Source organism: Mytilus edulis, chromosome 6 (assembly GCF_963676685.1).
Source record: "Mytilus edulis chromosome 6, xbMytEdul2.2, whole genome shotgun sequence".
In the NCBI taxonomy this organism is placed as follows: domain Eukaryota; kingdom Metazoa; phylum Mollusca; class Bivalvia; order Mytilida; family Mytilidae; genus Mytilus; species Mytilus edulis.
This window is the reverse complement of record NC_092349.1, coordinates 88870208-88931155: the sequence shown is the minus strand read 5'-3', so window position 1 is coordinate 88931155 and position 60948 is coordinate 88870208. Positions and strand designations below refer to the sequence as shown.

The window sequence follows — 60948 nt, the reverse complement described above, 5'->3', positions numbered from 1 at the left end:
GACTATTACTTAGCATATTTATAATGCTATCAACAAACGTATTTACCTTACTGCAAACTGGTGATTCCTTATTGCTTTTTCCACCTTTACTTATTCTAACAATAAACCAGACAATGGTCAACTATGTCAGATATCTATATCACGTAATAAATACTACGCCTAAGTATCACAGTTAACCGTAGATGAGGGGCGACGGATACCAGAGGGATATTCAAACTCATCAGTCGAAAATAAACTGACAACGCCATGGCTAAAAAAGACAAACAGACAAACAATAGTACACAAAACACAACATAGAAAACTAAAGTCTCAGATCAACAAACAAACAGACAAACAATAGTACACAAAACACAACATAGAAAACTAAAGTCTCAGATCAACAAACAAACAGACAAACAATAGTACACAAAACACAACATAGAAAACTAAAGTCTCAGATCAACAAACAAACAGACAAACAATAGTACACAAAACACAACATAGAAAACTAAAGTCTAAGATCAACAAACAAACAGACAAACAACATTACATAAAACACAACATAGAAAACTAAAGTCTCAGATCAACAAACAAACAGACAAACAATAGTACACAAAACACAACATAGAAGACTAAAGTCTCAGATCAACAAACAAACAGACAAACAATAGTACACACAACACAACATAGAAAACTAAAGTCTAAGATCAACAAACAAACAGACAAACAACATTACATAAAACACAACATAGAAAACAAAAGCCTCAGATCAACAAACAAACAGACAAACAACATTACATAAAACACAACATAGAAAACTAAAGTCTGAGATCAACAAACCAACAGACAAACAACATTACATAAAACACAACATAGAAAACTGAATTCTCAGATCAACAAACAAACAGACAAACAACATTACATAAAACACAACATAGAAAACTAAAGTCTCAGATCAACAAACCAACAGACAAACAACATTACATAAAACACAACATAGAAAACTAAAGTCTCAGATCAACAAACCAACAGACAAACAACATTACATAAAACACAACATAGAAAACTAAAGTCTCAGATCAACAAACAAACAGACAAACAACATTACATAAAACACAACATAGAAAACTAAAGTCTCAGATCAACAAACCAACAGACAAACAACATTACATAAAACACAACATAGAAAACTAAAGTCTCAGATCAACAAACAAACAGACAAACAACATTACATAAAACACAACATAGAAAACTAAAGTCTCAGATCAACAAACAAACAGACAAACAACATTACACAAAACACAACATAGAAAACTAAAGTCTCAGATCAACAAACCAACAGACAAACAACATTACACAAAACACAACATAGAAAACTAAAGTCTCAGATCAACAAACCAACAGACAAACAACATTACACAAAACACAACATAGAAAACTAAAGTCTCAGATCAACAAACCAACAGACAAACAACATTACACAAAACACAACATAGAAAACTAAAGTCGCAGATCAACAAACCAACAGACAAACAACATTACATAAAACACAACATAGAAAACTAAAGTCTCAGATCAACAAACAAACAGACAAACAACATTACATTAAACACAACATAGAAAACTAAAGTCTCAGATCAACAAACCAACAGACAAACAACATTACATAAAACACAACATAGAAAACTAAAGTCTCAGATCAACAAACCAACAGACAAACAACATTACACAAAACACAACATAGAAAACTAAAGTATCAGATCAACAAACCAACAGACAAACAACATTACATAAAACACAACATAGAAAACTAAAGTCTCAGATCAACAAACAAACAGACAAACAACATTACACAAAACACAACATAGAAAACTAAAGTCTCAGATCAACAAACAAACAGACAAACAACATTACATAAAACACAACATAGAAAACTGAATTCTCAGATCAACAAACAAACAGACAAACAACATTACATAAAACACAACATAGAAAACTAAAGTCTCAGATCAACAAACCAACAGACAAACAACATTACATAAAACACAACATAGAAAACTAAAGTCTCAGATCAACAAACCAACAGACAAACAACATTACACAAAACACAACATAGAAAACTAAAGTCTCAGATCAACAAACCAACAGACAAACAACATTACATAAAACACAACATAGAAAACTAAAGTCTCAGATCAACAAACCAACAGACAAACAACATTACATAAAACACAACATAGAAAACTAAAGTCTCAGATCAACAAACCAACAGACAAACAACATTACATAAAACACAACATAGAAAACTAAAGTATCAGATCAACAAACCAACAGACAAACAACATTACATAAAACACAACATAGAAAACTAAAGTCTCAGATCAACAAACCAACAGACAAACAACATTACATAAAACACAACATAGAAAACTAAAGTCTCAGATCAACAAACCAACAGACAAACAACATTACATAAAACACAACATAGAAAACTAAAGTCTCAGATCAACAAACAAACAGACAAACAACATTACATTAAACACAACATAGAAAACTAAAGTCTCAGATCAACAAACCAACAGACAAACAACATTACATAAAACACAACATAGAAAACTAAAGTCTCAGATCAACAAACCAACAGACAAACAACATTACACAAAACACAACATAGAAAACTAAAGTATCAGATCAACAAACCAACAGACAAACAACATTACATAAAACACAACATAGAAAACTAAAGTCTCAGATCAACAAACAAACAGACAAACAACATTACACAAAACACAACATAGAAAACTAAAGTCTCAGATCAACAAACAAACAGACAAACAACATTACATAAAACACAACATAGAAAACTAAAGTCTCAGATCAACAAACAAACAGACAAACAACATTACACAAAACACAACATAGAAAACTAAAGTCTCAGCAGCAGGAACCCCACTAAAAACTTTGTTGACCTCAGGTGTTCTTGAAGGGTAAGCAGATCCTGCTTCACATGCGGCACATGTCGTGTTGCTCATGTTAGTACAAACCTGGTAAGAACTCTAATTCGGTAAGGCAAAATCGTTAAACAATTTGTGAAAGGGGACGGGATTGTAGTTACGATATTAGGAACATAACTGTTATCATCTGCTTGGTTCACAAGTCTTAATTGCAACACAATTAACATAAGCTTAGTTTAGATTTTATATAAATAACAATACCTGCATTTACTGTCTGTAGTACTTACAATTTTGCAACAACACAAAGCAAGGAGGTGTAGAAGTTTCATAAATTCTGAGGTTTCAAAACGTCATTCCCCATTTCCATTCTCAATTTTATTATAATTGTTGATCTTATAATTTCTGAAAAATACAAAAGTAAACTATTCTACACATGATAATATTTAAATTAGTGGAAAGTTAACAATTTTCTATGGAAAAAATATAAATCTTTATCATTTTACTTCCAAATCTATTAGGAAAACACTCAAGACTGATCCCTTTTTTGACGCAGGGTGTCAAGGACGGGCGGAGGCAGTATTTTAATACTATTTTACAAGATGATCAATAATCAGATATCAGATTTTTTTTTTAAAACAAACAAAACAAAAAATATTTGAAAAAAAAGTTATAACATATCATAAAAAGTCCGAAACTTTCAATATTTCTACTAAGAATTACATCAGTTCACAAATCATGTTCTGTACAAGCGTTGATGAAATTCAGTCCAGTTGTATTGACGTTGCGCACGGTCTTGGTACTATTTAGCGTTACATGACGTTCCTCCAAAAAATTGAATTTTGACGTTGTCTCAAAGAACGTTTCAAGCGTACTTGCATTTTACTTGGGTGAAAATGTAGTTTAAACTTACCGTAAAATTCACTTTTCAGATATTTTTAAAAGTTGCTTCATGGATATTTTTATCTTTTCTATCCGCGGTTAGTATTAATTACATGTAATGTAAACATTAATACCCGAATTTCCATAGAATTTTAAAACAACCACAAAAAACAAACCATGCAAAATTTGAAATTTTTTGTTAAAATTACCTTGAGCAGCAAGGTAGCACCGAAAAAAAGTATGATGTCATGAATGTATGTAACATGATATAAAATCATTTTAGTATATCATTTAGCGTCTTTCATTTTTGTAATCCAAAATATTTTGAAACATTAAAACTGATTTTGATACTTTTAGTGAAACAAATACAAGCGGAAACTGACACTGCCTCTTTACTGTACAGACGACCGTGTTTAAGATATCTCACAATGAATGTCTTCGTATGTAATCTTCAATGTCTTATTTTCTTAATTTTCTTTTAATATTTGTGTATTATCAGATTATACCGTTTCTTAGAGAATTTAGCAATATTCTTTTTTTGCCGCAAAACTTTTCAGTCTTCGCTAGTGCAATTGTTAATATTTGATTTTGTTCCTATATTACGTTTCTTTTTGTTTGTTGTTATTTTGGTAATTTCTCTCTCTCAATTTGTCTTTTTTCAATGTACGTTAATATTCAAATACTTCGGAATTTGAGTATTTGAAAGATGTTGAAAAACGACTTATGAACCTGATATTTTTTTTTATTAACTTCATGTTATCAACACTTTATTCATAAGACGTCCATTGTATTCATTTTGTCATAAATTGGGATTAAACTAGTGTTATATCTTATATTTCATATCTTATTTGTTAAAAGTCGAACAAATAATGATCATCATTATTATATGTATTAGTTCTGAATCTTGACATCAATTACGAATTATTAAATATATACAAATGTCAGTTTTTTTTGAAAATTCTAAAATACTCTTTCCTAATGATTTTTGTTATGAATCAAGTTTGAAATAGAAATGCATGTTCTTATGCTGTCATTGTCATTTTCATATATTTCAAAAAAAGATCGGCGGTCTATATTATTTTGTTGTTGCAGATAGCTGCAAATGATCGATTTAAATTTTTTACAATTTTTATTAGTAAATTTAATTCAGAAATTAAGTTTTGAATTTTTCATTCAAATGATGGAAAAAACTAATTATGACTATGTTATGGTAACATGTACATCTTTTTCATTTAAAAAAAAAAATGTTTTCATTGGTTAGATTTTTTTAATTATGATTATTTCAAGATTTATTGTATAAAAGAATTTCTATAAATTGACTTATTTTAGGATTAAGTAAGAAAACGAGTACAAGGAATTTTTTTTTGCAGTATGGAAAACTGTACGTTTTTTCATATATAGACCCAAATCTGCTTTAATCACTATTTGATTAACAGCAGGCCGAAATCCGATATCTGGCAAATTTTGAGCAATAATAAGGACATTCTTAACGAACACCAACATTTTATCGGAAATATTTTGAATATTGTCTATCAAATAAAAAAATAATAAATGTTAGTAAATGATGTCTTTTCATACTAAATTTAACAAAACATGATAAAGTTTTGATATCGTCTTAAAATAATATTCAGAAGACAATCCTGTTAATTTACGCAAAATCTTCTGGATCTTACTAGAAATTTAGTACAATCCAAAATTCTCCTAATACAAATGTGGATATCCACATTTCTACTAGTAGATTTTGGAATTAAAATTTGTACTAGGAGGATTGTGGATCCAAATGAATTCAATTAGTACTGTGTAATACACATGTAATATCAATATGTATACCTTTATTTACAATGTGTATATCTATGTGTATAACCTGTATTTTGTCTGTTTTAGCCTTTGCTGATGTGAATATTGCATTAAAGAAACCTACAAAGATGTCTTCTATTTATGATCCTAAAGTTAACGAGGGAATTGATTATCTCTGTTGTAACTCTGCATATGCCATTGATGGAGACAAGTCACCACGGACTGGTAGCGATTTTTTGTGTGCACATACAGCCGTTAACGTTAATCAGCAACAGTCATGGTGGGCAGTCGACCTACAGAATGTTTATGATATCAGTGTTATAGATATTTATGGACGCACAGATTGTTGTCGTAAGTGTTACTTTTTTATGTTTTTGATGAATATCTATATCTATCGAAGACAACTTTCATTATTTTTATGTTTGTCCAGTCTATACTGGACAGAGATATGAACTTTTTGGAAGTATTAGGAAGTTTCCAAATATTAATCTTGGTATCCTGCTCTAGGGCAACCTAGACCTCAATATAGATGAAAATATTGAAATATTTACAAGACTTAAGTGTACAACAATATATTGAAAATACAAGAAGTTTTCAATGATGTTAAAACGACATATTATCTAATTTTGATATTGCACCCTATTATGTACCACCAAGGTTCTTAATTGCTCCAAATTAGGTAAACTTTGAATTACATTCCACTTTTCTTATTTTGAACTAATATATGAATTATATCGCTATAATTAATTCATTATTTAAACACGCTAAAATATATATATATATATCTATTTAAAAAACAATATATATCAAAGTAAATGTCATGAATGTAGGTGGTATACATCAAATAGCTGTACTGAAATATATTGATATTGTATGAACATGTATATAAGTTATAAATATTTATCATTTTTGTCACAGTGAGTCTGATGATATCATGAAAAAACACTATGCATTCCTCTTTAATAGAGTGCTACCTTTTATTATTAGAAACATACATAAAATATTTCTAAGAGCATTCTATTCACTAGTATACCGACTGAGGGTCCAAGAAACTATTCTATTTTTTTTTGGAGTATATTATAGGTATTGTTAGATGAGGGAGTGTTCCCTCCCTTGACTCACTAGGAGACTATATGATGTATGAATTAACGTTATATGTAGAAGTCAATTATTATTCTATCCATCTTGTATGGGAAAGGATTTATATAGACTAAGTCTTTATCCAATCCCTTTGTTTAAATGATTAAACAATAAAATCTTTGAAATTATATAAAACAATAAATTTCGACTTTTATCAAGTAAAACAATTTAAATCAGATGAACCATTATTCGTTTAAAAATTGAACAAGAAACTTATTTGTACAGTTTATATTCAAAAGTGCTGATAAGCTAATGTGCATTTTTAATATGATTTTTAAGTACCCCACTCAGATGCGGATCCAGAATTTTGAATGGAGGTGGCGTCTCCAAACTAGGCTTGGAGTGAAACAGTTTAAAAGTCTGTATTAACTAGGGATGACAAATCGATGAACAATTACTTATCGAGTACTTGTTGGTTTTTTCGAGAGGTATTCGCTCGGGAATATATCTACAACACGGAAACACAAAATACGTATTTTACATGTTGTTCAACGGACGAAAAACCATCTACATAAGTATCTTGGACAAAAAGTTATACACCATAATTAAATACATGTAATAGCTCATTACACTACAAACTGCTCAGAGTTTGAATTGACCAGTTTTTGTGCTCAACCAGTAAAATCGAGCACACATTTTACTCGACTAGTCTCGAAATTTGTCAGCAATACACCAAACTTTATAACAACCTGGGATTCAGTAAGATTAATACATCACCAAGGTAGCTGTATAGTTTGAAGAAAATCCAAGTTGATTTGAAAAAGTTACTAAATTTAATTCTTAAATTTGACAGCAATACAACAAAAAACAAAATGACCTGGGATTCAGTAAGCTTAATATATATCAAAGATAGCTGCATAGTTTGATGAAAATCCAAGTTGATTTGAAAAAGTTATTAAAATAATTAAAGTGTACTATCTCTATTTTGTTCGAACTGCAAATTCTAGCTTTTTTTACCTACTAGATTAATTTAATTCTTAAATTTGACAGCAATACAACAAAAAACAAAATGACCTGGAATTCAGTAAGCTTAATATATATCTAAGATAGCTGCATAGTTTGATGAAAATCCAAGTTGATTTGAAAAAGTTATTAAAAAATTAAAGTGTACTATCTCTATTTTGTCCGAATTGCAAATCCTAGCTTTTTTTACCAAGATAACTGTAATTCTTAAATTTTACAGCAATACAACAAAAAACTAAATGACATGGGATTCAGTAAGCTTATTATATATCTAAGATAGCTGCATAGTTTGATGAAAATCCAAGTTGATTTGAAAAAGTTATAAAAAAAATTAAAGATGCCTATCTGAATTTATATAATAATTTTTATTTTTACCTATTGTAAAATTAAATTCTTTCATTTCACAGCAATAAATCAAACTACCTAATAAGCTTGAATTTTGTAAGATCAATATTTAATTTAGTTAGATGGGCTGATTTACACCAGTCAAAACTAAATTTGAAGGTCAAGACTAGTCGAGACAGGTCGAGACTAGTCAAGACAGGTCGAGACAGGTCGAGACTTGGTCAAGACCATTTCAGACTACACAAAGATCATAAAGTACTAAATCAGACTAATTAAGTAAAGTCGAGACCTAGTCGAGTACACTTAAGTACAGTTCAGTACAGTCGAGACAATGTCGAGACTAGTCGAGTAAAATGTGTGCTCGATTTTACTGGTCGAGCACAAAAACTGGTCAATTCAGACTCTGAGCAGTTTGTAGTGTTACCTACACGTACTAATTAAGTAAAAAAACAATAACCCAATCAATATAATTTAATGAACACCTAATCAAAAATCACAACAAGGAAAAACCATATCAAACAATAGTACTTGGTAATCGCTAAATAAACACATTTAGTGTTTACAAAGGCCACTGTGTCTAAACCGCACCGGCAAAAAATGTTTGGACTCGATGGTACATGTATCTAACATCCGGCACGGTGACGGAACATCAATAGACAGAGAAAAGGTAGGTTCTGCTTATTTTTTATTATTTTTATGATATCGAAGAATATATATATTGTGAGATGTAATATTTTCTACGACCGTTCTAGAGTAACGGAGAAATAGGTAAAATGCACTTCAAAATGAAGAATTGAGTGAACCTTGCCTCGAATTTGTTTAATTTCTCGTGAAATTGTTCACATTGTACGGAAAGAAAGGTACAGAAAGAAAGATACTGACATGGAGATTGCAAAACTAGTCACTTTGAGCACTTCAATACTTGTATTTCTGTGTATGGAATGAAAGAAATGGAATAAACCGGTTTGGTCAATGTGTACCACCCGGTTTTGTCCAAGATTTCACAATGCATAGCCCGGTTTCGTCAAAGAAAGAAAAATCATAATCGCGTTACATTATTTAACTTGAGCGTTTAAAAGGAGTTTAGTGGCTCGTTGGAAAATGAGTTCTTTCAGAGGACAACTTATATTATTTATTTGAATCTCAGATTTTAAAAAAAATAATAAGTAGCAATTGAAATCCTACTTTATTAAAACAAAAATTATTATAATTTTGCTTTGCATTCAAAATTTATTTTAACCGGAAATATATAGAAATGAAGGATATGACGCAAATTGAGGTCCAAGCTCTCAGTACGTTTTTTTATATGAATTATGCAAATTTAAATGCTTAAACTTGAAATTAGAGTTTATAGTCTTATAAATTAAAGCACGCACATTTGATATGTGATTTCCTTGCACAATAGGATGGTTATCTTTATAAGTAATCTAATCACACTAGGGGTGTTATCTTTCCTATGATCGTTTAAAATAAATTTTCTTAGGATAAATGTTGATAATAAGACAAATGTTTATGCATGCAGAATTGAAAGAGAAAATGAATGTTTATGGGGAGAAAAGGATTACAACTATCATGCATTAAAAATCAAATTTATTTATCACTAATGGTAACTATAATACAAGTATAAATTAGTATAAAAGTCTCAGGCCATCGAGAAAATGCAATAATGATTATTTTATTAAAATTTCTATAAATAAACGGGTCTGTTCTGTCTCCATTGTGTATTGATCATCGTACATTGACGTTGTTCAATATATTTTTGACAATATATAGGGATGGATTCAGGTTCTTTCAAAGTGGATGTAATTCAAACAGCCTACATACTGCCGAGCGTAGCGAGGCGAACAATTTTTTGACGATTTTGTGCTTAAAAAAAATCGTTAAATACATGATTAAATATAGTTTGGGCCATCAATGGTGGAGTCGGGGTGTGCGACCTACACGCCGCCTGGATTCGCCACTGATGTTATATAACTAAATCGTATACCAACTTAAAATGTTATAAGAAATAAGAAAACAGGGACATCCGCGAAATCGGATGTATATGAGTTGGATTATCATGTTTATTATAAAAATTCACATTGATATTTTTTAAAAGTCGGAATGCGAGACCAAGGGATGCAAATTTGTGGCGGCTTGAACTATTTGTATGAAGCTTCATATGTCATAAGTTAGAAGGTTTGACTGCAACATATCTCGCACACAGATATGACGATGTTTTCTATCTGCCATATGTCCATTGCCCTTGCCCTTGACCTCATTTCTATGTTATTGCTCGTGTGGCCACATGACGATTTATGTGACCATGAACTTATTTCCTTGATTAATTGGTAAATGTTAACGTTTTTTTTTGGTTGACTTTAATAATTTTAATGTGTTCATGTCCGTCTGGCAGGTTTCATTAGACCTCGAATTTTTAATGGTTCCATAAACAATGTTAAGTTTATATGACACTTTTATTAAATTCTTTATCTTACAGACCTTCAAAATAAATTCAATTACGATCATTCAAGCATTTGTGACATGTCAGTGCGTACACTCTTGTTTAAATAATATGTAGTACTTATTTGTGTTGAAAAAACGCCAGTGAAGTTTTATTGCCATGTCTGATTAGTTTATCTCGTTCGTGTAAGCCGAAATTATGAGTTGTCAGACATTTTTGTTTTTAAATTCAAGAACGGTGCAATCTTCTTTGGAATTCTTGGTTGGTTTTAGCTCAACTGACCCAACGGGAAAAGTGAGCTTTTTTCATCACTCGGCCCCAGTCGTTTGAATTGTTTTACATTTGTCAGTTTGGGCCCTGTTATAGCTTGCGGGAATTTCTCGCTACATTGAAGACCTGTTGGTGACCTTCTGCTGTTGTTTTTTTCTATGGTCGGGTTGTTGTCTCTTTGGCACATTCCCCATTTCCATTCTCAATTTTATGCTATGCGGTATGGGTGTTTTTCTCATTGTTAAAGGCCATACGCTGACCTAACTTTGATAACTTTAACGTCATTTTGGTCTCTAAAGTAAAGTTGTCTCATTAGCAATTTTTACGGGGGTAAGTGGTCACTTAGCTTGTTCTAAATAAGACGTAGATATAAATGACGATCATATTTTGCAAACTTTTATTCACATGGAAAATACATGATTGTAATATATTTATTTCAAAGGTTATATTAAAGTTTCATTAGAATTTGAACTGTAAAAATGATATGGAAAACATGCCTATGAAATTAAATGTGCTTGCCTGAAATTGAGGAGAAAGTTACAAATCCCACAGTTATGTTATGTGTGCTCAAGTATGAAAACTCACGTTAGTGCGCGAGTAACATAGTATATATAGTACCAGACAATCTGGCGTGGTTGCATACATGATTAATTCGTGCAGAATAGTGTAGACTAAAGTCGTGCAGAATAGTGTAGACTAAAGTCGTGCAGAATAGTGTAGACTACAGTCGGTTTCTGACTGTTCGTCAATGATTGAATGAATACATGACTAATTCGTGCAGAATAGTGTAGACTAAAATCGGTTTCTGACTGTTCGTCAATGATTGAATGAATACACGATTAATTCGTGCAGAATAGTGTAGACTAAAGTCGGTTTCTGACTGTTCGTCAATGATTGAATGAATAAATTCATTAATAAATGATAGTAATATGTAAACAAAGCGTATAGTATAGTAAAACATTCTAGCTTTACTCTTTAATTAAATTAAAATGATGGCACAATCATATCACATCCTCTTATTTTAACATCTTTACATACTAGTATAGTAAACAAAGAAACATCATAATGTTGTAAAAGAATTAGAAATTAGTAGTGCTATTGAGTATTTATATTCCATTTAAAATTAGTTCAAAGATAAGTGCAATAAGAGATACGCCTCGCATTAGGAAAATGTGTATTACCTATGTTTAAAATGAATTTTAACAAGACAGGTTTATTTTACAATAAATATATATTGAAATTCGTTTGAAAGACAATGTTCAGATCCGTGTTAACGTTGCTTTTAAAAAAAATTTGGTTTCAAAAAAACAAAACCGGGTGATATACATAGACGAAACCGGGTGATTGTATAGTAAACAACATTGACCAAACCGTTTTATTCCATTTTGACATGACCCGTTTCTTTCATTCCATACACAAAAATACAAGAACTGAGGTGCTCAAAGTGACTAGTTTTGCAATCTCCATGTCATTATCTTTCTTTCCGTACCTTTCTTTCCGTACAATGTGAACAATTTCCCGAGAAATTAAACAAATTCGAGGCAAGGTTCAATCAATTCGTCATTTTGAAATGCATTTTTACCTATTTCTCTGTTAATCTAGAACGGTCGTAGAAAATATTACATCTCACAATAGAAAATAGTTGTATAAGTATATATATTTTTCGATATCATGAAAAAAAAATAAAAAAAAATAAGCAGAAACCTACCTTTTCTCTGTCCATTGATGTTCCGTCACCGTGCCGGATGTTAGATACCATCGAGTCCAAACATTTTTTGCCGGTGTGGTTTAGACACAGTGAAGGAGTAAGGATTAGAAGTTTAATTATATACTGAGGGTCACCAGAGGATGCGAGTTTATTTTATTTGGAAACTTTTTCTTGTCAACTATTATTGGGGAAAGTCAGTTTTGCAACGTTGTAAAAAAAAAGAGAACAATACGTTAAACAATTTAATGCGTTCTTAGCGCTTCCTGGATTTACCTTTATCAGAAACGCCCAAAACCGAATATTTGAAAGCCAAGGATGTTAAGAAACGAAACAGTTGAAGAGCTATATGACCAAAAAATACCGTAAATTACAGTCTTGCAGACGAAAGTATTTGCTCTGACGGTACCGATGTGACGGAATGTCTTAAACATATTTACTTTAAAATGTTAGCCTAGGAATAGCCCACGTATTTTCAGAATAATTTTGAATGACAATCTAGCACAATTATTCGAAACAAAATGTATTTTATTTACTTGTATGATTAATCGGTGATGCATATTTAATTTTCCTAAAGAGGTTCTCAAGAAGATCAATTGTATATAAAGAAGACAGCAATATTCTAAAAGGAAACCGATTAGTCGAGCACCGTTTTGATATTCGATACTCGGTACTATCGAGCGATACTCGAATACCTCGAGTACTCGTTGACATCTCTAGTTTTAATCATAAAAGAAGCTTCATAAAAAGGCATCCTGCCCCCTCCATAAATTCGCCTCTGCAACTCTATTCTGTACATTCTATTCTTCTATTCTCTGGATTTTATACCAACTCTTGAGTTGATTCAATAATAATGAAAAGAGAGATCATTGTCCAGCGGATATAAGAATATAATCATTTAATGGTAAAAGCATGAAAATTGGCAAGTGAAAGATTAAGGGGTATAAACAAAATCCAATTAAAGATTGTCGACATAAGGTACTTGGAATAAAACTTCATACACTTGATGAATTCATTCAATATGCAAGGGTTCAGTAGACATCACAAATTTAAGGAACTACATTTAAGATTTGCCTATTACTATTTTTTACGGTTTTATAAATACATAAATAATCAAAATGGCGTCCAAATTCAAATTCAAAATGGCACCGTAAAATATGTCAGAGTTTGACAGTTTTTATATAAATACACCATCAATGTGATATTGAAAATCTAACAATTTGTAAAGGAATAAAACCACTAATTCATAGCCTCGTTACTTTCTGTGATAAAGTCTGCAATTTCAAGCATTAATTAGATGTGAGAAGATGTGGTAATGAGACAACTCTCCATCCAAGTCACAATTTGAAAAAGTAAACCATCATAGGTCAAAGTACGGTCTTCAACACGGCGCCTTGGCTCACACCGAACCGCAAGCTATAAAGACCCCAAAAATGACTAGTGTAAAACCATTCAAACAGGAAAACCATCGGTCTAAATTATATAAAAAAACGAGAAATGAACAACACTTATGAACCACACCAACAAACGACAACCACTGAACAACAGGTTCCTGACTTAGTACAGGAGAAAACAAATGATAAATATGTATAAACCCTACAAAGAAACAAGACCAGTATGTCTTTTTTTTTCAAAATGGGAGTGACAATAAAAATGGCGTATCAAAAGTAACTGTTTGGCATAACAACAAGGTTCTTAATTGCTCCAAATTAGGTAAACTTTGAATTACATTCCACTTTTCTTATTTTGAACTAATATATGAATTATATCGCTATAATTAATTCATTATTTAAACACGCTAAAATATATATATATATATCTATTTAAAAAACAATATATATCAAAGTAAATGTCATGAATGTAGGTGGTATACATCAAATAGCTGTACTGAAATATATTGATATTGTATGAACATGTATATAAGTTATAAATATTTATCATTTTTGTCACAGTGAGTCTGATGATATCATGAAAAAACACTATGCATTCCTCTTTAATAGAGTGCTACCTTTTATTATTAGAAACATACATAAAATATTTCTAAGAGCATTCTATTCACTAGTATACCGACTGAGGGTCCAAGAAACTATTCTATTTTTTTTTGGAGTATATTATAGGTATTGTTAGATGAGGGAGTGTTCCCTCCCTTGACTCACTGGGAGACTATATGATGTATGAATTAACGTTATATGTAGAAGTCAATTATTATTCTATCCATCTTGTATGGGAAAGGATTTATATAGACTAAGTCTTTATCCAATCCCTTTGTTTAAATGATTAAACAATAAAATCTTTGAAATTATATAAAACAATAAATTTCGACTTTTATCAAGTAAAACAATTTAAATCAGATGAACCATTATTCGTTTAAAAATTGAACAAGAAACTTATTTGTACAGTTTATATTCAAAAGTGCTGATAAGCTCATGTGCATTTTTAATATGATTTTTAAGTACCCCACTCAGATGCGGATCCAGAATTTTGAATGGAAGTGGCGTCTCCAAACTAGGCTTGGAGTGAAACAGTTTAAAAGTCTGTATTAACTAGGGATGTCAAATCGATGAACAATTACTTATCGAGTACTTGTTGGTTTTTTCGAGAGGTATTCGCTCGGGAATATATCTACAACACGGAAACACAAAAATACGTATTTTACATGTTGTTCAACGGACGAAAAACCATCTACATAAGTATCTTGGACAAAGAGTTATACACCATAATTAAATACATGTAATAGCTCATTACACTACAAACTGCTCAGAGTTTGAATTGACCAGTTTTTGTGCTCAACCAGTAAAATCGAGCACACATTTTACTCGACTAGTCTCGAAATTTGTCAGCAATACACCAAACTTTATAACAACCTGGGATTCAGTAAGATTAATACATCACCAAGGTAGCTGTATAGTTTGAAGAAAATCCAAGTTGATTTGAAAAAGTTACTAAATTTAATTCTTAAATTTGACAGCAATACAACAAAAAACAAAATGACCTGGGATTCAGTAAGCTTAATATATATCAAAGATAGCTGCATAGTTTGATGAAAATCCAAGTTGATTTGAAAAAGTTATTAAAATAATTAAAGTGTACTATCTCTATTTTGTTCGAACTGCAAATTCTAGCTTTTTTTTACCTACTAGATTAATTTAATTCTTAAATTTGACAGCAATACAACAAAAAACAAAATGACCTGGAATTCAGTAAGCTTAATATATATCTAAGATAGCTGCATAGTTTGATGAAAATCCAAGTTGATTTGAAAAAGTTATTAAAAAAATTAAAGTGTACTATCTCTATTTTGTCCGAATTGCAAATCCTAGCTTTTTTTACCAAGATAACTGTAATTCTTAAATTTTACAGCAATACAACAAAAAACTAAATGACATGGGATTCAGTAAGCTTATTATATATCTAAGATAGCTGCATAATTTGATGAAAATCCAAGTTGATTTGAAAAAGTTATAAAAAAAATTAAAGATGCCTATCTGAATTTATATAATAATTTTTATTTTTACCTATTGTAAAATTAAATTCTTTCATTTCACAGCAATAAATCAAACTACCTAATAAGCTTGAATTTTGTAAGATCAATATTTAATTTAGTTAGATGGGCTGATTTACACCAGTCAAAACTAAATTTGAAGGTCAAGACTAGTCGAGACAGGTCGAGACTAGTCAAGACAGGTCGAGACAGGTCGAGACTTGGTCAAGACCATTTCAGACTACACAAAGATCATAAAGTACTAAATCAGACTAATTAAGTAAAGTCGAGACCTAGTCGAGTACACTTAAGTACAGTTCAGTACAGTCGAGACAATGTCGAGACTAGTCGAGTAAAATGTGTGCTCGATTTTACTGGTCGAGCACAAAAACTGGTCAATTCAGACTCTGAGCAGTTTGTAGTGTTACCTACACGTACTAATTAAGTAAAAAAACAATAACCCAATCAATATAATTTAATGAACACCTAATCAAAAATCACAACAAGGAAAAACCATATCAAACAATAGTACTTGGTAATCGCTAAATAAACACATTTAGTGTTTACAAAGGCCACTGTGTCTAAACCGCACCGGCAAAAAATGTTTGGACTCGATGGTACATGTATCTAACATCTGGCACGGTGACGGAACATCAATAGACAGAGAAAAGGTAGGTTCTGCTTATTTTTTATTATTTTTATGATATCGAAGAATATATATATTGTGAGATGTAATATTTTCTACGACCGTTCTAGAGTAACGGAGAAATAGGTAAAATGCACTTCAAAATGAAGAATTGAGTGAACCTTGCCTCGAATTTGTTTAATTTCTCGTGAAATTGTTCACATTGTACGGAAAGAAAGGTACAGAAAGAAAGATACTGACATGGAGATTGCAAAACTAGTCACTTTGAGCACTTCAATACTTGTATTTCTGTGTATGGAATGAAAGAAATGGGACATGTCTAAATGGAATAAACCGGTTTGGTCAATGTGTACCACCCGGTTTTGTCCAAGATTTCACAATGCATAGCCCGGTTTCGTCAAAGAAAGAAAAATCATAATCGCGTTACATTATTTAACTTGAGCGTTTAAAAGGAGTTTAGTGGCTCGTTGGAAAATGAGTTCTTTCAGAGGACAACTTATATTATTTATTTGAATCTCAGATTTAAAAAAAAATAATAAGTAGCAATTGAAATCCTACTTTATTAAAACAAAAATTATTATAATTTTGATTTGCATTCAAAATTTATTTTAACCGGAAATATATAGAAATGAAGGATATAACGCAAATTGAGGTCCAAGCTCTCAGTACGTTTTTTTATATGAATTATGCAAATTTAAATGCTTAAACTTGAAATTAGAGTTTATAGTCTTATAAATTAAAGCACGCACATTTGATATGTGATTTCCTTGCACAATAGGATGGTTATCTTTATAAGTAATCTAATCACACTAGGGGTGTTATCTTTCCTATGATCGTTTAAAATAAATTTTCTTAGGATAAATGTTGATAATAAGACAAATGTTTATGCATGCAGAATTGAAAGAGAAAATGAATGTTTATGGGGAGAAAAGGATTACAACTATCATGCATTAAAAATCAAATTTATTTATCACTAATGGTAACTATAATACAAGTATAAATTAGTATAAAAGTCTCAGGCCATCGAGAAAATGCAATAGGGGGAGGGTTGAGATCTCATAAACATGTTTAACCCCGCCGCAATTTTGCGCCTGTCCCAAGTCAGGAGCCTCTGGCCTTTGTTAGTCTTGTATGATTTTAAATTTTAGTTTCTTGTGTATAATTCGGAGTTTAGTATGACGTCCATTATCACTGTACTATTATGCATATTTTAGGGGCCAGCTGAAGGACTCCTACGGGTGCGGGAATTCTCGCTACATTGAAGACCCATTGGTTGCCATCGGCTGTTGTTTGCTCTATGGTCGGGTGGTTGTCGCTTTGACATATTCACCATTTCCTTTCTCAATTTTATTTTTTACAGAGTTTGTCTTTAGTGCCGTGTGGAGACAGTAGAGTGCCTCCCCGTGCTTAAGGTTTATGCTCTTATATTATACTAGATTATGGAGTGTGTGTCCGAGCGAGAACTTCTCTATGTTCATTACTTTAGGAATATCTATCAAAAAGTAGCATTTTAATATTCAGCCCCATTCATCTATTTAGTCAGACGTCAGTCGCTACCTTGATATACCCTATCTTTTGTTAAATTTGTCGGGTAACTTATGACAATAAGCATTTGACGTCTTGAGCCGAACAGTTTTATCATTTTTACACAATTTAATCTACTGTGTGATGGTTCATATTCTGGACGCCAGTCTTTGCTCCTTTGTAATAAATCTACATACCAAAAAACAAATATGAAGCTTAGAAATGGAAAAATATTAAATACTAAACTCGTTCAAAGGGTATCTACACGTCTCAATCTTCAGAATCGCTTATCTAAAAATACGACCATAGCTAACGTTTTTAACAATAAAAATCGTGGTTACCCTTCTATCGATAAGTGTCATGCCAAAAAATGACTTACGTGTCCCCGTCTTTCCACCAACAATACAGTAAGGTCCACATTTAATGGTCGCACATTTTCTCTAAATTTTGAAACTGATATTACTTGAAAAACAAACAGTATTATTTATTTACTCACATGAAACAAACCGGGATGCGGTATTCAGTACGTAGGTGAAACTGGGCGATATTTATCTAAACGCACGCAAGAACACCTGTATCGTTTTAAAAGACCCAATAAATTCAAAAGTATCATTTATCAACATCTTAAGAAGCGCAGTCATCCTATTAAATATTTAACAGTTCAACCTTTAGAAGTAGTAAATAAGCAGCCTGGTGAATCTCATTCCAAGTTTGTACGATCACGAAAAATAAATGAATTAAATTGGATTAAAAAATTACAGACAGTCTACCCTCTCGGTCTTAATGATAATATCATGGGAATTGGCAATATATCAAGAACCGATTCTGTTAACATTTTGGATATAGTTTCTAAAACTGTTCGTAAAAATCGTTCTCATGGACGCAGAAAAAATCGCAATCAAAGAAAATTTCGGACCAACCATACAAATATTTCGGACCTAATTTCCATTTCAAAAAACAACGGCAGACATTATCTGTTAACCAAGCTTTGTTCTTTACCTATAAATAAATTAAATAAAATTTTAGAGGATTGCAACACAATTTCATATTACAGTCCTAAGTATGAAATTGTCCAAATTATAATGGCATATTGTTATTCTAAACTGTTTCCAAAAATTGATCGCCCTGAAGATCATAAAAAACATTTTATTAAAATAAAGTATGTCAATAAAGGTTTTGATTTTGTAAATATTGCCGGTATTTTTAACGACCATTCTGTTAAGGACCAAATTCCTGGATATTTTGATAATACTGAACTCCCTCTCATTTGTTATATTTACAAGAAATCTACCCGAAAATATGTGTTTAATTATAGCCAATTGTGTAAAGATGTAAATATCACTGAAAATACACCTATGTCGTGTAATTGCAGTAATTCAGAATACACCTATGGACCAATTTCCCATGTTATAACAGGAGACCTTAACATCGTTCGCGACCGAGAGTTAAAATCATTCCTCAGTAAAGGACCTAAATATCGTCCCCCGTCAACTGTTAACTGGAATGAGTGTCGTAATATCATCAACGACTCACTCCGCGCCTACTGTTTGAAATGGGTAAAACGGGAAAAAGCTGACAAAAAATCTTTGGACTCTTTTTTTAATTCAGTAATGAAGATAGTTGATATTCGAATACAACATTTTAAAGAACATTTTACCCTCAACAAAAACTATAAAAACCCTATTTCGCGTATCAAAAATAAACTAACAGAACTAGCCAAGGAATTTGTTTTTGTCCCGGCTGATAAAGCTGCTAATAATATCATTATTGTTTGACGTAAATTTTATATAGAGGTTCTGCAAAAGGAAATCACGAATTCACCAACATTCCAACTGACTTCATTTTCAGAAAACGACATCTGTAACAAACATAAACTTTTAGCTACTTCTTTACAAGCAGAACCAAACACAATGAAAGTCCCAACTATGTACTGGCTTCCGAAGCTGCACAAAAAACCTTACAAATATAGATTTATTTCATCTTCCAGCCATTGTTCTACTACTAAATTGTCTGTTTTACTTACTAGTACACTTGGTACAATAAAAAACCTGATAATAAATTGTTCAAATAAGGCCTTTGAAAATAGTGGAATTAATTACTTTTGGAGTGTCAAAAACTCGTTGGAAGTACTTGATAAATTGCATGCATATATTGGTGATTTTGAATCTGTTCAAAGTTTTGATTTTTCTACCCTATATACCACTTTGCCTCATATTCTTATTAAGAAAAAATTCACATCCCTAATTAACTGGGCATTTAAAAAGTCGGAATGCGAGTACATATGTTCAAACTCTTTTAGATCATTTTTTAGTAGCAATAAACAAAAGAACTATGTCAATTGGACATGCTTTGATACTATTTATGCACTTGAATTTTTACTTGATAACATTTTTGTTCGCTTTGGAGATTCCGTATATCGTCAAGTTATTGGAATTCCAATGGGGACTAACTGTGCACCACTTATTGCGGACCTGTTTTTTGTATTGTTATGAGTTACAATTTATGACTAAAATTAGCAAAGACCCATCAAAACAACATTTGATACAAAAATTTAACAATACTTTTAGATATTTGGATGATATATTGGCTCTAAATAATGACGACTTCAGTATGTATACTAAAGAAATTTATCCTGTAGAACTTACTTTAAATAAAGCTAATGATAACAATGACCACTGCCCTTTCCTCGATCTTGATATCTATATCATAAACGGGAAGCTTAATACAAAAATTTATGATAAAAGAGATGATTTTTCATTTCCTATTGTTAATTATCCATTTTTAGATGGTGACGTTCCCTTGTCACCATCTTATGGTGTTTATATATCTCAACTTGTACGATTCGCTCGTGTATGTAACAATGTATTAGATTTTAGCGAGAGAAATTTATGTATTACTGAAAAATTATTACACCAGGGTTTTCGATATCACAAACTGGTCAAAACATTTACTAAATTTTATCACCGGTATAAGGAAATAATTCGTAAATATAACTCAACATGCAGACATCTTATACGTTCAGGTATTTCACATCCAAAATTTTATGGAAATATTCTTTATAAAGCACAAAAATGTCAGTATTCTCCTCAGAAACTAACAAAACCTTTAAATAGACTTATTAAAAGGGGATATAGTTACGATACTGTTGTCAGGTCATTAAAGATTGCATATTTTGGCTTTAACATTGATTCACTGATAGGGTCTTTGCATCGGAACTAAACACATTTATTTCTAAAAAAAACAGTTGTTGGCATGACACGGGTTATGTTCTTCTCATATATTTTATGATAGTATGATACTAAACCCCTAACGGGTTAAAAATATTAAATACTAAACTCGTTCAAAGGGTATCTACACGTCTCAATCTTCAGAATCGCTTATCTAAAAATACGACCATAGCTAACGTTTTTAACAATAAAAATCGTGGTTACCCTTCTATCGATAAGTGTCATGCCAAAAAATGACTTACGTGTCCCCGTCTTTCCACCAACAATACAGTAAGGTCCACATTTAATGGTCGCACATTTTCTCTAAATTTTGAAACTGATATTACTTGAAAAACAAACAGTATTATTTATTTACTCACATGAAACAAACCGGGATGCGGTATTCAGTACGTAGGTGAAACTGGGCGATATTTATCTAAACGCACGCAAGAACACCTGTATCGTTTTAAAAGACCCAATAAATTCAAAAGTATCATTTATCAACATCTTAAGAAGCACAGTCATCCTATTAAATATTTAACAGTTCAACCTTTAGAAGTAGTAAATAAGCAGCCTGGTGAATCTCATTCCAAGTTTGTACGATCACGAAAAATAAATGAATTAAATTGGATTAAAAAATTACAGACAGTCTACCCTCTCGGTCTTAATGATAATATCATGGGAATTGGCAATATATCAAGAACCGATTCTGTTAACATTTTGGATATAGTTTCTAAAACTGTTCGTAAAAATCGTTCTCATGGACGCAGAAAAAATCGCAATCAAAGAAAATTTCGGACCAACCATACAAATATTTCGGACCTAATTTCCATTTCAAAAAACAACGGCAGACATTATCTGTTAACCAAGCTTTGTTCTTTACCTATAAATAAATTAAATAAAATTTTAGAGGATTGCAACACAATTTCATATTACAGTCCTAAGTATGAAATTGTCCAAATTATAATGGCATATTGTTATTCTAAACTGTTTCCAAAAATTGATCGCCCTGAAGATCATAAAAAACATTTTATTAAAATAAAGTATGTCAATAAAGGTTTTGATTTTGTAAATATTGCCGGTATTTTTAACGACCATTCTGTTAAGGACCAAATTCCTGGATATTTTGATAATACTGAACTCCCTCTCATTTGTTATATTTACAAGAAATCTACCCGAAAATATGTGTTTAATTATAGCCAATTGTGTAAAGATGTAAATATCACTGAAAATACACCTATGTCGTGTAATTGCAGTAATTCAGAATACACCTATGGACCAATTTCCCATGTTATAACAGGAGACCTTAACATCGTTCGCGACCGAGAGTTAAAATCATTCCTCAGTAAAGGACCTAAATATCGTCCCCCGTCAACTGTTAACTGGAATGAGTGTCGTAATATCATCAACGACTCACTCCGCGCCTACTGTTTGAAATGGGTAAAACGGGAAAAAGCTGACAAAAAATCTTTGGACTCTTTTTTTAATTCAGTAATGAAGATAGTTGATATTCGAATACAACATTTTAAAGAACATTTTACCCTCAACAAAAACTATAAAAACCCTATTTCGCGTATCAAAAATAAACTAACAGAACTAGCCAAGGAATTTGTTTTTGTCCCGGCTGATAAAGCTGCTAATAATATCATTATTGTTTGACGTAAATTTTATATAGAGGTTCTGCAAAAGGAAATCACGAATTCACCAACATTCCAACTGACTTCATTTTCAGAAAACGACATCTGTAACAAACATAAACTTTTAGCTACTTCTTTACAAGCAGAACCAAACACAATGAAAGTCCCAACTATGTACTGGCTTCCGAAGCTGCACAAAAAACCTTACAAATATAGATTTATTTCATCTTCCAGCCATTGTTCTACTACTAAATTGTCTGTTTTACTTACTAGTACACTTGGTACAATAAAAAACCTGATAATAAATTGTTCAAATAAGGCCTTTGAAAATAGTGGAATTAATTACTTTTGGAGTGTCAAAAACTCGTTGGAAGTACTTGATAAATTGCATGCATATATTGGTGATTTTGAATCTGTTCAAAGTTTTGATTTTTCTACCCTATATACCACTTTGCCTCATATTCTTATTAAGAAAAAATTCACATCCCTAATTAACTGGGCATTTAAAAAGTCGGAATGCGAGTACATATGTTCAAACTCTTTTAGATCATTTTTTAGTAGCAATAAACAAAAGAACTATGTCAATTGGACATGCTTTGATACTATTTATGCACTTGAATTTTTACTTGATAACATTTTTGTTCGCTTTGGAGATTCCGTATATCGTCAAGTTATTGGAATTCCAATGGGGACTAACTGTGCACCACTTATTGCGGACCTGTTTTTTGTATTGTTATGAGTTACAATTTATGACTAAAATTAGCAAAGACCCATCAAAACAACATTTGATACAAAAATTTAACAATACTTTTAGATATTTGGATGATATATTGGCTCTAAATAATGACGACTTCAGTATGTATACTAAAGAAATTTATCCTGTAGAACTTACTTTAAATAAAGCTAATGATAACAATGACCACTGCCCTTTCCTCGATCTTGATATCTATATCATAAACGGGAAGCTTAATACAAAAATTTATGATAAAAGAGATGATTTTTCATTTCCTATTGTTAATTATCCATTTTTAGATGGTGACGTTCCCTTGTCACCATCTTATGGTGTTTATATATCTCAACTTGTACGATTCGCTCGTGTATGTAACAATGTATTAGATTTTAGCGAGAGAAATTTATGTATTACTGAAAAATTATTACACCAGGGTTTTCGATATCACAAACTGGTCAAAACATTTACTAAATTTTATCACCGGTATAAGGAAATAATTCGTAAATATAACTCAACATGCAGACATCTTATACGTTCAGGTATTTCACATCCAAAATTTTATGGAAATATTCTTTATAAAGCACAAAAATGTCAGTATTCTCCTCAGAAACTAACAAAACCTTTAAATAGACTTATTAAAAGGGGATATAGTTACGATACTGTTGTCAGGTCATTAAAGATTGCATATTTTGGCTTTAACATTGATTCACTGATAGGGTCTTTGCATCGGAACTAAACACATTTATTTCTAAAAAAAACAGTTGTTGGCATGACACGGGTTATGTTCTTCTCATATATTTTATGATAGTATGATACTAAACCCCTAACGGGTTAAAAATATTAAATACTAAACTCGTTCAAAGGGTATCTACACGTCTCAATCTTCAGAATCGCTTATCTAAAAATACGACCATAGCTAACGTTTTTAACAATAAAAATCGTGGTTACCCTTCTATCGATAAGTGTCATGCCAAAAAATGACTTACGTGTCCCCGTCTTTCCACCAACAATACAGTAAGGTCCACATTTAATGGTCGCACATTTTCTCTAAATTTTGAAACTGATATTACTTGAAAAACAAACAGTATTATTTATTTACTCACATGAAACAAACCGGGATGCGGTATTCAGTACGTAGGTGAAACTGGGCGATATTTATCTAAACGCACGCAAGAACACCTGTATCGTTTTAAAAGACCCAATAAATTCAAAAGTATCATTTATCAACATCTTAAGAAGCACAGTCATCCTATTAAATATTTAACAGTTCAACCTTTAGAAGTAGTAAATAAGCAGCCTGGTGAATCTCATTCCAAGTTTGTACGATCACGAAAAATAAATGAATTAAATTGGATTAAAAAATTACAGACAGTCTACCCTCTCGGTCTTAATGATAATATCATGGGAATTGGCAATATATCAAGAACCGATTCTGTTAACATTTTGGATATAGTTTCTAAAACTGTTCGTAAAAATCGTTCTCATGGACGCAGAAAAAATCGCAATCAAAGAAAATTTCGGACCAACCATACAAATATTTCGGACCTAATTTCCATTTCAAAAAACAACGGCAGACATTATCTGTTAACCAAGCTTTGTTCTTTACCTATAAATAAATTAAATAAAATTTTAGAGGATTGCAACACAATTTCATATTACAGTCCTAAGTATGAAATTGTCCAAATTATAATGGCATATTGTTATTCTAAACTGTTTCCAAAAATTGATCGCCCTGAAGATCATAAAAAACATTTTATTAAAATAAAGTATGTCAATAAAGGTTTTGATTTTGTAAATATTGCCGGTATTTTTAACGACCATTCTGTTAAGGACCAAATTCCTGGATATTTTGATAATACTGAACTCCCTCTCATTTGTTATATTTACAAGAAATCTACCCGAAAATATGTGTTTAATTATAGCCAATTGTGTAAAGATGTAAATATCACTGAAAATACACCTATGTCGTGTAATTGCAGTAATTCAGAATACACCTATGGACCAATTTCCCATGTTATAACAGGAGACCTTAACATCGTTCGCGACCGAGAGTTAAAATCATTCCTCAGTAAAGGACCTAAATATCGTCCCCCGTCAACTGTTAACTGGAATGAGTGTCGTAATATCATCAACGACTCACTCCGCGCCTACTGTTTGAAATGGGTAAAACGGGAAAAAGCTGACAAAAAATCTTTGGACTCTTTTTTTAATTCAGTAATGAAGATAGTTGATATTCGAATACAACATTTTAAAGAACATTTTACCCTCAACAAAAACTATAAAAACCCTATTTCGCGTATCAAAAATAAACTAACAGAACTAGCCAAGGAATTTGTTTTTGTCCCGGCTGATAAAGCTGCTAATAATATCATTATTGTTTGACGTAAATTTTATATAGAGGTTCTGCAAAAGGAAATCACGAATTCACCAACATTCCAACTGACTTCATTTTCAGAAAACGACATCTGTAACAAACATAAACTTTTAGCTACTTCTTTACAAGCAGAACCAAACACAATGAAAGTCCCAACTATGTACTGGCTTCCGAAGCTGCACAAAAAACCTTACAAATATAGATTTATTTCATCTTCCAGCCATTGTTCTACTACTAAATTGTCTGTTTTACTTACTAGTACACTTGGTACAATAAAAAACCTGATAATAAATTGTTCAAATAAGGCCTTTGAAAATAGTGGAATTAATTACTTTTGGAGTGTCAAAAACTCGTTGGAAGTACTTGATAAATTGCATGCATATATTGGTGATTTTGAATCTGTTCAAAGTTTTGATTTTTCTACCCTATATACCACTTTGCCTCATATTCTTATTAAGAAAAAATTCACATCCCTAATTAACTGGGCATTTAAAAAGTCGGAATGCGAGTACATATGTTCAAACTCTTTTAGATCATTTTTTAGTAGCAATAAACAAAAGAACTATGTCAATTGGACATGCTTTGATACTATTTATGCACTTGAATTTTTACTTGATAACATTTTTGTTCGCTTTGGAGATTCCGTATATCGTCAAGTTATTGGAATTCCAATGGGGACTAACTGTGCACCACTTATTGCGGACCTGTTTTTTGTATTGTTATGAGTTACAATTTATGACTAAAATTAGCAAAGACCCATCAAAACAACATTTGATACAAAAATTTAACAATACTTTTAGATATTTGGATGATATATTGGCTCTAAATAATGACGACTTCAGTATGTATACTAAAGAAATTTATCCTGTAGAACTTACTTTAAATAAAGCTAATGATAACAATGACCACTGCCCTTTCCTCGATCTTGATATCTATATCATAAACGGGAAGCTTAATACAAAAATTTATGATAAAAGAGATGATTTTTCATTTCCTATTGTTAATTATCCATTTTTAGATGGTGACGTTCCCTTGTCACCATCTTATGGTGTTTATATATCTCAACTTGTACGATTCGCTCGTGTATGTAACAATGTATTAGATTTTAGCGAGAGAAATTTATGTATTACTGAAAAATTATTACACCAGGGTTTTCGATATCACAAACTGGTCAAAACATTTACTAAATTTTATCACCGGTATAAGGAAATAATTCGTAAATATAACTCAACATGCAGACATCTTATACGTTCAGGTATTTCACATCCAAAATTTTATGGAAATATTCTTTATAAAGCACAAAAATGTCAGTATTCTCCTCAGAAACTAACAAAACCTTTAAATAGACTTATTAAAAGGGGATATAGTTACGATACTGTTGTCAGGTCATTAAAGATTGCATATTTTGGCTTTAACATTGATTCACTGATAGGGTCTTTGCATCGGAACTAAACACATTTATTTCTAAAAAAAACAGTTGTTGGCATGACACGGGTTATGTTCTTCTCATATATTTTATGATAGTATGATACTAAACCCCTAACGGGAGGGATTGTACCTGATATTCATATGATGAAGACATAATCTTTCAATCAGTTTAATTGAGGTCTGGAGCTGGCATGTCAGTTAACTGCTAGTAGTCTGTTGTTATTTATGTATTATTGTCATTTTATTTATTTTCTTTTGTTACATCTTTTGACATCAGACTCGGACTTCTCTTGAACTGAATTTTAATGTGCGTATTGTTATTGTTTTACTTTTCTACATTGGCTAGAGGTATAGGGGGAGGGTTGAGATCTCATAAACATGTTTAACCCCGCCGCAATTTTGCGCCTGTCCCAAGTCAGGAGCCTCTGGCCTTTGTTAGTCTTGTATGATTTTAAATTTTAGTTTCTTGTGTATAATTCGGAGTTTAGTATGACGTCCATTATCACTGTACTATTATGCATATTTTAGGGGCCAGCTGAAGGACACCTACGGGTGCGGGAATTCTCGCTACATTGAAGACCCATTGGTTGCCATCGGCTGTTGTTTGCTCTATGGTCGGGTGGTTGTCGCTTTGACATATTCACCATTTCCTTTCTCAATTTTGATAATGATTATTTTATTAAAATTGCTATAAATAAACGGGTCTGTTCTGTCTCCATTGTGTATTGATCATCGTACATTGACGTTGGTCAATATATTTTTGACAATATATAGGGACGGATTCAGGTTCTTTCAAAGTGGATGTAATTCAAACAGCCTACATACTGCCGAGCGTAGCGAGGCGAACAATTTTTTGACGATTTTGTGCTTAAAAAAAATCGTTAAATACATGATTAAATATAGTTTGGGCCATCAATGGTGGAGTCGGGGTGTGCGACCTACACGCCGCCTGGATTCGCCACTGATGTTATATAACTAAATCGTATACCAACTTAAAATTTTATAAGAAATAAGAAAACAGGGACATCCGCGAAATCGGATGTATGTGAGTTGGATTATCATGTTTATTATAAAAATTCACATTGATATTTTTTAAAAGTCGGAATGCGAGACCAAGGGATGCAAATTTGTGGCGGCTTGAACTATTTGTATGAAAAAAGTAAAATCACAAAAATACTGAACTTAGAGGAAGATCAATTGGGAAAGTCCATAATCACATGGCAAAATCAAATAACAAAACGCATCAAAAACGAATGGACAAGAACTGTCATATTCCTGACTTGGTACAGGCATTTTCAAATGTAGAAAATGGTGGATTAAACCTGGTTCTATAGCGCTAACCCTCTCACTTTTGTAATGACAGTCTCATCAATTTCCGATATTTTTACATTGATGCGTTAAATAAACAGACACAATAAATATAATAGTCAAAATATGGGTACATCAGTCATCATCGTTTAACAATTTTAAAAGGGAACAATTTAACAGAACACAAAAACATCTACTATCTACGAACACATTTATTGAGTGTCTGACGTCAGAAAATTTTATACGTCACATAAATTTGTCGTTCAATGTGCGTACAAACAATTTTAAAATTTTCATGGGAATGTTAGCATACAGGGTTAAAAAATCAAAAGTATGTAAGAATAAATTTAAGAAATAGACCGAGATTTAAACTAGTCCAAAAGTTATATATAGAATTTATAAGAATTCAAAAATAGTTAATACCACTACGCGATTGAATGATTTTGACGTTTGTGGTTCAACGTATATTGTAATTCATAATAGAAATATATCATAATGACATATAATAGAACAATATCATACTGACGGGATCTTTTAAAGTACAGAGTCACGTTATAAGAACAAAAGAAATACAAAAAGTCGCAAATACAAAACAAACCACAAAAAAATGAAAGCCAATACAAACACATTGACGAGATGTATAAGTACCGAGCCACGTGAAACGGATATCACATGAAACCATTTAACAGTAAAAGTAATATTAATAATAGAACAAAGACAAATGAAAGAACTATAAAACACGTTGTTAAGATGATAAACAACATCAGTACGAAGAATCTATACATCAAGACCATCGTGTATTATTTGAGAAGTTGATACGGAATATTTATCAACAAGGTCTTGGTACCTTCCGATGAACTTTTTTAGAAAAAGAACGAGACGTTCTTTGACATACCCCTGTTTCATCAACTTTCTACTCAGACACTGATGACGTATTACAAAGTCTGAGTAGGAGCTGCAAGCTCTTGAATATCGAATAAGTTGGGAAATATATATCCCATATGCAGGTGAAGTTGGTATATTGCTACTAAGGTGGGGGAAATTTATGATTTCAAAATTAAAATCGTCTCGTTTGTCATAGATTCTGGTACTGAGATGACTGTGTAAGTCAAATTCGAGATATAAGTCTAAAAATGAGGCGGAGGAAGCCGTGTCTGTTGTTTCTTTAATCTGTAGTTCTGGGGGATATATTAATGGAACCCAATCAGAAAAGTTCGGATTGTTTATGGAAAGAACATCATCAATATATCTGAAAGTGAAATTAAATAATCTGGCTTCTTTGATTCTCTTGTTTTTTACAAGTGTCTGGAGGAACTCCGATTCATATGAAAATAAGAAGAGGTCGGCAAGAAGAGGCGCACAGTTTGTTCCCATAGGAATGCCGACAATTTGTTGGAAAAGTCTACCTCCAAACTCAACAAATATGAAGCTTCATATGTCATAAGTTAGAAGGTTTGACTGCAACATATCTCGCACACAGATATGACGATGTTTTCTATCTGCCATATGTCCATTGCCCTTGCCCTTGACCTCATTTCTATATTATTGCTCGTGTGGCCACATGACGATTTATGTGACCATGAACTTATTTCCTTGATTAATTGGTAAATGTTAACGGTTTTTTTTGGTTGACTTTAATAATTTTAATGTGTTCATGTCCGTCTGGCAGGTTTCATTAGACCTCGAATTTTTAATGGTTCCATAAACAATGTTAAGTTTATATGACACTTTTATTAAATTCTTTATCTTACAGACCTTCAAAATAAATTCAATTACGATCATTCAAGCATTTGTGACATGTCAGTGCGTACACTCTTGTTTAAATAATATGTAGTACTTATTTGTGTTGAAAAAACGCCAGTGAAGTTTTATTGCCATGTCTGATTAGTTTATCTCGTTCGTGTAAGCCGAAATTATGAGTTGTCAGACATTTTTGTTTTTAAATTCAAGAACGGTGCAATCTTCGTTGGAATTCTTGGTTGGTTTTAGCTCAACTGACCCAACGGGAAAAGTGAGCTTTTTTCATCACTCGGCCCCAGTCGTTTGAATTGTTTTACATTTTTCAGTTTGGGCCCTGTTATAGCTTGCGGGAATTTCTCGCTACATTGAAGACCTGTTGGTGACCTTCTGCTGTTGTTTTTTTCTATGGTCGGGTTGTTGTCTCTTTGGCACATTCCCCATTTCCATTCTCAATTTTATGCTATGCGGTATGGGTGTTTTTCTCATTGTTAAAGGCCATACGCTGACCTAACTTTGATAACTTTAACGTCATTTTGGTCTCTAAAGTAAAGTTGTCTCATTAGCAATTTTTACGGGGGTAAGTGGTCACTTAGCTTGTTCTAAATAAGACGTAGATATAAATGACGATCATATTTTGCAAACTTTTATTCACATGGAAAATACATGATTGTAATATATTTATTTCAAAGGTTATATTAAAGTTTCATTAGAATTTGAACTGTAAAAATGATATGGAAAACATGCCTATGAAATTAAATGTGCTTGCCTGAAATTGAGGAGAAAGTTGCAAATCCCACAGTTATGTTATGTGTACTCAAGTATGAAAACTCACGTTAGTGCGCGAGTAACATAGTATATATAGTACCAGACAATCTGGCGTGGTTGCATACATGATTAATTCGTGCAGAATAGTGTAGACTAAAGTCGTGCAGAATAGTGTAGACTAAAGTCGTGCAGAATAGTGTAGACTAAAGTTGGTTTCTGACTGTTCGTCAATGATTGAATGAATACATGACTAATTCGTGCAGAATAGTGTAGACTAAAGTCGGTTTCTGACTGTTCGTCAATGATTGAATGAATACACGATTAATTCGTGCAGAATAGTGTAGACTAAAGTCGGTTTCTGACTGTTCGTCAATGATTGAATGAATAAATTCATTAATAAATGATAGTAATATGTAAACAAAGCGTATAGTATAGTAAAACATTCTAGCTTTACTCTTTAATTAAATTAAAATGATGGCACAATCATATCACATCCTCTTATTTTAACATCTTTACATACTAGTATAATAAACAAAGAAACATCATAATGTTGTAAAAGAATTAGAAATTAGTCGTGCTATTGAGTATTTATATTCCATTTAAAATTAGTTCAAAGATAAGTGCAATAAGAGATACGCCTCGCATTAGGAAAATGTGTATTACCTATGTTTAAAATGAATTTTAACAAGACAGGTTTATTTTACAATAAATATATATTGAAATTCGTTTGAAAGACAATGTTCAGATCCGTGTTAACGTTGCTTTTAAAAAAAATTTGGTTTCAAAAAAACAAAACCGGGTGATATACATAGACGAAACCGGGTGATTGTATAATAAACAACATTGACCAAACCGTTTTATTCCATTTTGACATGACCCGTTTCTTTCATTCCATACACAAAAATACAAGAACTGAGGTGCTCAAAGTGACTAGTTTTGCAATCTCCATGTCATTATCTTTCTTTCCGTACCTTTCTTTCCGTACAATGTGAACAATTTCCCGAGAAATTAAACAAATTCGAGGCAAGGTTCAATCAATTCGTCATTTTGAAATGCATTTTTACCTATTTCTCTGTTAATCTAGAACGGTCGTAGAAAATATTACATCTCACAATAGAAAATAGTTGTATAAGTATATATATTTTTCGATATCATGAAAAAAAAATAAAAAAAAATAAGCAGAAACCTACCTTTTCTCTGTCCATTGATGTTCCGTCACCGTGCCGGATGTTAGATACCATCGAGTCCAAACATTTTTTGCCGGTGTGGTTTAGACACAGTGAAGGAGTAAGGATTAGAAGTTTAATTATATACTGAGGGTCACCAGAGGATGCGAGTTTATTTTATTTGGAAACTTTTTCTTGTCAACTATTATTGGGGAAAGTCAGTTTTGCAACGTTGTAAAAAAAAAAGAGAACAATACGTTAAACAATTTAATGCGTTCTTAGCGCTTCCTGGATTTACCTTTATCAGAAACGCCCAAAACCGAATATTTGAAAGCCAAGGATGTTAAGAAACGAAACAGTTGAAGAGCTATATGACCAAAAAATACCGTAAATTACAGTCTTGCAGACGAAAGTATTTGCTCTGACGGTACCGATGTGACGGAATGTCTTAAACATATTTACTTTAAAATGTTAGCCTAGGAATAGCCCACGTATTTTCAGAATAATTTTGAATGACAATCTAGCACAATTATTCGAAACAAAATGTATTTTATTTACTTGTATGATTAATCGGTGATGCATATTTAATTTTCCTAAAGAGGTTCTCAAGAAGATCAATTGTATATAAAGAAGACAGCAATATTCTAAAAGGAAACCGATTAGTCGAGCACCGTTTTGATATTCGATACTCGGCAGGGCCGTAGCGTAATGGAGGCAAATGAGGCAAATGCCTCACTTTTGAAACGACGATCAAACTTTAGAAGTGTCATTTTTTTTAATTTCATGTATTTTACATTATCAATATGCGAGTTTCGAGTTTCAAACTATCTACCGGCACACTACATACAGTGTTTCCAATCTGCAGCAGCTATTTTGAATATAATTATTTTACCATAGCGGTGACGGTAAAACAAAATAAGTGTCCCGATTACAAATCAAAATACAAAAATTGAAACAAATCTTATTTATGTCGTTACAAAACTGGTTGAAGACGGGTTCTTTAAGAGAAAAAAAAAGTTGAAACACCCCCCAATAAGTATGCTGGCTTATAACTTTCTTGGTTTATTTTTGAATCTACCAATGTTTACACACTGAAAAACAAACATGCCGCAAATGCAAATCGATAAAATAATTCATTGACCAAAAAATATAAGGATTATTTATAATTGATTTAAACAAAATCATGAAGCGCCTTTTATATGGAAGTCTTTAACGTATAAAGCAATTCATGATTTTTATTTATCTTTAATAAAAGCAAGGATTTGTATTTCTATACAAATCCTTGATAAAAGTATGAACTATATTTTTGGTATTGTTTGAAAATATTTTTTTCGTGTTTCTTTTTTATTATTATTATTATTAGCATTGTTTGGTTGTATGCTAGCGTGTTCCATTGATTCTATTGTGGTAGGCCGTGGGTTCGAACCCCGAACGGTGGGTTAGACCAATGACTTAAAAATTGGTAGAATAATGTGTCCAAATAGGTGGACATGTCTTCCAGCGGAATGTTTACATGTTTACAGATAACTTGTGACATTAGAACGTCAAACATCTGGTTAAGTAACAATGTTGGTCTAGTCTTCTCTGTACATATTCTTATGGTTAATGATTATGTTTAATAAATGTATCTTAATTGATGCTTATAATATGTTCTGGTCTTTTAGAAGCTTATAACTTGCTGTTGGAGATAAATATATATATATATATACATCAGAACGTGTGTTGAAGCTTTTTAATAGTACGGGTTACAGGAGAATCGGAAAGTTTTGGTTTACCAACAGAGATTAACTTTAATATTGAAACTCGTTTTCTTACTTACTAGGCTAGCTAATAAAAAAAACGCATTTCTGTTATATTTTTTTTTTTATTATAGATATTAATGCTGAAATAAGCTTCTTCCGTTTCATGCATCCGAACCCCCCTAAAAAAAAGGGCCCAAAAATTTTTCGCCTCGCTCCGCTCGGCGAAATGCCTCACTTTAAAAAGACATGCGCTACGGCCTTGCTCGGTAGTATCGAGCGATACTCGAATACCTCGAGTACTCGTTGACATCTCTAGTATTAATCATAAAAGAAGCTTCATAAAAAGGCATCCTGCCCCCTCCATAAATTCGCCTCTGCAACTCTATTCTGTACATTCTATTCTTCTATTCTCTGGATTTTATACCAACTCTTGAATTGATTCAATAATAATGAAAAGAGAGATCATTGTCCAGCGGATATAAGAATATAATCATTTAATGGTAAAAGCATGAAAATTGGCAAGTGAAAGATTAAGGGGTATAAACAAAATCCAATTAAAGATTGTCGACATAAGGTACTTGGAATAAAACTTCATACACTTGATGAATTCATTCAATATGCAAGGGTTCAGTAGACATCACAAATTTAAGGAACTACATTTAAGATTTGCCTATTACTATTTTTTACGGTTTTATAAATACATAAATAATCAAAATGGCGTCCAAATTCAAAATGGCACCGTAAAATATGTCAGAGTTTGACAGTTTTTATATAAATACACCATCAATGTGATATTGAAAATCTAACAATTTGTAAAGGAATAAAACCACTAATTCATAGCCTCGTTACTTTCTGTGATAAAGTCTGCAATTTCAAGCATTAATTAGATGTGAGAAGATGTGGTAATGAGACAACTCTCCATTCAAGTCACAATTTGAAAAAGTAAACCATCATAGGTCAAAGTACGGTCTTCAACACGGCGCCTTGGCTCACACCGAACCGCAAGCTATAAAGACCCCAAAAATGACTAGTGTAAAACCATTCAAACAGGAAAACCATCGGTCTAAATTATATAAAAAAACGAGAAATGAACAACACTTATGAACCACACCAACAAACGACAACCACTGAACAACAGGTTCCTGACCTAGTACAGGAGAAAACAAATGCAGCGGGTTTAAACGTTCACCCTAACCTGAAATAATAGTGTAACATCACAACATAGAAGGAGACACTATAAAATACCAATTAAAATGGCTTAACTCGATCAAAAGATATATTAACAAAAACAAGTAAACATACACTGAACGAATATATTTGATCTACAACACAATGTTAATACAAAATTGATTAAAAACAAGGGGGGTGAGATGTACAACAAAATCAGAAAAGACAACTATGACCTTGGACAAAATGCCGTTATATAAAATAACGTACACCAGTAAATGAAAACAATTTTGTTGAAATGAGTACATGGAATCCTGAAATATGTTGTTCATTGTACGAGAACAGAAGTGAACATTTATCGTCATACTTAATACTTATCGAAGGTGGTATATATAAAAAAAGTGAGACGAGATATAATACAAAATAAGTAAACATTAAATAACAAAAATGCATTACAAAATGTTTAAACAGGTCAAATTAATACGAAAGTACGATTTGAGCGTACTCGCAGTTACTGAAAGCTAGTTAAAAGCTAAAAACGATTAATAATAAAAAAATATGCATCAGGGACTAAAATCAACTTTGTTTAAAATATGTACTACTTTCTTATATGTTCTTTCTGACCGGGACCGAATTAGTAGTTTTATACCTAACACTGATCATTTGATATAGACACAGGCCTTCAATTTATTATTCATATAAGGGGACATATATTAGGTTTTCAAAATGGCGGCGAAAGGCAAAATGGCGCCGAAAAAAATGTTAAGATTTGACTTTTATTTGTAATAATGTGATATAAATTGATACAAAAATAATGAAACATTTATTTAGATACAGATGCAAACCACAAGAATTTTTTTTTTGTAAGAGGTGTTATACACTATGAAATAAATGGCTGATATAATTCGAAAAGGCGTCTCTGAAAAGGAGTTAATTTACACAGAAAACTTTTTAATTCAAATTTACTACCAATGATAAATATGTATAAACCGTACAAAGATACAAGACCAGTATGTCTTTTTTTTTTCAAAATGGGAGTGACAATAAAAATGGCGTATCAAAAGTAACTGTTTGGCATAACAACTTTATAGGACATATTGAAGTTATTGATAATCTAAATTAGATCCAACTTCAGAATAATCAAAATTAAGCACAGTCTCAATCAGTTTCTCTCTAACAGTCTGGGGAGCAATTATATAATGTTGTGCATTTTAATGCTGCTTTCAAACATTTACATGCTCTTCAACATCCTCTCCTATGGCCACATTCGATGAGCTCTTGACACGATATTGCAGTTTCTGCAAGCCCTGACCAAAATGGTACCCACGTACCATCAAATTGTTTGCAACACAAATAAATCTGGTGATGACATACAAAGATTTGCGAGTATATAACTAAATAATTACTTAAAATAACACTACCCCAGTAAGTACACGTATGTTGTAGTAGTGCATCTCGTGTCGGAGGAATATTGTCAATTGTTCTTGTCCTCTCTGTGAATAAATGTTTTCTTAATTAATCCATTGTATGAAAAGAAGCATATTAACAACTACTGATCTACCACAATCAATAGAAGACATTACAGTTTGAACATCTTTTGGAGGCGACAAATTATCTAGACATGTTTTGTTCCTAGACGGATCGTACCATTTTTACTAAGCGATGTTTCAATCTCTCAATTGACAAGCATGTACAGTATTAAAAAATATGGAACAATTACTTTTTAAATACAATAGCTTATGATCTCGTAGTAGTTTTCTTTGCAGCAGGTGGTTTTGGAAAAGTGGTAATTTGTTCCTGTTGATTTTTATCAAAGACAGCCTTTTCCAACGACAAGGATTTATCAAATATAGGCCTTAAAAAAAGTCAATACTTTCTTTTCAAATTAAAGGATGATAGGCCATACTTTAATATAAGGAGATTCTTTTGATCTTTGCAATCTCAATTTTTCATATCTTAGGATTACCTCATGATCATTCAAAGAATCTGTGTACTGGCAGTAAGCGTTTAACAATAAGCAGTACAGTGTACATGCTGTACCTAAGTGTGCTCTACATGTTTTTGTAACATCAGACGCCATCAGGAATGAATCTGCCTACCGGGTGGTGTACCTGGGTATTTACTAAAACCCAAATTCCAAAATGAAAAAATATTTGTTCAAAATCAAACAAAGATGTCCAACATCTTTCATAAAGGTAAAAACACTTGTTCGAATATAATCATGTTCTTCGTGTGTTTGTCAGTTAAAAGTGCTGATCTTGAAAATGAACAAAATAATCTAGTTTACATACCTAACATATTAGTTGTTTTATAACTTGTATTATAAAGAACCATACCGAGAGTCGCGTGGTTGCCTCGAGCACTGGAGGTCATTAGTTCTACATTTGCTTCTTATATGCTTATCACGCGGTCTTTCCGAGAGAGATCAAAGACTGGTCTGCTCAGAGCCATGATAATCTGCCTGGGTAAGGTGACATATATTTCTATGAAATTGCACATTGTGAGGTAGCACATTCAAAGCCGACTCAACGTGTCTGTCTAGTCCAATGTAGGTTTCACATTCTTATCAAACTTTAAATGTTTTTACATTGATATGCATGTACTATTTGCCACTGAATGATACAAAACAAACCCCCTATATTTTCGTTCAATCATCTAGAATGCTGTTAGCAAACATTTTTGAATAACTTACGCGGTTGTTATGCTCTCGTCCAATATATTTGTTCTACATATGATTTAATCATATCACTTAAAAAATAGGAGAAAAATCCTAAAGGGCAATAAGATAAAATATGTCTGAAGTCTAGTTGGATACACATAACTCGGATAGAAGGAAAACAACAATGGCAAAACGAAAATCAGCGACGGTCATAAAAAAACAATTTGAAAATAAAAACCTAAATACTTACCTTGCTTTTAGGTGGATACTTTTCTCAACGAACCAAGTACTTATCTTACTTTGTAGAAACCTGTCTCAACGAAACCAAAATACTTATCTTACTTTGTAGAAACCTGTCTCAACGAAACCAAAATACTTATCTTACTTTGTAGAAACCTGTCTCAACGAAACCAAAATACTTATCTTACTTTGTAGAAACCTGTCTCAACGAAACCAAAATACTTATCTTACTTTGTAGAAACCTGTCTCAACGAAACCAAAATACTTATCTTACTTTGTAGAAACCTGTCTCAACGAAACCAAAATACTTATCTTACTTTGTAGAAACCTGTCTCAACGAAACCAAAATACTTATCTTACTTTGTAGAAACCTGTCTCAACGAAACCAAAATACTTATCTTACTTTGTAGAAACCTGTCTCAACGAAACCAAAATACTTATCTTACTTTGTAGAAACCTGTCTCAACGAAACCAAAATACTTATCTTACTTTGTAGAAACCTGTCTCAACGAAACCAAAATACTTATCTTACTTTGTAGAAACCTGTCTCAACGAAACCAAAATACTTATCTTACTTTGTAGAAACCTGTCTCAACGAACCAAGTACTTATCTTACTTTGTAGAAACCTGTCTCAACGAAACCAAAATACTTATCTTACTTTGTAGAAACCTGTCTCAACGAAACCAAAATACTTATCTTACTTTGTAGAAACCTGTCTCAACGAAACCAAAATACTTATCTTACTTTGTAGAAACCTGTCTCAACGAAACCAAAATACTTATCTTACTTTGTAGAAACCTGTCTCAACGAACCAAGTACTTATCTTACTTTGTAGAAACCTGTCTCAACGAAACCAAAATACTTATCTTACTTTGTAGAAACCTGTCTCAACGAAACCAAAATACTTATCTTACTTTGTAGAAACCTGTCTCAACGAAACCAAAATACTTATCTTACTTTGTAGAAACCTGTCTCAACGAAACCAAAATACTTATCTTACTTTGTAGAAACCTGTCTCAACGAACCAAGTACTTATCTTACTTTGTAGAAACCTGTCTCAACGAAACCAAAATACTTATCTTACTTTGTAGAAACCTGTCTCAACGAAACCAAAATACTTATCTTACTTTGTAGAAACCTGTCTCAACGAAACCAAAATACTTATCTTACTTTGTAGAAACCTGTCTCAACGAAACCAAAATACTTATCTTACTTTGTAGAAACCTGTCTCAACGAAACCAAAATACTTATCTTACTTTGTAGAAACCTGTCTCAACGAAACCAAAATACTTATCTTACTTTGTAGAAACCTGTCTCAACGAAACCAAAATACTTATCTTACTTTGTAGAAACCTGTCTCAACGAAACCAAAATACTTATCTTACTTTGTAGAAACCTGTCTCAACGAAACCAAAATACTTATCTTACTTTGTAGAAACCTGTCTCAACGAAACCAAAATACTTATCTTACTTTGTAGAAACCTGTCTCAACGAAACCAAAATACTTATCTTACTTTGTAGATACTTGTCCTAACAAACCAACTACTAACCTCACTTTATAGATACTTGTCTCAACGAACCAAATACTTACCTTTCTTTATAGATACTTGTCTCAACTAACCAAAATACTTATCTTACTTTGTAGAAACCTGTCTCAACGAAACCAAAATACTTATCTTACTTTGTAGAAACCTGTCTCAACGAAACCAAAATACTTATCTTACTTTGTAGATACTTGTCCTAACAAACCAACTACTAACCTCACTTTATAGATACTTGTCTCAACGAACCAAATACTTACCTTTCTTTATAGATACTTGTCTCAACTAACCAAAATACTTATCTTACTTTGTAGATAATTGTCTCAACGAACCAAATACTTACCTTTCTTTATAGATACTTGTCTCAACTAACCAAAATACTTATCTTACTTTGTAGATAATTGTCTCAACGAACCAAACGCTTACCTTACTTTAAGTACAAGAGATTACTTTGTATACACTAGTCTCAACGTACAAAATACTTATAACCCACCATTTTTTCTTTTAAAAATGTCCTGTACCAAGTCAGGAATATGGCCATTGTTATATTATAGTTCGTTTCTGTGTGTGTTACATTTTAACGTTACGTCGTTTGTTTTCTCTTATTTCTGAGTGTAAATTCACATTGCGATAAGACGTGTCACGGTACTTGTCTATCCCAAATTCATGTATTTGGTTTTGATGTTATATTTGTTATTCTCGTGGGATTTTGTCTGATGCTTGGTCCGTTTCTGTGTGTGTTACATTGTAGTGTTGTGTCGTTGTTCTCCTCTTATGTTTGGTGCGTTTCCCTCAGTTTTAGTTTGTTACCCCGATTTTGTTTTTTGTCCATGGATTTATGAGTTTGAACAGCGGTATACTACTGTTGCCTTTATTTATATTACTTTGTACATACTTGTCTCAACGAACCAAAATACTTATCTTACTATGAAGATAATTGTCTCAATAAACCAAAATACTTATCTTACTCCGTAGATACTTGTCTCAACGAACCAAATACTTACAATACCAAGTGGAGACTTGTATCAACAAATTACATGTAAATATAAACCTTACTAAGTGGAGACTTGTCTCAACGAACCAAATACTTACCTAACTTTGTAGACACTTGTCCCAACGAACCAAATACTTACCTAACTTTGTAGACACTTGTCCCAACGAACCAAATACTAACCTAACTTTGTAGACACTTGTCCCAACGAACCAAATACTTACTTTACTTAGCTGATACTTGTCTCAACTCACTCAATGGCGACGTGTCTCAAAGAACCAAATACTTACATAACTTAGTGGATACTTGTCTCAACTCACTCAATGGAGACGTGTCTCAACGAACCAAATACTTACATTACTTAGTGGATACTTGTCTCAACTCACTCAATGGAGACGTGTCTCAAAGAACCAAATACTTACATTACTTAGCGGATACTTGTCTCAACTCACTCAATGGAGACGTGTCTCAAAGAACCAAATACTTACATTACTTAGTGGATACTTGTCTCAACTCACTCAATGGAGACGTGTCTCAAAGAACCAAATACTTACTTTACTTAGTGGATACTTGTCTCAACTCACTCAATGGAGACGTGTCTCAAAGAACCAAATACTTACTTTACTTAGTGGATACTTGTCTCAACTCACTCAATGGAGACGTGTCTCAAAGAACCAAATACTTACATTACTTAGTTGATACTTGTCTCAACTCACTCAATGGAGACTTGTCCCAACGAACCAAATACTTACTTTACTTAGTTGATACTTGTCTCAACTCACTCAATGGAGACGTGTCTCAAAGAACCAAATACTTACATTACTTAGCGGATACTTGTCTCAACTCACTCAATGGAGACGTGTCTCAAAGAACCAAATACTTACATTACTTAGTGGATACTTGTCTCAACTCACTCAATGGAGACGTGTCTCAAAGAACAATCAACCAAATACTTACATTACTTAGTGGATACTTGTCTCAATTCACTCAATGGAGACGTGTCTCAAAGAATCAAATACTTACTTTACTTAGTGGATACTTGTCTCAACTCACTCAATGGAGACGTGTCTCAAAGAACCAAATACTTACTTTACTTAGTGGATACTTGTCTCAACTCACTCAATGGAGACGTGTCTCAAAGAACCAAATACTTACATTACTTAGTGGATACTTGTCTCAACTCACTCAATGGAGACTTGTCCCAACGAACCAAATACTTACATTACTTAGCGGATACTTGTCTCAACTCACTCAATGGAGACGTGTCTCAAAGAACCAAATACTTACATTACTTAGTGGATACTTGTCTCAACTCACTCTATGGAGACGTGTCTCAACGAACCAAATACTTACATTACTTAGTGGATACTTGTTTCAACTCACTCAATGGAGATGTGTCTCAAAGAACCAAATACTTACATTACTTAGCGGATACTTGTCTCAACTCACTCAATGGAGACGTGTCTCAAAGAACCAAATACTTACATTACTTAGTGGATACTTGTCTCAACTCACCCAATGGAGACGTGTCTCAAAGAACCAAATACTTACTTTACTTAGTGGATACTTGTCTCAACTCACTCAATGGAGACGTGTCTCAAAGAACCAAATACTTACTTTACTTAGTGGATACTTGTCTCAACTCACTCAATGGAGACGTGTCTCAAAGAACCAAATACTTACATTACTTAGTGGATACTTGTCTCAACTCACTCAATGGAGACGTGTCTCAAAGAACCAAATACTTACATTACTTAGCGGATACTTGTCTCAACTCACTCAATGGAGACGTGTCTCAAAGAACCAAATACTTACATTACTTAGCGGATACTTGTCTCAACTCACTCAATGGAGACGTGTCTCAAAGAACCAAATACTTACATTACTTAGCGGATACTTGTCTCAACTCACTCAATGGAGACGTGTCTCAAAGAACCAAATACTTACATTACTTAGTGGATACTTGTCTCAACTCACTCAATGGAGACGTGTCTCAAAGAACCAAATACTTACATTACTTAGTGGATACTTGTCTCAACTCACTCAATGGAGACGTGTCTCAAAGAACCAAATACTTACAATACTTAGTGGATACTTGTCTCAACTCACTCAATGGAGACGTGTCTCAAAGAACCAAATACTTACTTTACTTAGCGGATACTTGTCTCAACTCACTCAATGGAGACGTGTCTCAAAGAACCAAATACTTACATTACTTAGCGGATACTTGTCTCAACTCACTCAATGGAGACGTGTCTCAAAGAACCAAATACTTACATTACTTAGTGGATACTTGTCTCAACTCACTCAATGGAGACGTGTCTCAAAGAACCAAATACTTACCTTACTTAGTGGATACTTGTCCCAACTCACTCAATGGAGACGTGTCTCAAAGAACCAAATACTTACATTACTTAGTGGATACTTGTCTCAACTCACTCAATGGAGACGTGTCTCAAAGAACCAAATACTTACTTTACTTAGCTGATACTTGTCTCAACTCACTTAATGGAGACGTGTCTCAAAGAACCAAATACTTACATTACTTAGCGGATACTTGTCTCAACTCACTCAATGGAGACGTGTCTCAAAGAACCAAATACTTACATTACTTAGCGGATACTTGTCTCAACTCACTCAATGGAGACGTGTCTCAAAGAACCAAATACTTACATTACTTAGCGGATACTTGTCTCAACTCACTTAATGGAGACGTGTCTCAAAGAACCAAATACTTACTTTACTTAGTGGATACTTGTCTCAACTCACTCAATGGAGACGTGTCTCAAAGAACCAAATACTTACATTACTTAGTGGATACTTGTCTCAACTTACTCAATGGAGACGTGTCTCAAAGAACCAAATACTTACATTACTTAGCGGATACTTGTCTCAACTCACTCAATGGAGACGTGTCTCAAAGAACCAAATACTTACTTTACTTAGTGGATACTTGTCTCAACTCACTCAATGGAAACGTGTCTCAAAGAACCAAATACTTACATTACTTAGTGGATACTTGTCTCAACTCACTCAATGGAGACTTGTCCCAACGAACCAAATACTTACATTACTTAGTGGATACTTGTCTCAACTCACTCAATGGAGACGTGTCTCAAAGAACCAAATACTTACATTACTTAGTGGATACTTGTCTCAACTCACTCAATGGAGACGTGTCTCAACGAACCAAATACTTACATTACTTAGTGGATACTTGTCTCAACTCACTCAATGGAGACGTGTCTCAACGAACCAAATACTTACATTACTTAGTGGATACTTGTCTCAACTCACTCAATGGAGACGTGTCTCAAAGAACCAAATACTTACATTACTTAGTGGATACTTGTCTCAACTCACTCAATGGAGACGTGTCTCAAAGAACCAAATACTTACATTACTTAGTGGATACTTGTCTCAACTCACTCAATGGAAACGTGTCTCAAAGAACCAAATACTTACATTACTTAGTGGATACTTGTCTCAACTCACTCAATGGAAACGTGTCTCAAAGAACCAAATACTTACATTACTTAGTGGATACTTGTCTGAAAGAACCAAATGGTAACCTTACTAAATGGAGACTTGTCTCAACGAACTAAATGCTTACCTAACTTTGTAGTCACTTGTCTCATCGAAATAAAACTTACGTGTCTCAACTAACCTAAAAGTAACCTCATTTTCTGTACATTTGTCTAACGAACCAAATACTAACCTTACTTAGTTGGTATTTTTCTGAAAAACCACATAATTACTTTATTTTGTTGGTATTTATCTCAAACTAACCTTAAATAAAAATTTCTTGACATTTGTCCATTGAACCAAATACTAACCTTAATCAGTTTGTTATTTTCTCAACAACCACTTAGCTACTTCACTCTTTTGGTACATGTATTTGTCTCAAACTCACCTTAAATTAAACTTAAATTAAACTTTGTAGACATTTGCCCAACGAACCAATTACTAACCTTACTTAGTTGGTACTTTTCTCAAAAACAACATACATTATTAATTAGTTACTTTACTTTGTTGGTATTTGAAACTTAAATTAAATGTACTTTGTGGACAATTGTCCAATGATCCAAATACTACTTAGCGTACTGTGAAGATACTTGTCCAACAAAACAAATACTTACCTCATTTAGTTGGTACTTTTCTCGACAATGAAATACTTACCTTACTAAGTGGAAACTTGTTATATTAGTAATCATCTAATATAATAAATCTGTCATAGACAAATATATAACTTGTTCTTATACTTGATTATTTTTCAGCTGACCATCTGGCAAACTTTGATGTCGAAGTTATCATGCCAGCATGTACATGTAATAGATGGAACAGTCTAGATGAGGGAGTTGTATTTCACTGTCACTATCAGGCCACAGCAAGCCAAAGAATCACTATAACGTGCCCTCCTAACACAAGAGGGAGGTTTGTTAGGATTAAACGTAAGGATATGAGAGATATAGCAATTTGTGAAGTAGAGGTGCAAGGCGATCCAATAAACAGCGTCATTGAGTCAGGTAATCAGAAAAATCCAATCTTCATTGTTTTTGCAATTAAGTGTTCATTTTAATCATGCAGCAGCAAGGGGTAATATCAAAGAATGGTCGTTGGGAAGTTCGAATATTTAATCCGGTTAATATGACATGCACTTGATAGGTGTGTGATATAGTGCACTGAAACATTACAAGCCATTATAGTACAAATATGCATTTTGCAGCTGAAGTGAGCATAAATCCAACAATTAATCTAAGGACAACTTAATCAAATTTAAACCCCTCATTTCGTTGTTCTGAGCTTGCATGCAATATATACACTAGATTTTAAGCATTCAGCAAATAATCCACCTATCACATTAATAGATAAACATTGTCGCATGTTTATGTCTGAAGTAGAAAAATTCGCTAGTGTCCTTCATTTTTCTTCCCTTTTTCATCGAAATCCGTAACTTGACTAAACTGAAAGGTTAACGATAACTAACAACCCTATATGATCCAACAATCTTTAACGAAAACCTCTGTAATTGTGTAACCGGAGGATATGACATCCCCTGCAGATGTCTGATATTGAGACAGGCGTTTTGTCTCCTCGGGAGGGGGGATCACTAACTATATTATCGGATGATAGGATATCCAAAGCAGGTCTCTGATATTTAGGCTGGCGTATTGTCTCAATATTGTCTCAAATTTATTTTAACAATTGATACACATTTCTATTTAAGATTTGTCAAGGACTGCCTATGCATGTGGACATATCGGGTACGGATATGTAGGTCCTGTCATAGGAACATATGTAGCGAACAGTGACGTTCACTGTACAGAAATGTGCTTCACAAATACAGCCTGTTCTGCTGCAGAGTATGACAAGAAAACAAATGTCTGTATACTGAAAGGTGATTGTACGAATGGAACGCAGTCATCCTTGTTCCAGGACAACAACAAAGATGTATTTTTCATTCAATAAAACATCGGATGGTTACCAGTTCTGCAAAAATATAAAACCAAAAAAATGCTATTTCATTCTGTATTTAAGACGAATACACGAAATGTAAAGTGTCTGGCTGAGATCGATTTTTTTTTCTCGCGTAAACCGGTCCACTTTTTTCAAATGTAGACCTTTTTATATATTATATATTCCCAATAAGTCTAAAAAAGATTTTACTCATTTAACTATGTTGATCAAATTTAGTCCTTTTCAATTTAATGCTAATTTCCGTTATACTAAAGGGAGCCGCTTAACACTCGTTTGCACATGTCAATCAAACTTATCATACATAAATATTGTTCACATCCCAAATGATTCCTAAATGAAATCCATATCGGTACGCCAACACGTACATTGCTCACATTAAGTAAATTAATGGTTTGGAATCGACATGGTATACGTATGTTTGGAGCGACACAACATGTTTAGCTGGGCGTTGACATGTTTACAAGGGTGGAGACATGTCGGATCAATCCAAACATACGTAAACCTGTGTCGGTTGAATACAGTAAACATATAGCCACTATTCATAGCCCCATTGCTTTCTATTTTAAATTCTGAAATTTCAAGCAATAATGGCTACTTTGTCTTAAGTTCCAATAAATTGGCAGTCAATTCATGTCAAAACTAAGCTTGTACTTCCTATCATGATTTCCTTGATAGACAGTTGTTGTTCACAATGAAGCTATTAAACCAAGAGTTCCAAGTGGTGAAGTTGAAATCATCCCTTCGTACATTTTACGGACACCTGAGATCACCTCCAGTTTTTGGTTTGGTTCGTGTTGCTCAGTCTTCAGTTTTCTATGTTGTGTTTTGTGTACTATTGTTTGTCTGTTGGTCTTTTTCTGTTATAGCCTTAGCGTTGTCAGTTTATTTTCGACTTATGAGTTTGATACAAAAGTTACCCAAATATTTTACATATTGACAAAGTAATAGATATGTGTAGGAACTATTTTGTTTAAAATATGTACTACTTTCTTTTGTGTTCTTTCTGACAGGGCGCGGATTATTGGTTCTATGAGAGTAGACGAGGACGATATGAACAACCTTTACTTTGGCGCAGCCATTTCGATCTATCCGAATATACGTATGCTGGGTCTATGTAATTTATAAGATGATTGTTATTGCAAACAACAATACATGTATATACCTATGAACACTGCATTTTTATGAATGTTACGTGTAAATGCAGTATTATTTGATTGGTTAAATGCATTTTTTCCGTATTTTATTTGAACCTTTCCATTGTTTTTTAAACGTATATGCGCTTACATATACCATTTTCCTCGATAGGCATTTTGTGTATTCACTTAATAAAACCTGAACCACACTCGAAAAAAAACAAGGACAAAACCCAGGTATATAAAAATGAATGTATTCTTATATTCTTCAATGCAATACGAGGATTTTTATGGTAAATTGTCTGCAGATCTAAGAATATATTGATTCCATGTAAGATTTTTTTTGACATTTGCATTGGTATGTGTATAAAAATGCCTTTATTCTATATTTTGGAATGAAAGCATTGTAAGGCTAAATTAATCTTTTATAACAAAAAAATAAGTATGGTTGATAATATCTTTTCTCAGAAACACGTAATAACCTTGATGATCTTATATATAAAGTGCTATTTTGGGGAAGGAAATATGTTTACATATTCATTAGAAAATGAGACGATCAAAGCCAAACACTATACCTTCTGTGAATATAACTTGAACAGCGGTATACTACTGTTACCTTTATTGTGACTTTCTAGATGTTCTAAGTGTCCTTCAATGATAGATTCCTATCAGAAACATTAAACTCTATATCGTCAGATTTTAACACATATCTTTTGATGTCTATGAAACATGTTAAATGTTTCCTAGCAGACCTATCGCTTATAAAAGCCTTGAAACTACTGGTGTTACCTCGTCCATTTTTCATTTCGTAAATAATTTATTCAAAGATACAGACATTCGATGTTTTTACCGTTGCGAGTTCCACACTTGAGAGAGTTCCATTTTACTATAGTTTTGTATTTAATCACCGGATTCAACCACTTTGTCCTTCAAATTGTTTTAGATATTCTTAAAAATAGGTGTACATTAATAATGATACACCGTTAGTTAAGTTTGTTTCATTCAAACCTGCTCCTGTGACATACATAGCTGTCATAGAAGTGGGAGGTTAAGCTAGATATACAACCAGGTTTAATACATCATTTTCTACATAAGGAAATTTCTGTACCAACTCAGGAATATGACAGCTGTTTCCCATTCGTTTGATGTGTTATGAGCTATTGATTGTGACATTGGATAAGGGACTTCCCGTTTTGAATTTTCCTTGGAGTTCAATATTTCTTTTTTATCGTACTTGAACCAACTTTCAACAAAACTTAGTTATCTCATGTATTAGCCTACTTGTTTAATTGATGTTCTATATACCGATTCTAAGTGTTTCTCGTGAAAAATGTAAATAACACATCGAACGAATGGAAAACTACTGTCATAATCCTGACTAGGTACAGGCATTTCCTAACAAAAGGTTTTTACTTCTTTACGAAATATATATCATGCGACAAGGGATGCTTATTTTAATGAATCAAAAGATTTCGTTAGAGAAGGATACGTGATTTAAAAGTATGTTTAAAAAAGCATCCTCATATTTGTTTTTTAATATTTGGTTTTGTTTTAATGTAACACTTTATAATATACAGCCTGTGTTAAAAACGTTTATTCATATTTATTGTTCAATTTAATTGTGTATCTTACACCCTTATCTTTATATGGAATAAAACCTTTTTTCATTTTAATGCTTTTATTGTTAGATTTTTTTAATGTGAGATTCCCACCAGCACACATTGCAGATTTACCAAAATATGAAAATAAGGAAATATGGGATAATTTCCAATGTGAAAATATCAATCAAAGACCAAAGAACTCTAATAACAATGATTTGATTTGAACCCTCACAATTGTCAACTCGATTAGCGGGTTTACAAACCATAGATAGAAGAACATGCACGAAAATTCTGTACAGGAAATGCACTCCAAAGTAAATTATCTTTATAATACATAACAGGAACACAAGTACAAACAATAAACATTACAATACTGAGTTAAGAATTCTTGCAGCAACTGAACGCAAACTCAACTCTAATTTTATTTGAAGTCTCACTAGACTGGTGGATACTTGCCAGACTGACAATCATACCACGAATATTAACCCGCTAATAAGATATCACTATACTATAAATTAACAGATGATTTAATACTACAACATCAACAACCAAAAAACAAACTCTCACTCGACTGGTGGATAGTTGTCACAGTGACAATCATACCACGAATATTAACCTGCTGATCTTTACTATCAGTTACTCAACTCGACAGACGATTTCTAACTACAACATCAACACCTCAGAACAAACTCTCACTCGACTTGTGAATAATTGTCACACCGACAATCAAACCACGAATATAAACTTTCTGATGAGATATCATTTTACTATCAGTTACTTACCTAAACAGACGATTTCATACTAAAACATCAACAACCAAAAAACAAACTCTCACTCGACTAGTGGATAGTTGTCACAGTGACAATCATACCACGAATATTAACCTGCTGACCTTTACTATCAGTTACTCAACTCGACAGACGATTTCTAATTACAACATCAACACCTCAGAACAAACTCTCACTCGACTTGTGAATAATTGTCACACCGACAATCATACCATGAATATAAACTTTCTGGTGAGACATCATTTTACTATCAGTTACTTACCTAAACAGACGATTTCATACTAAAACATCAACAACAAAAACAAACTCACAATCGACTGGTGGAAAATTGTCATACTGGTAAAGATATCGAGAATATTAACCTGCTGACTTTTACTATCAGTTACTCAACTCAAGACACGATTTCATACTACACCATCAACAACATAGAACGAACACACAATCGACTGGTGGATAGTTGTGGCACTGACAATCATAACACGAATATTAACCTGTTGATGATATATCACTTTATTATCAGTTACTAAACGCAACAGACGATGTCATTCGTCAGCATCAACAACCAAAAAACAAACTCTCACCCGACTGGTGGAAAGTTGTCACCCTGGTAATCATATCATGAATATTAACCTGCTGATATGATATCACTACACTATACAACATCAACTACACAGAAGAAAATATCACCCGACTGGTGGAAAGTTGTCAAACTGGTAATCATACCATGAATATTAACCTGCTACTTAGATATCACCACATTATACAACATCAACAAAACAGAACAAACTGCAGAATGCCCTGAAATATTGACAGTGTTGCTTTAAACTATAAATGATCGAATTCAATCCCTTTACACAACATGCACAAGAAAAAGGAAACAAAGTAGGAAAAAGTCTTCTTAGCAAAAAAAGATTTGAACTAAAAGCATTCCTCATGTTCCTGATGAAGGCAAATCAAAGCGCATCGTAATTGATAGACCATTGATAGACCATTGACAGACTATTCAAAGTCTATTCTATCATTCAGAAGAATATAAAAGTTTGACACTATCGTTTTATTCCTTTTATAATTATAGTATTAGCTCAAATCCGTTTGTAAATAATTTAGAAAATTCCTGCCAACAAGTGTACGCGTGGATACCATAACAATGTTGTATTACTAATTTGTTTTAAAATTCATAGAAATTCAGTGGACTATATATCTGAAATATGACAAAATAACAAAATAACAAGACAGAAATTATAACAGGATGATTGCTTATCTATCAAGCATGAACAAATAGAAAATTGACAGGAATATTTTCAATAATTCTTTTTATAACTCTTTCTCGTCAATAAACTGCATTAACAACATATTAGACGTTGAAAACCGTATGATGAAAAAGAACATTCAGTTTGTTGATTTCCGTTGAATGTTTTTCAAGCTATATAGTGACTACACTGGGAGGTCATAATGTCCAGAGTTGTTATTGGATTGTTGTACATGTTATCGTCTTGTGGTAATGTATTATCTTAATGTAGTACAAACAGTTTTTTTTTTATATAAAATCTGTGATGACTAAATAAACTTTCTTATAACATCATAATGATTTTTGAATCATGCAAACTAAAGAAAAAAAATTGAAATTAACCGAATTGAGTTGAATTGAGCTTGAGCTGGTTCAAAACTTTGCCCGATTTACCTGCCGATGAAGATATTAAATCAGGAGTTCCAAGTGGTGAAGTTGAAATCATTCCTTCCGAAATTTTACGGACGCCATCACGTTTTGGTTAATCGTTATGTAATATATCTGTTACAGTTATGACGATGGATATGTTCTTAACCTAATCCCTTCCTTTTTATCTAATGTAGACTTATCACCGGGTTTTACTTAAATTAGCAAAACTACGGATGCCAAATAAACTCATTATAGATCCCAGGATTGAAATTTTGTATTTGCGCCAGACGCGCGTTTCGTCTATAAAAGACTCATCAGTGACGCTTGAATAAAAAAAAGTTAAAAAGCCCAAACAAAATACGAGGTTGAAGAGCATTAAGGACCAAAACTTTCTAAAAGTTTTGCCAAATACAGCTAAGATAATCTATTCCTGAGGTAGAAAAGCCTTAGTATTTCAAAAATTCAACAGTTAATTTATAATTATGGCCATATCAATGATAACTCATGTCAACACAGTAGTGCTGAATACCGGGCTGGCGATACCCTAGGGGAACAAAACTCCACCAGCAGTGACATCTACCCGGTGGTTGTAAATGAAAATAAATGTGGAGCAGGATCTACTTACTTTTCCGGAGCCACCCGATTTCTTGTGAAATTCATGTTGTTCAGTCTGTAGGTTTTTTTCTTTGTCTTTTGATGGCTTATTTTATTTCGTCATAACATGGCAGTTTGCTTTCAACTTTTGAGTTTGAATTTTTCTTTGGTATCTTTTGTCTCACTTTTATGGCTTATATTGTTTCATAACGGTAAAATTCGAAAAAAATAATCAATTTGTAAGATGTTGAAAGATGATAATTCAGAACCAATGCTATACAACTTTGTGAAATAATAAATTCAAATTTTATGGGCTGCTTTAGAATAATGTTGATGAGCTCTCGCCTTTTAAGATTACCTCGGCTTCAATCATGTCAATGTTGCTAACAACTTAAATTGTACAAAAACTTCTATGAAATGTTCTAGAATCATTTGAATAGACACAGTTGGTAACTCAATCTTGTTAGATGATTGATTCCGGATTTTTCTATTTAATCAATGGTCGAAGAGCCTTTCCACAATCTAACATGGCTGCCACCGTAAATAAAGATAGATGCTTGGTTTGAGTGTAATGTACCGTGGAAAATATTACAAAGAATTTTAAAAATATCTAGTATCAATACTGATGTTAATCTTTTAGTCGTGCGAGTTTGAAATTAAATTTTATGAAAAAAAAGCTGGTTAAATATACCTTTGCTGAAAATTATTAATGTGAACATTAAAATACAACGATACCAAGTTGCCATGAGTATATGCATTATCAAAATCATTATTAAGGATGTTTGCTTGTCTTATTTTTGATTTTTTTTCAGATATTAGGAGCCTTCTGGTTTTGTCCATGTCGTGACAATAAATATTTGGCCGCTTCCCCCTTTTTTTCGATTTGTAATTTTATTACATATATGTTTAAAAGCTATATTTGAAAATCTTATAAGATCCTTGTTATCATTTCTTAGTTTTTGAAAGGAAAAACGTTTCAATGTTAAACATGTTAAATGTACGAAAAATCAAGAGTGAATCATTTCCCGCAAATTTTTCAATGGCTTATGTCTCGAAAACATGGTCGCGGACTCTTCATTTGTGTCTGCTATTTTCAGTTCTATTATTTATATACTATATATCCTTAAATGTTACCTACAGTATGACTTTGATTGTGTTGATGCATTTTAAATCGACACCAAATACAGTCGCAATAGTGCATAATGTATAAGCAAATACAATTTGTTTTCTTAATGCTATGCAGTTAAGTACTTCTTGTTCCAGTTGTTATGATACTGATAATGCAATATTACATACACTAAGACTACACATTATCTTTAATTCATTTCAATTCCAATAATCTATTTCAAAATTGATGAAACAATTATAAACTCCTTGATGAAGACAGTTTGACAATATGCACTGTAGGTAAACGTGGCAAATTAGTAATACGTTAGAATGTACCAACAATATAATTTATCAACCCACTATTTTTTTCTTAAAATGTCCTGTACCAAGTAGGGAATATGGCAGTTGTTATCAAATAGTCTGTTTCTATGTATGTTGGCGTTTGTTTTTATTGCAGTAGTTTGTTTTCGCCTAATCGATTTATAACTATTGAACAGCGCTATACTACTGTTGCCCTTATTTATCCGATTACTGATTATCATGCTATAAAGTTTTTTAACAGCTTTTATTGATTGATTATTGATTGATTCGATTGTTTGTTTAACGTCCAGTTGTAAACACTTTATTCACACCAAGGACAAAAAAACTCAACAGTAAATTAAAACTGATAGGATCTGACAGGGTTGAATGACGGGATATCTGCTCGAAAAAGTATATGCTATATAAGGATATGATATGAAATATGCATTGCAACAGACCATCAAAATGTTTTTCCAATGACTTTTGAAATTGCATAGTGATTGACAATCTCCATACATAAGGCATCGTAGTTAATGTCCTTACACCGATATTTAATAGATGCAACATCCGTAAGGGGGTTCACACTCAGATTACAATATCTGATGATCAAAATAAGTAAAGGGTTCTCACTCAGAGTATATTGTCTGATGGTTAAAAGTCGGAAGGGGTGCACAATCAGAGTGTAATGTATGATGATCAAAATCCATAAGGGATTTATACTAAGAGTATAGTTTCTGATGACCAGAAGCTATACGGGGCAATACACTTAGAGTATAATATCTGATGATCAAAATCCGTAAGAGGTTACCATCGAAGAGTATAATTTCTTATGATCAATAGCCTTCATGGGTATTAAACTCAGAGTTTAATGTCTGATGATCAAATCCGTAAGGGGTTCACACTCAACGTGTAATGTTTGATGATCAAAAGCCGTAAAGGGTCCCACTATGAGTATAATTTCTGATCTTAAAAAGCCGTGAGGGGTTCTCACTCAGATTATAATGTCTGCTGATCAAATCCGTAAGGGGTTTACACTCAACGTGTAATCTTTGATGATCAAAAGCCATAAAGGGTCCCATTTTCAGTATAATTTCTGATGTTAAAAAGCCGTGAGGGGTTCTCACTTAGAATATAATGTCTGATGATCAAAAGTCGTAAGGGGTTCCCACTTTGAGTGAAATATCAAAAAGTCAAAATCCTTAAGTGGTTCACATTCAGAGTGTAATGTCTAATGATCAAAAACCGTAAGGGGCATTAAATTCAAAGTATATTGTCTGAAGATCAACAAGCGCAAGGGGATTCACAATCAGAGAATAATGTCTGACGGTCAAACGAGGTAAAAGGGTTCATATTAAGAGTTCAATGTCTAATGATCAAAAGACGTAAGGGATTCTCACTCAGAATATAATGTCTGATGATCAAAAGGCGTGAGGGGCTCACACTAAGAGTGTAATATTTGATGATTAAAAGCCGTTAGGGGATTCACACTCAAGAGTATAATGTTTAATGCTCAAAAACCGCCAGTGGTTCTCACCCAGAGTGTAATGTCTGATGATCAGAAGCCGAATAGGGGTTCTCACTCAGAGTGTAATGTCGACTGATGATCAAAAGCCGTATGGGGGACATCACTCAGAGTGTAATGTCTGATGATAAAAGCCGTCAGTGGTTCACACTAAGAGTATAATTTCTGATGATCAAAAGCCGTCAGGGGTTCACACTCAGAGTGTAATGTCTGATGATCAAAAGCCGTCAGGGGTCCACACTAAGAGTATAAATTCTTATGATCAGAAGCTGTAAGGGGTATTATAATCAGAGTATTATAGTGTCTGAAGATCAAAATCCGTAATGAGTTCTCACTTAGAGGGAAATGTTTGATGATCAAAAGCCGTCAGGGGTTCTCACTCAGAGTATATTGTCTGATGATAAAAGCCGTAAAAGGTTCACACTAAGAGTATAAATTCTGATGATCAGAAGCTGTAAGGGGTATTACACTCAGAGTATTATGTCTGAAGATCAAAATCCGTAATGAGTACTCACTAAGAGTATAATGTTTGATTATGATAAGCCGTAAAGGGGTTCAAACTCCTCAAACTGTCTGATGGTTAAAAGCTGAAAGGGCTCCTACCAGTAGTATAAGGTCTGATGATTAAAAGCTGTCAGGGGTTCTAACTTCTATCAAAAAGTCTGTTGATCAAAATCTGTATTGGGACTCACTCACAGTATAATGTCTGATGATCAAGGGCCATAAGAGGTTCTCATTCAGAGTATGATTTCTGATTGATAAAAGCCTTAAGGGGTTCACACTAGCCTAGCCTAGCATGATATTTTTATGATCAAAAGCGGTAAGGGGTTCTCATTCAGAGTATGATTTCTGATTGATAAAAGCCTTAAGGGGTTCACACTAGCCTAGCCTAGCATGATATTTTAATGATCAAAAGCGGTAAGGGGTTCATACTAGCCTAGCCTAGCATGATTTTTAATGATCAAAAGCGGTAAGGGGTTCATACTAGCCTAGCCTAGCATGATTTTTTAATGATCAAAAGCGGTAAGGGGTTCTCATTCAGAGTATGATTTCTGATTGATAAAAGCCTTAAGGGGTTCACACTAGCCTTGCCTAGCATGATTTTTTAATGATCAAAAGCGGTAAGGGGTTCTCATTCAGAGTATGATTTCTGACTGATAAAAGCCTTAAGGGGTTCACACTAGCCTAGCCTAGCATGATATTTTAATGATCAAACGCGGTAAGGAGTTCACACTAGCTAGCCTAGCCTAGCATGATTTTTTAATGATCAAAAGCGGTAAGGGGTTCACACTAGCCTAGCCTAGCCTAACATGACTTTTAAAGACCAAAAGCGGTAAGGGGTTCACACTAGCCTAGCCTAGCATGTTTTTTAAATGATCAAAAGCGGTAAGGGTTTCTTACTCAAGATATAATATCTAATGATCAATGGCATTTACTCCTAATAAACAGAGTGTAATTTCTGAGGATTAAACGCTGTAACTAGTTCTAACTCTGAGCATAATGTTTGATGATAAAAAGTAATTAGGGGTTTTTACTAGAAGGATAATTTCTGATGACCAAAAGCCGTTTGGGCCTCATATTCGGAGAATAATATACGATAATCACACTAAGAGAGTATAATTCATGATGATCAGAAGCTGTAAGGGGTTACAACTCAAGAGTATATTGTCTGATGATTAAAAACCTTAACGAATATTACACTCAGAGTTTACTGCCTGATGATCAAAATAGCCAACCAATATGACTACCCTTACAATGAATAAAACGATAGTATCAAACTTTTATAATTTTCTGAATGATAAAAGTCAAATATGAATAGTCTATCAATGGTCTAGCAATTACATCTAAGAATAGTGTATTAATGGTCTAGTAATTACGTCGTATAATAGTCGATTAATGGTCTAGTAATTACATCGTATAATAGTCGATTAATGGTCTAGTAATTACATCGTATAATAGTAGATAAATGGTCTAGTAATTACATCGTATAATAGTCGATTAATGGTCTAGTAATTTACATGATATAATAGTCGGTTAATGGTCTTGTAATTACATCGTATAATAGTCGATTAATGGTCTAGTAATTACATCGTATAATAGTCGATCAATGGTCTAGTAATTACATCGTATAATGGTCGATTAATGGTCTAGTAATTACATGGTATAATAGTCGATTAATGGTCTAGTAATTTACATGATATAATAGTCAATTAATGGTCTAGTAATTCCATCGTATAATAGTCGATTAATGGTCTAGTAATTACATCGTATAAAAGTCGATTAATGGTCTAGTAATTTACATGATATGATAGTCGATTAATGGTCTAGAAATTACATCGTATAATAGTCTAGTTATTATATAATAATATATCTGTCAATTTTTGATTTTAAATACGCTTAGAATGGTAAAATAACCGAGGGATCAGAATGACTAAAATTCTAATGGCTTTCTATACTACTATAATACTTTCTCTGTGATATAGAAACACACTAAAACTTTAGTCATTCTAATCCCTAATGTTTTAGTACTTTAGCTACACATCAAGATCAAGATCCTATACTTTGAAACAATAATGTTATTCTTCGTAGGATACATTTTTGTGGTGTTCGTGGGTACAGGTGAACCACGAATTAAAATGTTCAACGAATTACAAATTTTCTATCAGGTTGTATTTCGACTTTTGCAAAACCACGAAATTACACATCCACAAAAAGGCTAAATTTCCGCAATCCACGAAAATTGGTACCCACGAAAATAAATGAATTCACATTAACATTGAATTTGTTTATTCACACTAACGTTTTCCGCAGGTGATCATGATGTACAAAGAGTATGTATAGTTATAGTTATATCTAATAAAACCAACTGGTTTTTGATGTAGTATTGCTTTAGTTTAAATAGTTTTTATTACTTTGATTTAAATTCCAACAGATGTATTTTTTTTTAATAAAACCAATTTTATACAATGAAACAAAAAAATGAAAACAATTAAATTTTGTATTACAAACGTGTTTAAAAATTCATAAAAATATCTAATATATGACCAAGAACAAAGTAGCAAATATCACTGGATAATTGCGTATTGATCAAACATGAAAAATAGAAAACTAATAAAAGGACATTTTTATATACGTATTAAACTGTTTCTCTACTACTACACAAGCAACCTATGGATACCGTATGACTAGACTGTATGATCAATACAGAACCTTCAATTTGTTGATTTCTGTTGAATGTTTTTTCTCAAGCTATATAGTGACTACACTAGGTTACCGTGATGTCCAGAGATGTTGTAGGATTATTGTATATATTTACGTCTTGTGGTAATGTATAATCTTAATATCGTACAGTATAGAACACTGGTGGCCTTTGGCTGTTGGCTGGTCTATGTTCGGGTTGTTGTTGCTTTGACACATTCCCCATTTCCATTCTTAATTTTATCATCTGTGTCCACAACAAAATATTCGAAGTTAGTTCTTTCCTGTATAATACCAATCTGACACTGAGACCTTGGACAAATTGCCTTTCCAAAGTTTTCATAATATTTTTTTTTATTTACCTTTATTCTGAGGTCGAAATCATCTGTGACTATGATACTAATACTAATATAGTATAATAGTCCCAGAAATCATCGATGATCATAAGTCGTTATGTGTAGATCTAATGGCTAGATCACATATTAATGGATCACCTCGCCTAATTAACTACGGATTAATTCTCACGAATGATCCCGAAAATGCAGTTTCTGTAGTGCGATACGGATGCAATACGTATAAACTACGTGTTTTTACGTTCTACCCCGGATAATTAAGAACAAGGGTCATGAGCGATACGGGTTTTTACGGTGGAACACAATTCAATACGGAAATGGCACGGTTAAGTTCGCACCGAAACGTGTCAAGGCGTATGTACTGCAGATACACAGCGGTTTGCTACGTTCTAAGTAAGGGTTAGTAAAGCCCCAGTCACACTGTCACGTTTCAAGAGCCACGTTTTATTACGTTTTGAAAGCGTAGCGAAACAGGAGTATACGTAACAAAGGGTATCGAAACGCAGTAGAAACGTAAAAAAACGTATTGATCCCTTGTTGAAAACTGGAATTCAACAACAAACGTAGCGAAAATTTAAACGAAGTTGAAACCTAGTAAGTACGTATCAAAGCTTAGCGTAACAAAACGTACGTAGCGAAACGTATCAATGCTTGGTGAAAACGTGGGTCTTCACGTTCTAATACGTAGGAAAACGTGATAAGAACGTGGCACATACCTAGTAAAACCTAGCTTTCAAAATAACGGGACATTTTTATTAAAAACGTAGATGAAACGTAGCATTTTCAAACGGAGTAAAACGTGACAGAGTGACTGGGGCGTAAGGGTTTGTACGAATGAGAAAGGTCTGAAACAGAACACATTTTCTAAAAACCGTGAATCATTTCTATATTTTAGCTTGGGATTTATCAGTTTTTTTATGGCAGGGAATCGTAGATTTTTGTTTTGTTATGGACAATAAAATATTCATCTGTTCTTCTGTACAATGTGTTGTTCTTCGTCATCCTCGGACCAACGCCATGAAGCAATTCTTGATTATTTGGGACTACTCTTACAAAGTGCTTGAATGTTATTAGATTTTCTGCACACAATTCAATCATACTTCCCATAGATAGATAGTCAGTCGGCCTTGTCCACTATCTACTTAGTCTCGTTTGAAATAGATTCTGATACTGAGATGACTGCGAATGTAAATTCGATGTATAAGTCTTCAAATGGGGCAGTTGTTTCTTTAATTTTTAGTTCCGGAGGATATATTAATGAAACTCATTCAGAATAGTTTAGAGTGGAATGAAAAGAACACTGTCAATATATCTGAATGTGAAATTAGATGATCTGGCTTCTTTGATCATCTTTTTGACAAATGTCTCCAGGAACTCCGTATTATATGAAAAAAAGGTAGGCACTGATAGGCGCAGGTTCCGTTCTTTAGGAATGTCGACAGTTTGTTATAAAAATCTGCCTACTAATTCCATAATTATGTTTTCAATAAGAAACTCCAGCGTACTGATAAATTGTTCATCTGTGATGAATGGTATCACAAAGTTATAAATGTATAACATATGTCATCATTACTATTATAAAAAAAATTGTTGATTATTTCTTTCAGACTATTTGTCAATATCCCATGGGTAAGGGTGGTATACATGGTAAAAAAAAAAAAAGTTTTCATTGAACTTATTTCAGAGAAAGATCGAGATGTCAAATAATTGCACATGAGCCGGCAATGTATCTTTGTTTTGCATGGTATTTTGTGAAGCTAAGAATACACACATGTTGTGTCCTAAGATTTTCTGTTCATTGATCAATATTCATTTGAGCCATGAAGGAATAATGGTTCGCCAAAATATCATTATTGTAAATTGATATGTGTTTGTATGTGGAATTACTTTAATGCTAATTTATTCCTAAATATTTTACAAGACACTCGTAGTAGTGAGATAACATTGTTTGAAATTTCTCTGCAGGAACAACAACATATCTATCGTGAAGAAATGATTAATTTACAGCTAATTTTTATCTGAAAACAGACTTTAAGCTGTCAATCACACAGTCTTTCAACTTATGAATTTGACGTTTTATCAGAGACCTGATTGTTTAGACCCAATCTGACAAAATGTTCAGTTAAACATTTTCTCGTTATGCTCTGGCGTACTCCTCAATGAAATTAATAATTAAAAATTAATAATAACTTTAGTTCCAATTGATGTGTGACGGTTACAATTAACTCGCTTGTGTTGTAATATTGCACTAGATTATATCAGAATTTTAATGATTTAGCAAAAGTCCTGACAAAAAAAGTATGCTTTCGTAAAGTAAATCAAACTGTGTTATACGATGACAATCCCCCATACGACTGTAAAAGGATGATGCATGATAGTTAAAATCAAAATATTAT

The 60948-nt window shown here is 32.7% G+C and overlaps 1 protein-coding gene across 2 annotated transcripts; it reads left to right on the top strand.

Moving 5' to 3' along the window:
• Positions 1–5697: 5697 nt before the first annotated feature.
• LOC139528821 (uncharacterized) lies at positions 5698–49105 on the top strand. 2 transcript variants are annotated; one of them, XM_071325032.1, is made up of 3 exons: positions 5698–5960; positions 45099–45272; positions 46049–49105. In XM_071325032.1, exons 1-3 carry the CDS (start codon positions 5738–5740, stop codon positions 46288–46290), a joined length of 639 nt encoding a protein of 212 aa, XP_071181133.1. In that variant the 5' UTR covers positions 5698–5737; the 3' UTR covers positions 46291–49105. The 2 variants fall into 2 exon arrangements, with proteins under 2 accessions (XP_071181133.1, XP_071181132.1); XM_071325031.1 differs by having other exon boundaries at positions 45099–45347.
• The last annotated feature ends 11843 nt before the right edge of the window (positions 49106–60948 follow it).

Bases quoted from the DNA above. Each gene is read 5' to 3' on its own strand.
- LOC139528821 (XM_071325031.1), top strand. From the start codon at position 5,738: ATGTCTTCTATTTATGATCCTAAAGTTAACGAGGGAATTGATTATCTC. The intron at 5,961-45,098 runs GTAAGTGTTACT...ATTATTTTTCAG, and splicing joins TGGACGCACAGATTGTTGTC to CTGACCATCTGGCAAACTTT. The intron at 45,348-46,048 runs GTAATCAGAAAA...TTTCTATTTAAG, and splicing joins AAACAGCGTCATTGAGTCAG to ATTTGTCAAGGACTGCCTAT.